This window comes from Aethalodelphis obliquidens, unplaced genomic scaffold (genome assembly GCF_003676395.1).
Source record: "Aethalodelphis obliquidens isolate GAN/ISIS:26980383/991018 unplaced genomic scaffold, ASM367639v1 scaffold9, whole genome shotgun sequence".
Taxonomy (NCBI): Eukaryota; Metazoa; Chordata; class Mammalia; order Artiodactyla; family Delphinidae; genus Aethalodelphis; species Aethalodelphis obliquidens.
In genome coordinates this window covers 3029932-3102020 of record NW_020837953.1, presented here as the reverse complement: position 1 = coordinate 3102020, position 72089 = coordinate 3029932, and the positions used below count along the sequence as shown (strand labels likewise).

General features: G+C 44.2%; 2 long non-coding RNA genes across 2 annotated transcripts; both read left to right on the top strand.

Annotated features, from left to right (window-relative positions):
* The first annotated feature begins 40100 nt into the window (after positions 1 to 40100).
* Positions 40101 to 49701, top strand: LOC113621511 (uncharacterized). The gene is made up of 2 exons (XR_003433199.1): positions 40101 to 40254; positions 49147 to 49701. It is a non-coding gene; the product is annotated as an uncharacterized LOC113621511 (long non-coding RNA).
* Positions 42510 to 45276, top strand: LOC113621512 (uncharacterized). The gene is made up of 2 exons (XR_003433200.1): positions 42510 to 44463; positions 45087 to 45276. It is a non-coding gene; the product is annotated as an uncharacterized LOC113621512 (long non-coding RNA).
* Positions 49702 to 72089: the final 22388 nt, after the last annotated feature.

The following is a 72089-nucleotide window of genomic DNA, read 5'->3' as shown; positions in this document are numbered from 1 at the left end:
TTGATTGAATACATGGAGAAGATACGTTTGCTTGGGAAGGCTGAGCAGGGTCAGAATAGGGCCTGGAAACTCTGAGCAGGGAAGCTATAGCTTGGGTCTGGCTTCAGTCTAAGCTTTAAGGGAAAGGGCAGAAAAACATCCCTTGAGAGTTTTAAATTTCCAGCCCAGATTCCTATGTGAAAAATCTGACAGATTCTGAGTAGAAGCATCTCTTGAGAATAAAGAGGCTGTGTCTAAAAACACATTCCCTGGGTTTTATCTCTTAGGAACATGAAGACCTGGGGAGCAGAAAGTTCTAAGGAATCCTGATGCTCTAGGAGCACTTAATGCAGAGTCCCTATCCTCAAGGACCTGACAGTCACCTCATAAAGATCTTAATTGCAGTAGCGGTCCCCATTCTTGTCCTGTCTCGGGATGGCTGTATGAACCTGCACAAGGTGCCCACTCATTGGCCCTGTCCGATCTATAAAGTGAAGGGTACGGGCCAGATCCCTAAGGGCTCTGCCAGGATCTGCTGTTCTCGGATTTGCGGTAAGGGTTGGGCTGGCGATTTTATCAGGCTTCCTTATCAGAAGCTGTTACTCTCTCAGGAAAGATGGGAAGCAATAATTTGATTGATCCGCCCATTGCTGGCAGCACTGAATGTGCCTCTGAGCTGTATGCTGACTCATCCAGGCCTTTCTAGAGGGGCTGCTTGGCTCAGGTATGATGCTACCTTCACTGTGAACGTGGTAACCAGCACATGTGAGCATAGAGCACAGAAATCCAGGTCTCTAAACACAAGTATACGTATGGAGGATAAACTAAATGTTTCACAACTTGAATTGTCAGGAAAATAGTACTTGGTTGCCTGGTTCATCTTTATATTTCCCCCTTTGGGTGGTCCTCCTACCTTCCAACACATACATACTGACCGCAGCTAATGAGGTCAGGCAGTGTGTGCCCCCTGAACCACACACAAACACATCCACCCACGTGAACACCCAGCATACATACACACGTCACACACACAGACACAAGCCTTAGACACATAGAGAGAGTCTCTATGCTCTACACACAAACAAACCTACCTGCATACTGAGATATTCTACTTTTGCCCTTGGACTAGCATTTGGGGATACACAGTGTGGCTGGCAGAATAATGGCTTCTCAAAGATGCCCACGACCTCATCCCTAGAACCTGTGAGTATGTTATGTTACATGGCAAAGGAAACTGAGATTGCAGATGGAATTAAGTTGCTAATCAGCTGACTTTAAGATAGGAACATTAGATGGGACTATCCAGGTAGGCCCAATATAATCACAAGGGTCTTTAAAAGATAGAAGAGGAGGCAAAAGAGTCAGTGTCAGAGTGACACAATGTGAGAAAGACTCCACCAGCCACTGATGGCTTTGAAGATGGAGGAAGGTACCATCAGCCAAGGGATGCAGGTAGCCTCCAGTTGGAAAAGGCAAGGACACAGGTTCTGCCCTAGAGCCTCTGGAAAGGAACACAGACTCCACACAACTTGATTTTAGCCCAGTGAGGTGTGCGTTGGACTTTTGACTCTAGAACTCATATGATCATTAATTTGGGTGCTTTAAGCCACTGAGTGTGTGGTAATTTGTTACAGCAACAATAGGAAACTAATACCCACACAGGCAGAGTCCTACCACCATGGAGCCCATGGTCTAGTAGAGGAGACAGAACAAAGGTTCTAGAATGCAGAATAAAAAGACTATAATAGGATCAGCTCAGCCTGCTGAGAAAACACCCAGGAGAGCCCCCCAACCCAGACTTGAGAACGAAGGGAAGGTTTTCTCGTAGAAACTCCATGAGGGAGGGACCAATGCTGACCAATGTCAGCAACACCTACCACTGCACCTGCATGTACTGTGTCCAATAAATATGTGTTGGAGGGAGGAAAGAGAGAGGGAGAGAAGGAAGAAAGATGAAAGAAAAGACAAAGCTAGGGCTTGATAAATAAATAGGGTTTAAGATGGGTGAATACAAAGCATGGGAAAGTGATTCAGGCAGAAGGGACAACATGGACAAAGACCTGAGGGTTATTTAGAGGACTAAATAAAATCTAGTTTGGCTGGGACACAGTGCCCCACAGGGAATGGGGAAAGATGAGTCAGGGCAAGGTACAGACCATAAGGGGCCTTATCAGCTATAATTAGACATTTGGCCTGTATCCTATATGCAATTGGCATTCTCTCTCTCTCTCTCTCTCTCTTTTTTTCTGGGGGGAGTTTCTCTCTCTCTCTCTCTCCCTTTTTTTTTGGTTTCTTTTTTTTTTTTTTTTTTTTTTTCTGTACGCGGGCCTCTCACTGTTGTGGCCTCTTCCGTTGCGGAGCACAGGCTCCGGATGCACAGGTTCAGCGGCCATGGCTCACGGGCCCAGCCGCTCCGCGGCATGTGGGATCTTCCCGGACCGGGGCACGAACCCGTGTCCCCTGCATCGGCAGGCAGACTCTCAACCACTGCGCCACCAGGGAAGCCCCTCTTGGTTTCTATTTTAATATCTCTTAAATGGAATGTGTATATTCAGTCTCACTTAAGTCAAATAAAGCTTATGGAAACATCTCATTCTTGTCTTGCAGCTTATATTTCAGTCACTCCCTCCATTTTAGCAATGCTTTACTCCCTAAATCATCTGTTTTCATTTTGTGTAAGATGGGCTGGTCTAGTAGACGAAGAACACTGGGTCTGTAATCACGGTCATCTGGGTTCAAGTCCACACTCCTCTATTTACAAGTCAGTAGCTCTGTATTCTCTAGTTTCTCAGTCTGTAAAATGGGATCAGGAGAGTGCTTACCTCATGGGCTTTCTGTGAAGATCAAATGAGTTAGTCCATGAGAGAGCTTTCAAAGCGCTAGGTGTACATCATGTAGTCGATGGCAGCCATCTGCCAAAACCATCACTCGTGGTATAGTTATTCTCAACCAGCCATAACCACTGTGCTGGTAAGTGTCCTTGTCCTCCAGGTCCCTCTCACCGTTCTGCCCCCCAAGAGGCTGACCTACATGGACCACGTCAGTGAGCTCCCTGGCCTCTAATTTATTTATTTATTGGCTGTGTTGGGTCTTGGTTGCGGTACGCAGGCTTTCTCTAGTTACGGCGAGCAGGGGCTACTCTTCATTGTGGTGCGTGGGCTTCTCGTTTTGGTGGCTTCTCTTGCTGTGGAGCACGGGCTCTAGGCACAGGGGCTTCAGTAGTTGTCGCTCAGAGGTTCTAGAGCACAGGCTCAGTAGTTGTGGCGCATGGGCTTAGTTGCTCCATGGCATGTGGGATCTTCCCGGACCAGGGCTGGATCCCATGTCCCCTGCATTGGCAGGCGGATTCTTAACCACTGCGCCACCGGGGAAGTCCCCCTGGCCTTTTCGTTTCCAGTTGACTCCAGCCTATGGGAGGCATCAGCAGGAGGTCCGGAGAGTAGATTGGGGCATTTGTTCTCCTTGGTTCCTTCCTTTCAGGGTTTCTGGGGCTCAGCTGATTTCCTTTATCAAAGGTGGCCTCTTCTCTGGAGGCCCTCTCCCTACAACTACCCACTTCTGGTTCCAGGAACTTCTCCCTCTTCTTGTCCTTTAAGACCCGGTGATGGTAATGGCTTTCCCACCTTTGCAGGCCCCAAGGTTTCCTTCATACCATCTCCTGTTGGTTTCCTTTGCGCCTAAGTAATGGTCCTTTCATTAAATGTCCCCCAAATGACCCCGTTTGAGCATGCCTTCCATTCTTGCTGGAACGCTGACCAAGACAACTTTCTTTCAGGTATTGGGCCTGCTGGCTTAAGAGGCCAATAAGACCTCATCCTGTTAAGGAAGCCCTTGTCCCCCTGGTCAGCTGTGGAACCTTCAATGAGGTGACCACATTGTCACAAGACCACTTCTTTTTCATTCTGCAAGAAGCTTTGGAGATATCAAGGAAATTTGTAATCTTAATGGACATGATGACCGTACTCCGTGCCAGAAAATGAAACCAAAACCAAGTGGCCCAGGGACAATACTGGGTTGCTGTGGGTTTCCAGCAGCCAAGGGACCATGAGTCAGAGTGACTGGTGTGAGGCCAAGAGGGGAAGTAGGTCAGTGGATCTAGGGACCACTGTAGTCACCCTGCTGCCCTGAGCCAACTCTGACCACGCTCCAGGGCTGTGTGGTCCCTTCATCCGTATGCTTCTCCAGCCCCATCCTTGAGCAGGCTCTCTCCTGCCGGCAACACCACTGAAATGGAATTTGCAAGTGGACTTCTCCTGCTATAGCCCTGATGTGATACTAAAGAACTTGAAGTTCAGTTGTGTCGATACTTACCCCCATGCACGTGTGCAGCCCCAGCACCAGAACAGCCCTCCCCCATCCCATATGGTGGTTCCTTTCTTGTTCAAACCAGGTCTTTCTTTTTCAGACTGAGAGCTTGTTTTGGTCAGAGAATGAGTCTTTATATCCTTGGTACCCAGCTCAGAGCTTGCCTTTTAGAGAGTCCTGAGTCTAGCAGGAGAGTTAGAAATATAGGCTTTGGCAGCAAGGAGATGAATCTTGGTTCCCTCAGCCTTTTATCCATCACTTCTCACATTACCCTGTTAGTATCTTCTGATTCTAGTCTCGATACCACTAACTTTAGGTAAGATATTTCATGTTCCTGAGCTGTATTTTCCTCATGCATAAAAATGGAGAAAAAATTACCCTCCTTATAGGGTTGTTATGGTAATTAGATGAGATTAGCATATTCAAAGACCTTAGCATATTAGCAAACACAGAAACTATTATTGTTATTACTATTACTATTAAACTATTATTGTTATTACTGCTGAATAAAACTTTCTGAAATTAGAAATCCACTTGCCTACTTGTCTATAATTTCAAAATAGACAAGGACACAAGAGAAACATCAGAAGATCTGATCAAAGCAGATGAAGCATCACGTTTCCATTAACGTATTCACCTGTGTCCCGGGAGCAGCAGTTTCCTGTAGCATGAGAGGCCTGGGTTTTGAGAAGGGCTTTGGATCTCAGATTTGTCAATTACAAGTTGCTGACAGGAGGCATGTCACTCCACATCCATCGCCTCAGTTTCCACATCTCCCAAACTGGTATCCATTCAAGGTTATTTTCTCACTGGATGATAATTGAGCACCTACTATGTGTCAGACACTACTCTAGGCTGTAAATATAGTCACAAACAGGACAGGATAACCCTTGCCCTCATGGGGCTTACATTTTAGTTAGGGAAGGGGCAACTAGTTGGTGGGGGGAGACAGATAATAAGTAAATGAATCCATAAGCTAATTTCAGGTGTTGATAAGTGTTATGGGGAGAATGAAAGAGGATACTGGAATATAGAATAACCCTGTAGGGGGATCGGGTTGGGTTCCTTGACTAAGGTGGTCAGGGTGAGACTCTCAGAGTAGGTGACTTTGGAGTTTAAATAAGAATGGAGAGAAAAAGCCAACCATGAAAGGATCTGGGTAGGGGGTAAGTATTCCAGGCAAGTGGACAACCAGTGCAAAAGTCGGAGGTTGAACAAGCTTGTATATTTAAGTCATTAAAAATAGACCAGTGTGGCTGGAGCACAGTGAAGGAGACAAGGTCAGAAGGTAATGAGGATTAAATGAGATGGTGTGACTGAACTGTCCAGAACAATGACACTGGGGGTGTGTTTGATGAGTGCTGTCTTTCCCTCAACAACATCTATACCTTGAGGACCTACTGTGCATCAGTGTAAGATGCAAAATTCAGTAAACAATACTGCTATCTCTAAGGAGCTCATGGTCTAATAGGAGAGGAAAGATATCCACTTTAAAAATAAACAAATCAAAATGAGGCAAATGATGAGACCTGAGAACCAGTGATAGTACCTGGGTAATGATATAAATATAGAATAGATACAGATATGGATGTGGGTGTGGATGTGGATATAGATGCGGATGTGAATGTGGATGTAGATATTCGATATGCTTGTGGATGGTGGGTGTGGAGGTGGATTTGTATATTACATATATATATAATAGAATGAATGAATAAGTGATTGAATATGTGAATACATATAAAGGAGGCAGAGAGTCCTATGTGGATGGCTGAGGAGAAGGCTTCCTACAAAAGGCAGAGGTGGTGATGCAGAAGACATGTCCACCACCGGAAGACACCAGCTGGGCTGGCACAGAGCATTCCTGTAAGGAAGTAATAGCTGGGAAGTAGGTAGAAGACCGATTGTGAAGAATTTTTGATTTGCCCTGTGGACCTGTCACATTGTTTATACTTGTACAATTAATAGACATTTGTGTAGCACATGAATGGACAAAGCGTGTCTACAGCAGGCCCGAGTTTCTACGAGCATATTCTATTTCTCCAATTTCCCCATGCAAAAGCAGAAACACAGAAAATGACTTCCTCCTGCCCTTTCTCCATGACCATTTTGAAGTCAGTTATTATGTCTTAAATTCAACAATCAGTGAAACATAAAATGGCTCATTTCAGGCTCTGATGGGGGAAAGAGGATGGAAGAGCCAGTGGTGATTTTTAAAAATGTCATACATTTGTGTATTTCTTTATAAGAAGTATTCTTAATGTTAAAATCTGAGTATGAAACAAAAATCAGGAAGGTTCAAAAAATAAAATTATTATAAATGTCAAAATTGGGGTGGCCCAGGAATACATATCTGCAGACCATAAGGACCCCCATGATTTCTACTATCCATTTGATTCTGTGCAGCTGCACGGTCAGAACCAATCACAGATTTAGACTATAGAACTCCCCACACAAATGTTCTTCTCATGGAACTGTGTTTTGGCAAAGGAAGCTCTGGGAAAAGCTAATATATGCCCTTGAATATAGTCAGTATGATTTAAACTGAAGACTTTTTAAAGCAGGGATTGCCAGTTGTTCACTAGAACTGTGGAACTGCAGAAAAGATTTTAATAATATACTACGGAACATGCAGTTTTGAGAAATATAACTTGTCATTGAGATTTCTTAGGTTGAATTAGTTGCAAATTATTTCACTAAAATTACCATAAAAAACTGAGCCATTGTAAGGGCTATGGGCTATGAGACAATTACATTTTTGTAGTCATCAGCCCAAAACAGAGTTTTAGAAGTGTAGTTATTAAGCTGTCCTTGCTGCTAATAATTAGATAAAAGATCACTTGCCCATTGAAGTAATAACTTCAGCCAAAGAGAAGATCCTTTCCCCCAGTCTCTATGGGAATGTGGCATGGGGCATGTTTGTGAATTAGCATCTAGCTATGATAGGCAGGATCCAGCGTTGACCTTTGTAGCTCAGGGGTCTACATGAAAAGGACCTCAAAAAATACTGGGTGACAGTGATGCCAAGAGAAGGTTGCAGCTCTTTTAGAAAAGGACAGAGTTGAAATAGCAGAATCTTGTTTTGTTTTGTTTGTTTAGAGAATGTAATAATTTGGAAGAGTTTTTAAAATCAGGGAGTGAGTTCATTTTGCTTTCCCTGGCTGCGATCAAATTGGTTTGCCTTTGAGGCAGGTGAAAGCTAAGCGCTTGGTCCTGGTATAGGTCTTGAGTAGCCCTGTGTCCCTCAGTTTGACAAAGACTGTCCTTCCCACCCCCGCCGTGAAATCATTGCAGAAGCAGTGGTCTTCTAGTGTTTGGCACTCAGACCAGGATTTCCACCTGCTCTAGGACACATTTCCTGCACATTTACCGAAAGGGCCCCAAACCCAAATGTCTTGTTTCCCCCGAGAGCCTCTAGACCTAAGCTGCTACATGTTGGAAGCCCAGGGCCTGTGGAGTGGAACAATATGACCCCTTTCTCCTCCTCATAAGTTTTGGAAGGTTCAAAAAAAGCAGGTGCAAATCACAACTGAATTTGAAACCCCAGAGGAAGCCAGAGAAAATCAACTTAACAACAAGAAAGCTTATTACAGAAAAACCTGGAGAAAAACTTCAGCTGTGGTATCTCCAAGCAATTATCAACTCCCTGGCTGATTTCAAAGTCCCCTCAGGATCTCGTGTAGATTGAATCCTCATGATCTTGCCTCATGTGAGGACCAGTGGGCTGTTCTTGCGCCGTAGGTCTGTGGTTGTGGGTAAATATATGGATATCCTAGCAACTTGCGAAAGCCACAGTACCCTAGCCAGGGCTTGTTTGTGCTTTTTGTTCGCAGGAGAGTAGGTTTGAGGTGGGAGCCTGGGGATATTTTGAGCCAAGCAAAGAGGTATCTTGGTAAACATATGAATTCTCTAATTTCTGGTCATCCTTGGCTGCCCCTTGCAAGTTGGGGTCATCTTCCCCTTCAGCCTTCCCATGTCCTCCCGAAATTTGAAGTTTGCTCTTCTTTTAAAAATGTACAAACCAATATCATTCATTCACCAAACTTTCACTGCTTTGGGGTGCCTCATTCCAGGCACTGTGCATGGTTATGAAAATGGAGGTGTTCAAGACATGGCTTCTACCCCCAAGAAGCACACTGTCTAGTCAAGAAGAAATACCGCAACAGCCATACCAGACCTGCTGCTTCCCACCTTCGTGTCCTTGCACTCGACCTTTCCTCTGCCTGGACAGAATGCCCTTGTCTCCCTTTCTCCTCTAGGGGAGGCCTCCTCCATCCCTCCCCACAGCCAGGTTGTCCACACCTCTGGGATGCTCTGTACTTTGGTCTCACATCTGTTTCACATTTTTCACCTACTCTGTGATGATCTGAGATCCTGTTTATTACTTCTTCCAGACATATTCCTACCTGGACTGTTTCCTGGCACGTGGTAGACACATGGTCATTATTGGTGAAATGAGTGAGTGAATGAATTCCCAGGAAAGGTGTAGCACTCTGAAGCTTATCTGCCTCAGCTTAAATGCTGACTCCAATGCTTACGGATTGGGCAAATGAAACTGAGTTATTTTGCTTCCCAATACTCACTGTTTCTATCTGTAAAATGGGAATAAGACCTGCTTCACAGGGTTGTTGTGGGGATGAGAAAATCCTTGATACGTGCTTAGCAAAATGATTGGCTCCATGCATCGTAGCCATTAGGAGAGTCATCACTAGCACACGTCTACTGGTTGCCCACTAGGTGCCCTATAATAAGGAGTGGTATCTGCCGTCAGTGAACTCCCAGCCTTATTGGGGAGACAGATGCAGTAACAGAAATGAACGGGCTGTTTTACCAGGAAGTGAGATTAGGAACACGGGGGTAGGCACCTAACCCAGACTGGGGCGGAGGGGCTAGATCAGTGAGGAAGGATTCACAGAAGTGATACTGGGGGATCATGAGATCCAAAAACAAAAACAAATTCAGAATCTTGAAGGCCTATCCCCAAATCCTGCCTTAAATATTTCCCACATACTTCAGCATTTCCCTTTTTCTAGCTGTACTATTGACTTCCATGAGCGCACTGCTTGACAATTTACCAAGGGCTTCCACACACCATATAATGGTTTTATTCAATTCTCCCAACTTCCCTGTGAGGCAGATAAAGCAGGTAAAATAAAATTCAGTTTACAGGTGAGGGAATTGAGGCTCAGAAAAACCGCACAGCTTCTGCGTGATTATCAGCTAGATGCGGCCCCCATTAAGTGTGATGCCTTCCCATTCCCATAGTCTGTACGCCCCATGAACAAACCGGGAGCCCACCGCCTCTGCACCTTTGCCGTACTATTTCCTCCACCCGAAATGCCCTCCCCATCCTCTTTGTTTGTCTGAATCTTTCTCTTCTCTGAAGTCGCTACTCTAACCCTAACTCCCCTGGGGAGTCTTTCCCTGTCCACACAGCCGGCAGGAGTCTCTTGAACTCCAAGAAGATTCACTGTCTAGGATGTAATAGGACATTGACATCCTCTGGCAGAAGCTTTTGGTCTTTTTCATGTGCCCATGTCTGCCTTCCCTACCTGGCTGTGAGCCTCTGGAGGGAGAGTACTTTGTTAATCTCTGTCATTGACATATAGTAGATGTTTAGTAAATGCCTGTTGATTAAGTGAATGGCATCAAGGTTGTTAGCCAAGTTTCCTTTTAGGTTGATGGGAATATACTTGCAGGAGAAGTAGAAGAGCTTTTACTAGGCAATGAGGTCCTGAAGGTGGAAGTGATATGGAGCATCAATGAGCACAGAGTCTGACAGCAAGCACATGGATAATAACCGTACAGATTGGAAAGTTCCAAACAGAGTAAGATACAATGGGAGTAAGGTGTAATGGGAGAACCCAGGTGGTAGATGGAGGGGATGGAAGCACCAACGAAGGGAACGGGCAGTGGTGAGATCTGAAGAAGGCCATGGAGCATGAGAAGGAACTGACCAGGAAAACAAGGGGTGGCAAGGCAGAGTGTAGACAGGGGCTCCCAGGTCTACAGAAGGAATAAAAACCAAACACAGCCCAGAGTCATGAAAAGACATGAAATGGATCTGAAGATAATATGGGATATTGTTTAAGTGCTATCCTGAAGTCCACATAGATTCTGCCTCCTCAATGGATGGATGGATGGATGGATGGAAGATACGAACATCCACTCAGAATGAAGAGGAAACATAAGTCAAAGATAAACTCTTGACTCCGAATACTAGAATTGTTGGTATTGATAACTATGTGTTGACAAAAGCAATGTAAATGTATTCTTTAATAATCAGGAACCAAAGGTTAGTAATTTTAAAAACTACTCTTAATCGCCCCATCCATATATAACCACTGTTAATATACTGGTGTAGGTCTTTCCAGTCTTTCCTTTATGTCTCTCTTATCCGTCTGTCCATCTAACTATATACCTACTTTCCTCCATATCTACCTATGGTCCTTCTTTATTCATCCTTCAATCCATCTAGTCTTTACTAAAACAAAAATATGCTCATCCGGCACTTTACATTTTGTAACCTAATTTTCTAACCAATTTATTATAAGAATCCAGTTATGTCTACCTATTTTTAACTCAGATTCTAGTAGGTGCATAATATTTCTGTGGAAAGTACCAGAGTTGATACTACAATTCCCTACTTGTTTTTGCCATTATCAAAGATACTTCAACGAACGTGGGTACTTTTTTAACACCTTCATTGGAGTATAATTGCTTTACAATGGTGTGTTAGTTTCTGCTGTATAACAAAGTGAATCAGCTATACATATACATGTAGCCCCACTTCTCCTCCCTCTTGGTCCAAAGTTCCAGCACAGAGGCTTTCTTTAAAGCTAATGGGGTTCTGGCTTGATTGAGCAAAGCTTGGACTTGATACAGGGACAGGTTCAATCCTCTGACATAAATCAGCTGCCTCCTGGAGTGACACCCCTTCATCTCCTCTGGATTTGTCTCTGCAGCCGTCAGGCAGGGTGGAGGGACCTCTGCCGCAGCACAGGTACATTAATGCAGCCATCGGCAATCGCAGGCCGTCTCCAGCTGATATGATTTGATGGTACCAGCCCTTCTGGCATCTTCACAGCACTGGTGATTCAGAGCTGTCAATTAACACAGCTGCAAGAAAATGTCAGTGATGGATTTATGGTGTGTGGCAGTGACTTCATGACCCATAGATGGAAAAGCAGATGCCTTTGAAATAAGACTAGTCAATTTGGCAAGAGGAGGAGAGAGAGACCTACCTTATATAGTAAAACAGCACCCATTCTGCTACTTCCTTGAAGTTCAAGAATTCAATGGCTCCACACAACTTCCAGGAAAAATACCAAACTTTTTAGTCAAGCAAAGAGGTAAGTGATGTGGTAGAAAGAGGATGGGCTTGAAAGCCAGAAGTCATAGATTCTAGCTCAGTTCTGCTCCCCACTAGCTGTGTGACCTGGGCAACTGGCTCTCCTCTTGGGTTTAGCTTTCTCCGTATATAAATGATCATACATAGAAGATGTCTGAGTGAGTAAATGAGTCAGTAAAAAGTCATGCATCATTTGAAAATCACTTACTGACGGAATCTGATGTGCAGGGGGTACACAGTTGAGCTAGATAAACCAACCCCTGACTTTGGAACTTGTATTCTCAGGGGGTGGGTACTCGGGGGTCAGAACATAAAATAATTAAATAGACTGTCAAATAGTGATTAAGTGCTCTGTTGAAGACAAAGCAGAGGGATGGTAGAGACTAGCTGGGTTGGGTTGGGTTGGGTGGTCTGATGATGGTGACTGGGTAGGTTAGGTTGGAATGAGAAGATAGAGAAAGCCACAGGTGAAGCTGGGGAGAAACAATCCAGCCTGAAGGAACCACTAAGGCATATATGTGAGTTCGGTGTTCCATTCATTAAACACATATTTACTGTGTATCCCTCTGCTCTACTACAGGAATGGGAGGATGAACAGGAAACCCACAGGCTCTGCCCTCACTGCACTTGAAGTGGAAGAAAAGGACTATTTATTAAACAGATGATTGTGACACAGACTGATGGATGAGCACCAGGAAGATGAGCCGGAACTTGGGGACTTCTGGGAAAATATGACAAGAGACTCTAACCTAGCCTGGGAAATCTGGGAAGCCTTCCTTGAGGAGGTGCCCCTGAAGCTGAGTTCAGATCAAGCAACATCAAAGCAAAACAAAACAAGCCAGCATGGAATTTGAATTTGAATTTGAATTTGAACCGACCATTGGTCTACCTGCCCATGCCCACTCTTTGGCCACATTGGGATTCTGCTGGACCCAAAGTGATGTTGCAGAAAGTCTTTATTCATTTGGAAGAAGCCCAGGACATCGCAGGAAACATACATGAGATTCATTAAAGCATCAATAAAACATTCACACTGTCACATTATCACTTATTGCAGGGGTTCTCAAACTTGGGCTCACATCAGAATCCCCCAAGTGGACTTGGTTAAAGAGAGTGCTGGCCCTGTACCCACCCTGGTTTCTGATTCAGTATGCTTGTGTGGGGTCTGAGAATTTGCATGTCTAATGAGTTCCCAGGTGATGGAGCTGCTGCTGGTCTGAGGACCATACTTCGAGAATAACTGACTTCGAAGGGGTGCTTGAGTCTCTGGGTAGGACTTTTAGGGCCATGGGAGTGTTTTCTAAAACTTCCTCAAAGCTGATGAAGGAGAAAAGAAAGAGCAGAGCTGGGTACAGGAGCTCCCAGGCCGGGACATCTGGGGCCCTTCCAGAAGGATCCTCTCCAGCCTGGTTTCCCCTTCAGACTTCTTGTAGCTAGTGGATCCCAAACAACAATACTTACCCTTGCTTTGGCATTTGTGTTCTAACATAGAAATGCACTTAGAATTTTTCTTCTTTTCTGAGAGAAAGGTAGCAGGGCTTTACCAAACCAAATACACATACTCGAACACACATTTCAGCTTGGCCTCTTGGATAGTTTACCCTCAGTTCTTTTACTCTCTCCCAAAGTCCATATTAATTCTCTGCTGGGTCAGCTCCCAAAGATGTTGCTGTCATAGCCTCTGGGCTCTGGACAATGTCCAGACAAACCTACTGGGCAGCGTGTGAGGCAGAGCAAGTCCCGGCTTTGCAGACACCTCACCCTGGTTCTGAATTCCTGACCAACCACGTAGCAAGGACCCTTCATGGGAGCTGCCCAACCTCTCCAAGCCTTTGTAGAATGGTTGGGGAGGGGGCATAGCTCCACAGGATTGTTGGGATCTTGGCCAGAGATGATGGATGTTAAGCCTGGGGGCATAGGAGGCGCCCAGCAGGTTAGGGACTCACAGCATTCTGTCATGTAGAGGGGTGCTGGACACAGAATTGCTGGCTCCAGGTCCATCACCCTCTCCCACATGGCTTCCAAAATGCACAAGAGTGGCTGGAGGGGCCATCGCTCAGTGCTTACTAGCCCTCCTCTGGCATATTTCCAGGCCCTTGACATCTTTTGCCTGGATTATTATTTTTTTAATTAATTAATGTTTTACAGAATTTTTTTCATTTTTTACAATTTTTATTTTATTTATTTATTTATTTATGGCTGCGTGGGGTCTTCGTTGCTGCGCGCGGGCTTTCTCTAGTTGCAGTGAGCAGGGACAACTCTTCGTTGTGGTGCGCGGACTTCTCATCACAGTGGCTTCTCTTGTGGTGGAGCACAGGCTCTAGGTGTGCAGCCTTCAGTAGTTGTGGCACACGGGCTCAGTAGCTGTGGCTTGTAGGCTCTGGAGCACAGGCTCAGTAGCTGGGCGCACAGGTTGAGTTGCTCCACAGCCTGTGGGATCTTCCCAGACCAGGGCTCGAACCCATGTCCCCTGAATTGGCAGGAGGGTTCCTAACCACTGCACCACCAGGGATGTCTGGCCTGGATTATCGTAATGGCCTGCAAACGACTTCTCTGCCTCCAGAGTGCCCATAAAATCCCTCTTCTGCCTCATCCAAGGGAACTTTTGTAAAGCAGAAGCCTGATCATGCCTCCAAAAACTCTTCAGAGTCTCTCCACCATCCAGAGCAGAGACCATGTCCTCAGCGCCTACAGATGGAGGTAGGAAATAAAAGTGCCAGGACCATGGGTAGGCAATGGGGAGCAGTGGGGATTATGGTGAACTGAAGCATAGCTGTCTAAAGGCATTCAAACTCAGAATTCTGTGAAATCCTCCATGGGCCAAGTACAGTTGTCCTGGCACTGAGTGTAGCCTTGGATTACCAGTGTGTGAGAGCTCACCTGGTGTACGAAGTCCAAGCTCCTTAGCCTGGCTTACAAGGATCAGCGTCCTCCTCCTTGCTCTGCCCTGACTTGAAACTCATACAACTGTCCAAATGTTCGCAGTTCCTCCACATGTGCTGGTCCTTAGCTCTATACTTTGATCAAGCCTAGAATGCTTTTCCCCTACTCTTCATGTGGCAAAATCCTGCTCATGGTTTAGAACTCAGTGCAAGCAACACCTCCTCCAGGAAGTCTTCTTTTCATTCACTCCTGGTTCTGCCAGATGGGTTATGCACCTTTTCCTGGTGCCCCAACGATATGTGGCTTTTTTCCATTGTTATACTCATCACATGGTACTATAATTATCTCTTTTGCATCTGCTTCTCCTGCTAAGGTGTAAACTCTTAAGATTAGGGACCAAGTGTTATTCACCTTTGTGCCTAATGAAAAGGAGCTGTTCACTCATTGTTTGATAAATGGATGATGGGAGGCAGGTGGTCTCCACAGTGGCGAGAAGTCTGAACAGTGGCACGTAAGTGTACACTAATGTACACTAATGGGTACACATTAGTGTACCCATTAGCAACAGGCAGAAATTGGGAGAGGCACAGGACTGGTCATCCCTCTCTCCCTTCCCAGGATGAACATCACAGGAATGAATACAGAACAATGAAAGTAACAGAACTGAGGTGCAAGAATGCCCTTGACTTTATCTCTCAAACACTAAAGACTGTGTTGTCTTATCGCTGATTCAAATTCCCCAGAGAAAATCTGATTGTCCAGTTAAATCCCTTTACGCCCCATGGGACAGCTGCCCACACCAGACTAGCCCAAGATGCTGGCCAGGCTGCATGTTGGCTGCCTATGGTCAGGGGTCCTTCTTTGGTCCAATTGGGGCAGGATCATATGCAAGAAAACATGGCACCTTCCATGGATAGAACCTCTCCGAAGGGACTTTGAGTGTGGCAGGTGAGTTCTCTAGCTTGGGTGGTACGGGGTTCAGGACTGAGACTAGGGTGAAGCAAATGAGTTACCTAGGGTGCAAAATTTCAGGAGGGGTCACAGGGTCATGTAGGTGCCTCACTCACCTCGCTCTAATCCTAGTCCTGGTGGGTCTGATTTTCTGCATGACTTCAGGAATTCCCTGTCTCTCTGACCTTCAGTTTCTTCATCTATAAAATCAAGAGGTCAAACTATTTGGCCTGTTAGGTTCTTTTGGGTTTTAGGACTCCTTTATACTCCCCCGGCTTTGGGGACAGCTCACCTTCCTCCATCATACCCACTGGACTTTCCCCCTTTGTCTGAGGGACCTGATCATCTCTTGATTAGCTGTCCTGGCCAAGCCTGGCTTGATGTCCAAGGGCCCAGCTCACAAGCCACTTAGCAAAGGCAGTCATGAAAGAAAACATAACATCTGTTCTGGGCTTTCACAGAGGACATGCTTCACATTCTTCCCCTCAAAGCAAAATGGATCAGCCTTGACCTGGGGTCAACCAGGGAGAAGTAATCCTCAGGGGGTGGGGTGCTATTCAGTGCTCAGATGAAGTCATTTACCACATGGTCATTGGTAGCCCTGAGGAATGAAAGGTATTTGCCTTTCCTATTAATCACTCAAAAAAGTTTGTGAACATCTTGGGTCAAATTGACAGTTTGCATCTTGCACACAAAGGGGCCTAAGGTTTGACTCCCACTTAGTAAAAGTCCATGTAGGTTTGTTCCTCTGAGGATAAGCCAGAGGACCACAGAGACAGGAAGGGGAGATAATGGGAAGGTGGGGAGAGGAGGCAAGAAGGTGTTATTCATCTAGTCCAATCTCAGATCCAATGCTTGAACCCAAACTAAGAGGGTTCCATCAGTCATCCTCCTCCAAAGACAGTTCATTTCACTGATGGATGGCAAATGTTATTAGAAATATCTTTTATAATGATGGGCCAAAGTATATCTCTTTGACACATCCATATATTAGTCAGTACGGAAGAGGAACGAGTCAATTTCTCACCCAAATATTTGCCCTTAAAGCATTTGAAGACACATCCTACTTGAATCTCCTATTCCCCATGCAAAAAAAAAAAAAAAAAATCCCTGGTTCTTTCAGTCTATCCTTATACAATATTTCCAGGCACCCATCCCCTCTGGCTCATCCTGACCCCCCTCTTCTGGGATCATAGTGTATTGGTGACCTTCACACAGTGTGGGGTCAGACCACACATGGTTGTGCAAGAGTGCAGAGCAGATCAATCATCTCAACACACAGATGCCACTGGGTGATGACAGAGCCAGGAAAGAGCCCAGTTCTGTTGATTCCCAAGTACCTGGGGCAGATGGAGAGATACCAGTAAACCAGCGAGGGAGGGGACTAGCCTTTGCAACATGCAAATAGTTGCATGGAATTTATCATGTGGGTACCATCCCTGGGGGCTCCCGTGGACCACACATCTGCACAAAAGCCAGCATGCCCATAGATACAGAATCCAGATCTGAGCAACCAGATGTGCTATCAGCCAATCAAACAGGTAACAATTCCATGGCTAATGTTAAAAAGCCGATAACACAGTGTAAAGGGAAGGCCTGGATGAAGACTCACACCTCCTTGATTTATATCCATGTTGCCTAAACTTTCTTCCTTTCCTTGATTACTAACAACCATGGAGATGCTCGGTTCCCTTTATACTACATTTCCAAGAAGCTCATACAATGTGTCAGCTCAGTTTCCCTGGCTTCCCTTATTCCAAAATTCTGGAACAATTATTCCCTCATTTCATATGATACCAGATTTTTCATTCTGCTTTTAATGATGCTGTGATTTCTTCTTTAAGGTATATATTAGTTCCATGAATATTGCACAGTATTACTATGGTAATGGAAAGGACACTATTCTTGACTTATCCCAGTGGTTTCAGCTGCTACATACAATGACACCTCCCAAACTTTTACCCTGAACTATATCCTAAATCATGCACTACATCTTTCCAATCGTACCTCTCCCTTTGGGGGTCCCACAGGTACTTGAAATTCATCATCTCTCCTCCCCACCCAGACTCTGAATAATCTACCATGATTAATGGTCCTGTGATCACTGCCAGTCGGAGCACTGTGCTGCTGAGAGAGGAAATTCACATTTCTTGAGCATCCACTGTGAACCTTAACAACTGTGAGGTACAAATATTATCCCTATTTTATAGAGAAGGAGGCTGAGGTACACTGTCTTCTGCCCCACGCTTGATCCTTTAACAAATGCAGTGGGCTCTGCTTTCAAAGTACATCCAGAATTCTAGTGCATCATACACATTTGAAACATAACTATCTTGTTTCCAGCAACCATCATCTCCTGCTGTGGTTATTGCAATAGCCCCTAACCAGGTCTCTCTGCTTCCATGTTTGTTCCTCTAAAACTGAACTTTGTAAAGTCTCCAGAGAGAAGTCTTCAAGTGATTCAGATAAACTCCCTGCTAAATTTCCATCTCACTTAAAATGATGTTCTTCTCACTGTCCTAGAGGACCTATGTAATCTGCCTCCAGTTCCTCTTGGAACTCACCTCTAACTGTGATTTCTCCCTCTCCCTGTGCTCCATCACGTAGGCCTCCCGGAACTGCCACAAACACAAGACACTCTTGCCAGAGGGCACTTGTACTTGTTTTTCTCTCCATCTGGATACACCTCCCCCAGATAGCCACATGGTTTCTCCCTCATTTCCTTCAGCATCCCGCTTAAATAGGACTGTATTCCCTGACCACCCTATGCATAATCTTTACACTCTGCCTTCTCCTCTCCTCACATGCTCATTTTCTTTTTCTTCCTGACACATCTACAGCCAACATATATATTCAATTTTTGTTTGTTTGTTGTCCAGTTCCTCTCACGAGAATATAAGCCTCATAAACTTTTATTCTTGTGACAAAATCTATTTTATCTTACATCAGGGGTCTCCAACCCCCGGGCCATGGACTGGTACTGGTCTGTGGCCTGTTAGGAACCGGGCCGCACAGCAGGAGGCGAGCGGCAAGCAAGCGAGCAAAGTTTCATCTGTATTTACAGCCGCTCCCCATCGCTCACGTTACAGCCTGAGCTCCACTTTTTGTCAGATCAGCAGCGGCATTAGAGTCTCATAGGAGCTCGAGCCCTACTGTGAATTGCACACGCAAGGGATCTAGGTTGCATGCTCCTTATGAGAATCTAATGCCTGATGATCTGAGGTGGAGCTGAGGCGATGATGCCAGCGCTGGGGAGCGGCTGTAAATACAGATTATCATCAGCAGAGAGGTTTGACTGCACAGAGACCATAATAAATCAACTGCTTGCAGACTCATATCAGAACCCTATCAGTGACTGGCAAGTGAAAACAAGCTCAGGGCTCCCATTGATTCTGCACTATGGTGAGCTGTATAATTATTTCACTATATATTACAATGTAATAATAATAGAAATAAAGTGCACAATAAACGTAATGCACTTAAATCATCCTGAAACCATCCCCCTCCCTGCCCCAGTCCGTGGAAAAATTGTCTTCCGTGAAACTGGTCCCTGGTGCCAAAAAGGTTGGGGACCACTATATTACATCTAGTAGGCACTCAGTAAATAGCCAGTGAAAGAATGACTAAGAGGCAACTGGTAAAATAGGGAGGACCCGAGATGGTATGGGATTCAGAGACCGTCACCTACAAGAATTATTGGGAAAGAGGAAGAAAATATGACCTGGAAGGATAGCACAAGGAAGGGAGTCATGAAGACTGACTTCAATTATTTGAAAGGCTGTCATGCAGAGTAGAAGATTTATTCTGAATTTTCCATAAGGTAAAACTAATACTACTGAGTAGCTCGCCAGGTGGACAAAAGGGGTGTGGCAGGCATTCAAGACAGAGAATTATTTGAGGACTGGGTTGATGCTGAGACATGGAAGGACATGGCTTGTTTGCTGAATGCCAGTTAGTCATGTGTAGCTGGAGGGGAGGGGTAGTAGATGAGGCCACAGAGATAAACTGGGTGGGTTATGTAAATATGTCATGTCATGAGTTTTGACTTTTATTGTATTTATTTATTAATTTATGTAAACATCATATGCTCCCCATTTCATGAGCACACATTCTGTTCTAGGTTCTCTACTGGGTCATGGGGATGAAAAGAATGGAATATAAAATCTCTGTCCTTAAAGGATAGTAATGGACATTAATAAGTTCCTAATGGCCTCTGCACATAACAGGTGCTCAAAAAATACTGGATGCCTGAATGCAGGCTAAATTTTTCTAGTTAACACTTATAACAATCCTGTGAAGCAAGTGAAATTTTACCCATTTTATAGGTGAGGAAACAAAAATTTAGAGAAGTTTTCTGTCCCATCTCTATAGAGTTGGTTAAAATTTGAGCCATCATTTAAACCCAGCTCTGTCTGGCATCAGAGTATTTTCCTTTTTTGCATTATGTCCTCTTGTCACCTCAAAGGAGCTCAGACTCTCATAAATGCCTTCATAGACCAGGGAAGTACAAAGAGGAGGGATGGACCTACTATATACATCCAGGAGAGTTTTGAGGGGGACCCTGAAAAATGAGTGAGACTCTTTAATCTCCTTGCCCAAATAGTTACCAAGTACCTAGAATGTTCCCAGAACTGCCTTGCTACCAAACCCTGGGAAGCAAGGGTCACCAAGATTGAATGTTGCAGCCTTGGGTTGTACAGTCTGGGGTTAGAACACCAGCTTTCCCTTTGATTAGCTCTGTGATCCTGGGCTATCAATCTTGTTAACTCTCAGTTTCCTCATCCATAAAATGGGTATTAAAAATTGTACATCCTTCGACATCACTACAGATCCTATGGCTATTATAGAGAAATAAAGGAGTACTATGAACAACTCTATACCTACAAATTTGACAACCTAGATGAAATAAACCAATTCCATGAAAGACACAACTTGCCAAAACTCACACAAGAAGAAATAGATAACCCAAACAGGCCAATGTCTATTAAAAAATTGATTCAATAATTAATAACCTTCCAAAACAGAAAGCACCAGGCCCAGATGGGTTCAGTGGTAAATTCTACCAAACATTTTAAAGAAATTTTACTAAATCTCTGCAATCTCTTTCAGAGGATAGAAGCCGAAGGCATACTTCCTAACTTACTCTATGAGGCTAGCATTACCCCAATATCAAAAACAGACAAAGACATTATGAGAAAAGAAACCTACAGACCAATATCTCTCATGAACATAGATGTAAAAATCTTCAAAATATTAGCAAATTAAATCCAACAATATATAAAAAGAATTATGCACACAACCAAGTGGGATTTATCCCAGGTAAGTAAGGCTGGTTGAACATTAGAAAATCAATTCATGTAATCTGTTACATCAACAAGCTAAAAATGAAAAATCACTTGATCATATGATCATATCAATAGATACAGAAAAGGCATATGACAAAATCCAACAACATTCATGATAAAAACTCTTAGTGAACTATGAATAAAGGAGAACTTCCTCGACTTGATAAAGAATATCTACGAAAACCCCACTAATATCACACACGATGAGAAACTCAAAGCTTTCACACTAAGGTCAGGTACAAGACAAGGATGCCCCTCTCACAACTCCTTTTCAACATCATACTGGAAGTTCTAGCTAATGCACTAAGACCAGAAAGGAAAAGAAAATAACAGGTATGCAGACTGGGAAGGAAGAAATAAAACTGTGTTTGTCTTCAGATGACATGATCATCTAAGAAAATCTGAATTAGCAAAAATCTCCTGGAACTAATAAGTGATTATTACCAGGTTGAAGTATACAGGTCAATATATAAAGGTCAATTGCTTTCCCACAACCAGCAATGAACAAATGGAATTTGAAAGTAAAAATATAATACCATTTACATTAGCACCCCAAAAAATGAAATACTTAGGTATGAATCTAACAAAATATGGATGAAATTTATGTGATTAAAACTACAGGTGTCTGATAAAAGATATTAAAGAAAAACCAAATATATGCATAGGAAGAATCAGTATTATCAAAATACTGATAAGTGCCAAGTTCTTCACAACTTGATCTGTAGATTCAATCTAATCCCAATCAAAATCCCAGCAAGTTATTTTGTGGATATTGTCAAACTACTTCTGAAGTTTATATGCAGAGACAAAAGGCCCCAAATAGCCAACACAATATGGAAGGAGAAGAGCTGGAGTACTAAAACTACCCAACTTCAAGACTTATTATATAAAGCTACAGTAATCAAGACAGTGTGGTACTGGTGAAAGAATAGACAGATCAGTGGACAGAGTAGAGAGCCCAGAAATAGACCCACATAAATATAGTCAACTGATCTTTGACAAAAGAACAAAGGTGATATAATGAGAAAATTTAGTCTTTTATACAAATGGTGCTGGACCAATTAGATGAACACATGCAAAAAAAAAAAAAAATGAACCTAGATGCAGACCTTATACCCTTCACAAAAATTAACTCAAAATGGATCACAGACCTATATGTAAAACTTAAAAGTATAAAACATAGAAGATGACATAGGAAAAAAACCTAGATGTGGGTATGATAATGCCATTTTAGATATAACACCAAAGATATGAACCATGAAAGAAATAATCATTAAGCTGTACTTCATTAAAATTAAAAACTTCTGCTCTGTGAAAGACAATGTCAAGAAAAGGAGAAGATAAGCCATGACTAGGAGAAAATATCTGTAGAGGACACATCTGATAAAGGACTGTTATCCAAAATATATAAAGAAATCTTAAAATTCAATGACAAGAAAACAAACCTGATTAAAAAATTAGCTAAGAACTTAACAGATACCTCACCAAGGAAGACATATAGATGGCAAATAAGCATATGAAAAGATGCTCCACATCATATGTCAACAAAGAAATGCAAATTAAAGCAATGATATACCACTACATACCTATTAGAATGGCCCAAATCCTGAACACTGACAACACCAAGTGCTGATGAGGATGTGGAGCAACAGGAACTCTCATTCACTGCTGGTGAACCTGCAAAATAGTGCAGCCACTTTGGAAGACAGTTTAGCAGTTTCTTACAAAACTAAATACATTTAGCAATAACAGTCGTTGAAAACTTATGTCCAAACAAAAACCTGCGCAAAGATGTTTATAGCAGCTTTATTTATAATTGCCAAAACTTGGAAGCAACCAAGGTGAATGGATAAATAAACTGTGGTACATCTAGACAATGAAATATTATTCAGTGCTAAAAATAAATGAACCATCAAGCCATGAAAGGAAACTTAAATGCATAATACTAAGTGAAAGAAGCCAATCTGAAAAGGCTTATACTGTATGATTCCAAGTATACGACATTCTGGAAAAGGCAACTCTATGGAGACAGTAAAAAGATCGGTGGTTGCCAGAAGTTGGGAGGGGCGGGGAGGATGAATAGGTAGAGCACAGAGGATTTTTAAGGCAGAGAAAGTACTATGTATAATGTTACAATGATGGATATATGTCATTACACATTTGTCCAAACCCATAGAATGTACAGTACCAAGGGTAAACTATGGATTTGGGGGTAATTATGATGTGTCAGTGTAGGTTCATCGACTAAAACAAACATACTGCTCTGGTGGAGGACGTTCATAATGGAGGAGTCTGTACATGTGTAGGGGCAGGGGGTTACGTAAGACATCTCAGTACCGTCCCTTAGTTCTGCCGTGAACCTTAAATTGCTCTAAGAAAATAAAATCTTAATGAAAAAAATGTACCTCTCATAGGAGGTCATTAGGGAATTCAGTGACATAAATCATGTAGAATATTTAGCAAAATTCCTGGCACAAAATAAGTGATCAATGACTCTCAGCCTCGGGATAATGAAGGTAATGATGATGAGGATATTCTGGCTCCAGCTGACAAAGCCAAGGACACGTCTGGCTAATAACGTCAGCTTAGAGGCTTCTAATCAGAAAATATTCAGAAAAAAAGCTGGGACCCCATTCTTCACAGCCCCACAGTGAGAAGTGCTGCACCTTAGGTAGGGCAAGGAGGAAGATAAATTGCTATCCAGCCCATAGTGCTATAAAACCCAAGAAAGTTTTGTTTTTGTTCTGTTCTAAATCCTTTTTAAATTAATTCTTTTAAGGAAATAGTATGACATTTGCCTGGGGTCTAATCAGAATGCCTATAAATGTATATATTCGAGAACGTTAATACAAAACACTTTTCACAATTCCCTTTGCTTTGGGGATGCTGATCTGCATTTTGTGTAAGTCTCGGCTGTGCTCTAGGCGGCTGCTCTAATATTTCTGCTGAGACAGGCAGGGTCCACCCACCCAAATGCATTTCAGCTAAGTGTGATTTGGTCTGGGACATCTCGGTAGTCAGGGAAGGCAAAGCAGATTGAAAGCATGTGAGCAGTCAGTTTCCCAATGAGCTGAAAAAGGCTCTGTTGACAGAAACCGCTCCACACAGGGCACGGGTGGGAGGTGGTGAGGGAGAGGGAGGGAAGCCCGGGGTCAGGTTGTGATGAGGAGGTAGGAGTCCGGTCAAGCCCGGGGTCTGTCTGGGATGCCAGCCATGAGAAAGCAAGCTTCACCACAGCTGTCTCAGCTATGGAGTAACCCCACATATTTATATTTCAAAACTCATTTCCTAGGGGGGATTTTTGGGAATTCACAACATGTTGTTAAGGTCAGAAAATCTTTGGGCCTTGGTATTCTTCTCCCAGGACGCTATAATATTCAGTATGAGGAAAACCCAAGAAATGACCCACTCTAACTTGAGAATCTAATATGTGCTTTTCTTAATTTTTCTCTAATTATCACAGAAGAGATTACTAAGGTTCAGAGAGGAGCAGTAATTAGTGTTTGAAGACCCGAATGTCCTAAAGGGCCCTGGGAATCTGTTGGGGAGCAGAGAAGGAGGGAGATCTCTGTTTATGTCACCTTCTAAGTTTTGAGCAGGGCACTGGAAACTGAGACAGGAACGTGGGCAGCCAGTGAGCAAGCCCTGTTCCAGATCATTCTGGCGAGTTCCGCTTCAGTTCAGAAGGCTGTTCCAGGTTCCCTCAGGGGTGATTTTGGAAGCCCCACAGGACTTCCCAACTGAGATAAGGAAGGAGAGGTCATCCCTATTCCCTTGAAAATGATTCCGCCAAGCCCATCACATCAACCTTCTGGACCAGTGAGCCAAAGAATAATAATACACATTCAGTCTTCTAGAGGGAAAGTGTCATCACTTATCCTCATTTTTATTGTACTGGAAGTAGGTTTGCCAGATAAAATATAGGATGCCCAGTTAAATTTGAATTTCAGATAAATAATGAAAAAGTTTTTGGTATAAGTATGTCCCAAATGTTGCATGGGATAGACTTATACTTAAAAAAATTATATACTTTTTATTAGAAATTCAAATTTAACCAGGTATCCTGTATTTTTATTTGCTTAATCTGGCAACTCCTTCCACAAGTCACTAGATAACTTCTTACAAGTGTCCCCTTGCAGGGGGGTGGGAGGTAGCAGGACATAGCACAACTTGCTGTGGAGATGGGGATGATGATAAAATATGCCATGAGGGGTAGTGAGCCTCCTGTCACTGAGGCTTCACTTGGTAGTTCCCATACCTTCCCTGTACCCTTAACCCCTCACTCTTCAGCTCCTGGGGAAAAGAGCATGGACCCTGAGCCAACTGCTTGGGTTTGAACCCTGGTTCCACAAATTGTTAACTGTATGACCTTATATTAAGTAATGTAACCTCTCTGTGTGTTTCTAGGTTTCTCATTTATGAAATGGAAACAATAATAGCAGTTCCCTTAAAAACTTGTTTTGGGGGCTTCCCTGGTGGCACAGTGGTTGAGAGTCCGCCTGCCGATGCAGGGGACACGGGTTCGTGCCCCGGTCTGGGAAGATCTCACATGCCGTGGAGCGGCTGGGCCCGTGAGCCATGGCCGCTGAGCCTGCGCATCCGGAGCCTGTGCTCCGCAACGGGAGAGGCCACAACAGGGAGAGGCCTGCGTACGGCAAAAACAAAAACAATTGTTTTGAAGCTTAAAAGTACTTAGATCAGTTCTTGGCCCATGGGAGGAAATAAATGTTAATTATTATCATTCTTCTTCTTCTTATTCCTCGGTAACTGTATATAAAAGGAGTTGGGCCGGTGAACGTCCTGTTGTCACATCAAAGCTGGGGCAGAATTTTAGATCACAGAAGCCTTTGTAGAACCACTGTAGTTCAGAGAAGACAAAGGCTTTGCGGACATTTAGTGCCATCATCTTGTTTTACAGGTGAGGAGAAAACTCAAGGCAGAGGGGACAAACGGCTGGCTCCAGGCTTCACAGGTGGTCGATGGTAAGGTCTTGGCTGAAAAGGCAGATATAGATCAAAAGAAAGTAAAGGAATTGAGCTAATGGTGGAGAGCCTTTTTGTTAGAATCATAGAATTACAGGGTCACAGAGCCACCACGAAAAGCCATGGCAAAATTTACACCAGGGTCAGCCCAAGGCAAGCCACTGACTCGAGTCCGGTGTTGATGTTTCCTCTTCCAGTTTTGCCCTGACGTTTGCTACGTGTCTTTTGTAAAGTTCTCACCTTCTCTGGCCTTCGGTGTCCCATCTGTCCAACAGAGATAATCATCTTAGCTCTGTGTGCTTCCTAGAGCTATTGCAAAACCTTTGGAAGGAATGACACTCTGGCCACCTCCCAAACACTCACTAGCCCACTTTGCCCTTTTGGCCTCTCCCCAGCTCATCAGAGTGCTGCCTTCCTTCACGTCCTTGGCTTCTGGCCCTCAAAGGCCTGGGGTATCTGGGCCTCAGCTGACTGATGACCGGCAGATTCCAGTAGGTGGGGTAAGGGTGGAGACGGCTCCTTCTTGCTGGTTTACATTACCCATCAGCCTAGATTTAAGCCATGCAAAGACAGCCTCTGAGCTCAGCTCTCAAGCAACACTTCTTGAATTGAGCAGTGACTTTGCTAAAAAACAAGTCTGATCTTGACACTTACCAACCTAACACTTGTGTATAGGTGTTAAACTGGTCCCCGCCCACACTGCTGTTTATTACTTTTTACCCAGTTACCTCTGATCAAATCCATTCTTTAATGGCCGCTGAGAGGTCCTTCTAAACTAAAATGTAATGAAGACAAATATTTGCTTAAAACCCATCATCCACTGCAGAGATTTCTTTTTTTAAGTTCATGGATAGGCTTCAGCAAATTTTTGAACACCCTGAAATGCACACCATATTCTGCTTGTGTGCACATTAACTTTGATCAGATTCTCAGAGGGCTCTGTGACATCTCTCATGTTGCATTATGCACCCCTCCCCCCCGAAAACGTTTTCAAACTTCTGCTCCACAGTATAAAGTCAAAACTCTTTAATGTGTAGGGCATACAAAGCCCTTCATGATATACCAGCTTCATTTTGAAGTCTCTTGATCAATTGCCCAAACACATCATACTATTCCTCACTTCTTTGCTTTTGCTCAAGGTCTGCCCTCTGACTTGAACATCTCCTTCCTATCTCTCCTGCTGATCCCCCTCACCTGGTTGACTTCTACTTAACTATTATAACTCAATTCAAGAGTTTCCTCTTCCAGAAAGCTTCCTCTGACCCTCTCCATCACCCCACACTGGAGGAGAGGTCCCTCCCTGGACTGTCACAATGCAGATGCATCCACTTCTCTAGAATTGCACTATTCACACTGTGCTCCCATAAAATGAAAGGTCTTTGAGGATAAGACTGTGTCTCGCTCACCCTTTCCCTCCTCTCTTTCCCTAAAGCCAGTGGTCCTCTGGGACCAGCAGCAACTGCATCACCTGGGACCTTGCTAGAAATACAAATTCTCAGGCCCCACGCCAGACCTACTGAATCAGAAACTCTGGGAGTGGGGCTAGCAAGTTGTGTTTTAACAGGTCTTCCAGGGGATTCTGATGCCCACTCAAGTCTGAGAAACACTGACCTGGAGAGACTCTCCTATCTCTTGCCTGGTCTACTGGGACAAGCTCCTCACTGAGCTTCGTCATCTGTTACTTTCCAATCTATTCTCCACACTACAGCCAGGTTACTTTGTTGTAACATGTAAAGGCCCTGCTCAAAAGCCTTAAGTGGCTTCCTTTTGCCCTTAGAATTAAAGTCAGATACCTCACCATGGCCTACAGGGTCCTCCATGATCTGGCCTTGCCTTTTCACTCCAGCCCACCCTGCATTCCCCCTCCATTAACTCTCTACCACCAGGCCCACTGGCTTGCTCTAACTTCTCAGACCAGCAGTCCCTTCCTGTCTCACTCTATATGCTGGGGCCAGGGAGAAGAACAAGAGTGAGTCACCTTCTCTGCCGTTGAGAAGGGGCAGTCCAGTAGGAGAGACAGATATGGACACAAATAAACATTTAGATTACAGGAAGCAGAGGAACAGAGTTAAGTACGTGGTACAGAAGCAGCCAAGATTAATTCCATTTGAGGACTCCTTTTCTGTGGCCATGTCTAAGTGTTTCTAAAGCTCTAAGGGGTAGGTTTTCCCATTTGAACACTCCAGCCCTAGTCATTCCATTGCCCTGAACCTCAGTCCCCAAATCTGTACAATAGGGGCGTGGGAAGGGGCACATCAGGATGCACGAAGAGCCCACCTGAGCACAGGGCAGGCCAGGCCTGCAGTAGGGGCTCGGCAGTGTAATGGTTCTCCCTTATTTCTGGAGTAGAGTCAAGTTTATACTGTGGGGAGACCTGAGCCTCGGCGGAGAATTAAGTACATCCTGAAAAAAAAAAAAAAAAAAGAGTTAAGGAGCAAGCTTGAGGTTAGGCCTAAAGAGAAAGGAAATTTCCCCTCCACGTTGAGAAATGTCCCTCCTGTGGGTGTGGTAGCGAATGTGAAAGTGGAACCTCCCTCCTGGCCCCTGCACTTACCAGAAGGGGCAGCGAGGCTTGCGAAGGCCTTACAGAAAGAGCAGCAGCTGAACAGGAACTGGGGAGCCGGTTCTGGGAAGCTGGGGGCTTCTGGGGCAGGGCCCAGAGGCCCAGTGTTTACAAAGCCCAGAAGCACCTGCCCCCAGACCGTGTTAGACACAGAGCAGATCGCGTGGAGCTCTTGGCACCATCCCCAGAGCTGGAACGTTGGAGAGAAAGCCAGGATCACTTCTCCAGGACTCAGAGCTCCCAGCTTTCCAGACAAACAGCCCAGCTACGGCCACTGGGAGGAGGTGGGGGACATAGAACAGGTTGAGTGGGTTAGATATTCATGTATTCATTTATTTATTCATTCATTCACTCTGAATTTCTCCATCTTTAAAATGGGAAAAGGAATTCCTTTGCTCTCTACTTGGAATGCATGTAGTGGGGAAGGGTGGAGGAAGGGTTGTTATAGTGATCCAATGAGAGAATAAATTCAGTCATCATTTCATGTACACTAAGTAAGCACTTGCTATAATAAAAATAATAATGGACACTTACAGAGTGCTACTTTAATCCTTACAACCACTCTCTGAGACAGCTGCTGTTATTTCCACTTACAGATGAGGAAACTGAGGCTCAGAGAGAGAAATGTGCCCAGATCACATGGCTAGTCAGTGGTGGAGCTGGGATGTGAACATGAGCAGACAGGTGACTGGTCCTGTGCTCAGAGCCACAAACAGGGCCTACATCTTATCTCCTGCACTAGAGTGGGGGATCTTCAAGGTCAGGAATGGTCATCTATTAACCTCTGAATCTGCAGTGCCTAGGCCACAGCCCAGGGTGTCGTAGCTGATCACAAAGTGTGGGTGGGCAGCTTGAATATCTATAAAACAAGGTGAAATGAAGCAATCTGGTAGGCAGACAGGGAAGCAAATGGCACTGTGATGTAACAGGTAGGTCCCTACAAAGGACTCCCTGGAGTTTGTGCTGGGTCAGTGTATACCAGTCAGGGTATCCATGGCCCATCAATTTATTTATATTTAGAGGAGGGCTTATCTGCAAGGATGTAGATGTAGAAGAATCGCAAGGGAGAGTATAGCAGCTTAGTGGCTGCTGAACTTTTCCCACAGGAGACGGAGAGTCCTGGAGAGTGGACCAACTTAGGAGAAGCAGCGAGGGACACGGCTAGCTCCAGTGCCCTTGCAAGGAGGGAATCATTCCCTCTCTCCTTCCGGTCTCCTTCTGAAACTCCCAGCTGGCCAAGAACCCACTGATGCCGTCCGCACAGATCGATCTCCTGGGCACAGAACAAACGGGGAAAGCTGGAGTATGGGTCTAAAAGGGAAAACAAAAGATATTCTGCGCAGATGGGAAGGAGGTGCAGGTGTTTACTGGAAAGCAGAGCTGGAAAGGACATCCCGTCGAGGGAAAGGATGTGCAGTCACATTGTCCGGAAGGCTTGGAATACTTTGGTATATCAAAGGCATTGGGAATGAGAGATGGAGTGGTAGGAAATAAGATTAGAGAGAGAGGAAAGGACTGGGTCATAGGGAGATAAAGCAGGGGACTCTATTCTGCAGCACTGAGGAACCATGAAGGCATTTAAGCAAGGAAGTGACTAGCATGTATAAGTTTAACATATTATTATTAATATTATATAAATACTTAAGGTGCCTGATATAAGATAGATGCTTTGCAAATGGTGGCTAACTACAGCGGCCATTCCCCAGTGAGAAAGCAGACTCTAAGAAATTAAGGACGGTCGGGCCATATTGCAAGAGCCTGGTCTTGCCAGAGTTCAGCTGCGGTTCACTCTCGATTTCTGTCCTGTAGGATGAAGCCGGCGTGATTGGCTGCATGAAAGTGAGCTCTGTCTCTCTGCCCCATATGCAGGGCTTCCCCCCCATCAGATAAGCCCTGTGTAATCTAAATCCATTTTGATCTCAACAGAGATCTATGTATACATGCACACACTTAGAGCCATGGGCTGCAGATCTGCTTGTGATTTGAGCCATGTTATCAATGCTTGTGAGGGTAAACTTGGGAGATCAAAGCTATCCAGGTCAGAAAGGCTAATATTGAAATTCCAGACTTGCAGGCACAGCTCTGAAATTCCATGGCTCATAATCAAGTTCCCATACAAAATCAAATCAAACATTTGCTTGACAGAGTTGTAGGGCTCTGGAGTGTGGGTGGGGTTTGCATTTAGGAGAAATTGGGGGCCCGCCCGGAATGGAATTCTGTGAAATTCTGGCTGAGGGTAGTCTTTCGGTTAAAAGCTCTGTGTGACCCTAGTTGGAGTAAATATATTTTTGTGGCCCAGCTTTAATATCACAGAAATGTTTACAGTCTTTGGAAATAATACATTCTGCTGCTCTCAAGAGGTAAGACCTGGAGATACCACCATTTACCTTGCAAGGTAATATGAAAACTAGAGATAATGGACATAACTTTCTGAAACATAATAGGCTCTTAACACAAGGAGCTGTTTTTATAATTGGCCCTGCTCTTACCGTTCCAGCCCCTTCACCACCGCAAACACGCCGACAAATACGCTACTTTGCAGATACCAAACCATCTTTGTCTGCTAACCCCATTCACTTCAGTAAACCTTTGGAGAGTGCCTTTCACATGCTAGGTAGAATGTAAGGCTTATTTTGAGTGCAAAGGTGAAAAAGATGGCACCTGAAGGAGATCAGTCTGGTCTTGGGTGGCAGATACACTCAACTACTAGTTATAATACAACGCAGATGACTTAGAAGTGGGATATACCCAAGTCTGTGAATTCACAGGTAACAGAAAGAGTCATTCATCCTAGTAGCAATGGATTAGCTTTTGTGGATGAGCTGGACCTCCAACCCTTTCCCTAATGTAGTATAATAAATAGCACTGGATCTCAGAAACATAGGTTCAAATCCGGTTCTGCCACTTTTTGAGCTGCGTTATCTGGAGCATATAACGTAACCTCACTGAATCTCAATTTCCTTGTCTGCAGAATGGGGATAATTATAGGATCTACCTCATGGAAGTGTTGGAAGAAATAATGAGATATCCACGTAAGGCACATAGCGCTGTTCCTTGTAAAGCTAACACAGAGTAGATTATTAAGCTACCATCGTTTCAAAAAGGAATTAATTTAACCTTTCATCTTGAAAATGTAACATCCCTTCTTATTGTGCTGACATACCATCAACTTCATTATATCTTACATCTATGTAATTCTTTTAACAATTTTATAGTAAGTTGAAACATACACAGTTGCCAATATTTGACCAATTTTGACCTATAAAATGGCAACTTCATAATAGTTTTTGTTTTTTTGGTCTTTTTTTTGTTTTTTGTTTTGCGATACACGGGCCTCTCACTGTTGTGGCCTCTCCCATCGCGGAGCACAGGCTCCGGACGCGCAGGCTCAGCGGCCATGGCTCACGGGCCCAGCCGCTCCCCGGCATGTGGGATCTTCCCGGACCGGGGCACGAACCCGAGTCCCCTGCATCGGCAGGCGGACTCTCAACCACTGCGCCACCAGGGAAGCCCCATAATAGCTTTCGAAAGCACCTTCTCCTGCAATGTCTCATTTGATCTCTACAAGAATTTCGTGAGTGTGTTGGCACCTGTGGGATGTCCTCCCACAGTCCTTTTCTAAAAGCTTCTCCTCCCCCAGTTCACACGGACGCTGAGACACCATCATGTTCAATGGCCGCTGCCGTTTGCCAAGGCTAAGCATATGGCCTAGTTGGACCGAACAGTTTCTTCTCTGAGATTTTTTTTTTCTTGTCTGAGAAGAGTCCTAGAGACTTTTGCTAGCCTTTCTCCAGTAACTGAAATTGTTCAGTATTAAACTCTGGAATAGTTGGTGGCTCTGTTTTCTACCATTCATTTAACTAATTAGCATACCTTGAACACCTTCTATGCTCCAGGCACTGTGTTGGGGGCAAGGGATTAACAAATGGATAAGATCCTTTCCCTCAATTAACTCTATTGTACTTGAAGAGACTGAAACTAAGTGAGAAAACAAATCAGTTATGGCCAAGTGTGGTCAATGCTGTGCTGGGAGTATGCGGAAAGAGCTAGGCTACATCGACAGAGGAGGCTGCAACCAATACACTGATAGCTGCAGAGAAAACATTGGAGGAAACAGTAGTGGGATTTCAGTCCTTGGTTCCAGCAGCCTCTGAGGCCATGCTCTCTTGCTCTCCTCCCAGCACCTTAGTTATTCAGCTTTCCTTGGATCTCATGTTCTAGTTGAATTCAGTTCAGCTTCTATCATGTGCGATCAGAAGGACCCATTGTAAAATATAGCAATCTAGATGGGAGCATTTATTCTTCTCCCTGTAAAAATGAAACAGGTAAGGGTATGTTTGGAAAAGTGGGTCTGAAACCTAAGCCACGCAAATCCTTTTTGGATATGTAGCTTAAGTACAAATCATAAATAACTAATGTAATCTGGGACATTGCATGAGATTAAAGAAACAATTCATCAACTTTAGTTGGGTCATTGCTCTCATCACCATCTTTGACAGCTTTCTCATGTGCAACATTATGAAAAGATTGATAGGATCAGAGTATCTGGAAGTTGAAAAGAACTTTAAGGATCATGAAATCAGAACTCATTTTACAGATGTGGAGATGGAGGCCCAGGGCAGATACATGACATGTTCAAAGTCCCATAGCTTGAAGGCAGCCGGGTTAGAGTTGAACACAGGACTCCTGACTCTCAGTCCATGTTCAGGCTACCATTGACTCATTCATTCACTCATTCAAGAAACATTTTGAGTGTCTATTATACGTCAGGCCCTGTTCTAGGTGTTGGGGTCACAGTGGTTTCTGCTCTTATAGTTTCATTCTAATTGGGGGAAGACAGACAATAAACAAATAAATAGAAAATCTCACGGTACATGTTAGGAAGAACCTAAAACACGATAATATGAGAAAGTATGTGTGTATAGGGGGAGGAGTCACGTTATTCTAAATCGAATGGTCGGAGAAGTCTTCTCTGAAGATGTGCTCTTTAAATCAGGATCTGAATGGCTGGAGGAATCGGCCATGTGAAGATCTGAGGGAAGAGTATTCCAAAGAGAGGCGACAGTTGGTTCAAAAGCCCTGAAATTCGAATGACTTTACTTATTCAAAGAACAGAAAGAGGAATAATGTGGCTGAAGCACAGTGAGGAAAGGGGGATTAGGGGTTGATATGAACTGAAATTGGAGAGGTCAGCAGGGGCTAGATCGTGGCTTTGGGGGCCAAAGTAAAGCACTGGCTTCTTATCCTAAGTGTAACAGGAAGCTATTTGGACAGGTTTAAAGACAGAAGCAAAATGATTTAATTTCGAAGGTCAACAACTGCCGAGTAAACCTGAAAAAGAATCAGTAGAAAACCTTAGAGGGCAGAGGCCATGGACGGCTGCTCAGTTGCTACACAGCTGGTTATCTGGTCCCCTTATTAGGCTGTGGAACGGCCTAACAAGTAATAATCACCATGATAGCAAACCACAGAGAGGTAGCCAGAAACGGCCAAGAGGTTCATCCCAGCATTAAAAGTTACCAGGTCAAACCCCACCTGGGGATGGACATTCCATCCATTGGACCAGGAGGGGCATTCCAGGCAGAGGGAAAGCATGTGGTCCAAAAGCTCAGAAATGGGAGCATCCCAGTGAGCTGGGGAGAGAAAGCAGGGGCCCTCAGACAGCATTTCATTTTGTAGGGGAGAAGTAGATGTAAGGAAATATCACCATGTGAACAAGCGAGGAGGAAAAACAGACTGATTCATCCATTCATCCATTCATTCATCTATTCAAACAAATCCTTATGGAGCCCAGTCTTCATGTAAAACTGTTCTAGGTACAAAGACATAACAATGAACAGAACAAAGATCCTGCCTGCAAGGAGCTCACATTCTAGTAGGAAAAGACGGACAGTAAATGAGAAATGTAACCATATGTCAGGAGCAGGTAAGTGCTGTGGAGAAAAATAAAACAGTGTGTGTGTTTTGTCTGGGCATTTTGTTCTCTGCCCAGAGGGGCCTGGCTTACAGAGAAAGCAGGAGAGAAACGCAGTCCTTGCTCTGCTCATCTAGCTCTGCCCAGCGGCTGGCTGCTTCCACCCCGAGGAAGCCTTCTTGCTCTTTCTTGGCACAAATCACTGGGGTTGAACGTACAAGGGCAGGGGAGGGGAGGATGGAGTCGGAGAGGTAACAGGGCCAGGTCGTGTAGAGCCCTATAAGCCATGTCAGAATCTTGGATTTTACTCTGAGTGTGATGTGTTTGCTAGAACAATGGGAAGGAAGGCACAGGGAGAGGTGCCCCATGTTTGTTCCCAAACAACCCTACTTCATTCACCTGTCCCTGCCCCTGCCCTGCTTTGGCTAATACGTCCTCTGCAGGTAGATAAAGAAATCAGAAACTTTCTCTCTCTAAAGAGACATCTACCAAACGTCCAACTCTCTTTTAGTCCCTTTACAGAAACACCTCCAGAAATTTTTGAGTTTGATGGGGAGAGGGGTAAACCTACTATTTCCTTCAAACCTAATAACATCCAATTTAACCCCCTCTATCCCCAAGGTGGTCTTCTTGGTGGGAGGGCTCCAGGATGAAAGAGGAGATGCCAAGGAACTTGGTCTTGGATCTGCCCCTGTCTGTCTGTGTCCCCTTGGGTAAGTCAATTCCCCTCTCTGTGGGTGAGAGGAGAGTCGTAGCCGTATGGGGGCTCAGACTTCACTCCCTCTAAACTTATTTCCTACTCTAGTATTCCCTGAAGCCCCATCATTCCTTTCCTTTTCAAAGGGCCGCCACCTTCAGGCTTTGAAATGTGTACACTGCTGAAAACAAGGAGTAGGAGGTTCAGGGCGGAGAGGGGAGGCAAGGCTGGGCGAGTGAAGGGCGAGGCTGGCTGGTCCCACACCATGGAGGCTGGGCAGCTGGAGCATGCGGTCCCTCTCGGTGACTTGGGGCAAGTACTAGCTCTCTGTGCAGAGGGAGCTCTGACAGGCTAACGCAATCCAGATGTGCACCAGAGCGAGCAGAACCTATTACAGAGTGTTGTGAAACGGCCCAGGGGAGGTAAATAAGCAAAAACAGGCCAGTTGCCTAGCAGCATGTACAACCAAACAAGCCCCAGCTCAGTTGGCATTGGCAGAGGCGGGACTGCTCTCTGCAGTGGGGAAGAAAGAACAGGGAGGGTTTGAGCCTGATGGGGGCCTGCTCCCCAGCGGCCCCGCCCCACTCCCAACAGGCAGCTCCTGCTCTCAGGGGGGCCTTTGCACCCAGCCAGCCCCTGGCTGGGGAACTGAGGGCTGGGGAACTGAGATGAGGGAGGGACTGGGCCCACTGCTAAGAGCTGTGCTCTGGTGTGTCCACCAGGCCAGGGAAGAGGGGGACCACAGCTACAAAGATCTATTAAAGCTGCGCTGTGAGGGCTTCCTTGGTGGCACAGTGCTTGAGAGTCTGCCTGCCGATGCAGGGGACACGGGTTCGTGCCCCGGTCCAGGAAGATCCCACATGCTGCGGAGCGGCTGGGCCCGTGAGCCATGGCCGCTGAGCCTGCGCGTCCGGAACCTGTGCTCCGCAACGGGAGAGGCCACAACAGTGAGAGGCCCGCGTACAAAAAAAAAAAAAAAAAAAAAGCTGTGCGCTGTGTGCCCACCCGTGCTTTACACGCCATATATTTCTTGAGTATCTACTTTGTCCCAGGCACCACGACTGACCCCAGGGATAGACAAAAAGGAACAAAGAGACACCCTGCTCTCCACCTATGGGAGGAGACATTGAATGAGGAATCACATAATCAAATGCACGATTATAAATTGTGATAAGGACTATGAAGGAAGAGAAGCACGAGACCATGAAAGAGAGGGAAGGCCTCTCTTAGGAGGACAAATTGAGACTTAAAGGATAAGTAGGTGTTAACCAGGTGAAAAGAGGGGAAAGGGAATCCCAGGAGGCTGGAACAGCAGGTGAGAGATCCCTGAGGCAGGAGAGAGCCTCTGCTTAGGAGGCAATGATAGAAGGGAGAGTGGGCCTGCAGAGGAGTCTGGAAAGGGGTGGTGAGTGGAGATGTAGGCAAGGGCCAGATCACAAAGGCCCTTACGTGATAAGGATGGGTGTTTAATTCTAAGTGCGGTGAGAAACACTTGGCATTTATTTGTTGATAACCTTGGGGAGAAGCTCTAATGATCAGATTTATGGTTTTAAAAGATTATTCCTGGGTACCACATGGCAATTCTGAAAGGGAACAAGAGAGGGGATGAGAAGGCCCGTTAGGAGGCTCCTGCAATAATCCCAGCAAAAATGTCAACAGCTTGGATTGAGGGCAGGAGAGCGGGAGATGAAGCAGCAAAGAAATTCAAGGTCTGTTTTCCATTGACTCCAATATTACAAGTCAGGTATTATTACCTCACTTATAAAGGTTGTGTAATTTGCCCAGGTCACACACAACTCCCTTGGAGGGGCAGTTCATAAAGGACAGATGTGGACTTGGAACCCAGATCTTCCGGACTCCTAAGCCCTTAATCCGTTCATAACCCTGCACCACCAAGACTGGTTTTCGCCAATGACCTGCTAAGGATGCAGAGCTGAAGATGGTTGGCTCTGGGCAAGTGAGAGGGGGAGAGTCACAGTGGCAAGGGAGGGTACGTGTGTATGATGTCTGTGTGTGTATGTGTGTGTGTGAGTGAGAGAGAGAGAAAAGTGGGGGAGGGGGGGATGACGAGGCTGATAAGGAGGAGAAAGAGGAGAGGGCAGCAGGCAGAAGTGCTTGCACAGCTTCCCAGCGCATTTCCTGCCTCTGTGTGGCAGCTTTGCAAGGCATCTCTGGCTACTGTCAATTAGATTTTTCCAGGCCAGTGTTTGCTTATCCCCAGCAATGATGGAGACACACATCCCTTCCTTACAGGATGGTGGAGGCAGCTTCCGCAGCTCAGCAACAAGCTGGTGTGGGAGTCAGGAGTTGGTGGTTACTTCATGGGTCCAGGCTTGGATCCCAGCTCTGCCTATGACCTTGGGCTAATTTCTGAACATTTTTCCACTTTCAGTTTGCTAATCTGCAGGATGGAAATAGTAATACCTGCGTTGTAAGGTTGGTATATTTAAGGAGATATTGATGCTTAACTTAGTGCCTACCACAGAAGAAGCACTCAATAAAAAGTGTCCATTTTTATCATGGTAGCTGAAGACCCTTGTCAGAATTAAACGAGGTCTGTACTCCACATCTACAGTGGACATCTCCCACTGCCATGTTCTGCTGTTCAGAAGAGCACTGGCCTCGGAGTTGGGAGACCTGAGCTCTCCTGCTGGCTCTGCTGCTGAATTGCTGTGTGACTTTGGGTGAGAGCCTCTCCTCTCTGAGCTTCAGGTGTTCTCACCTATAAAATAAGGGGGTTGTACAGGTAGTATTCTAAGCCAGGGCCTAGAAAAAAGACCGTGCTATTTACTTGGGGCTGCTCTGGTGATGAAATGGAGGAGCAAGACCCAGAGGATAACCTCAACATAAATGTTTTGATTAAATGTGGATTTTTTTTTTCCCCTGAATGCTCTTTAACATCCCCAAAGAGTCTGCAGTTTGGGTAAATCTGTCCTACACAATAGGGTTGCCTATAGCCCCCCATGTGGGTCCTCTGGTCTCTTGTTCTACTTCTATTTCTTCCACTCAGAGACAGTTCATCAACCACAAGATTGTAGGATATCTTTCCAGCTTTCAAAATTCCTTTCAGCTTTCACAGTGTTGGAGAAAGAAAAAAAAAAGCAAAAGTGGAGTGCTAGAGTGAGCCCCATGGTGCTGGGTTGGAGTTGGAGACATCAGCATAAACGCTCGTTTAAGTTAATGAATATACACATGGAAAGAGATGCATGTACATGTAGGTTAGTAGACATACATATTTTCCTAGCTCTGTCTACTAAAAGGGCCCAGAAGCAATGATACTCGAAGAGCAGCAAGCTCAACTTAAATGACCAGGGCTTGGTTTCTAAATACCATTCTCCAATAAAAGAAATCAGGATTCCTTGGAGAAACACAAGATGAGCCTAGAGTATCATATATTAGCAAAAAAAAAAAAAAAAAAAAAAAATGTGTTCAAAACTAAGCCAAAAAAGGATGGGGAATGTCAAAAGGACCCATGAACCAACCTGAAAAGAGCTCCCAGTGACCAAGGCTAGAACAATTTGAAGAACAAAATAAAAATTGTATTAAATCGTACCCAAAGAATAAACTGTATTGTATTGAACACAAATAATAAAATAAATACCCATGAATCCATATTGATATAGATAAATGATTAATTGAATAAATAAGTTGGGGGGAAAGGATCAATCTTCTTTACAGACCATTTCCCATAATGAGTGTAAAAGAAATGAGGGAAATAGAAAATCACCATGAGAACAGCACAGTAATAATTGCCTCAGGTAAGATCCACTGAGGAAGGCTAAAATGAATGGATGAAACCTTAAGGAGAAACAAGATATTTTGCACAGCCTCAAACTATTTTCCCCTAAATATGTATTCATACTGTGGCGATTTTAACATATGTCCTAAATTCCGTGATACTCCTCTCTCCAGAGGTGGAACTTAATTCCCTGCCCTTGAGTGTGCGTTAGACTTAGTGACTCACTCAATTCTAGTGACTAGAGTATAGGAGGAAAAAAAGAGCAGCTTTGCAGTAGAGAAACCTGGCAGACACCACCTTATATAAGTGTTCTAGGTTAGCATTACCAGGGATAAGTCATGTTGATATGGGGTACCCACTGACAGGACGTGATGAGGTGGCAAATCATTTATGTGTATTCTTCCTTCAGATCCATAACCTCAGTCTAATCCTGAGAGAAACACCAAACAAACTGAAAATCATTCCGCAAAATCTTATCTTTCTTGATCAGTATCAAGATCAAGGTTATGAAAGACAGAGAAACTGTCACAGGTTGGAAGAGACTAAGGAGCGTGGAATGGTAGATTGGATCCTGGAACAGAAATGAGGACGTAGGAGGAAAAAACTAGAGAAATCTGAATCACATCTATAGTCTAGTTAATACTAATGGACCAGTGTTAATTTCTTAGAGTTGACAAACGTACCTTGGTTATGTAAGATGTAACATCAGGGGAAGCTGGGTGAAGGGTACATGGGAATCTGTACCATCTTTGTAACTTTTCTGTAAATCTAAAATTGTTCCAAAACAAAAAGTAAAAACAAAAACACAAAACCGTTTAGAGTGTAAACTCTTCTAGGGGAAAGGTCATAATGTATATTTTTCTCTATCTTCTCAGAGTTCCTAGCAGCGTCAAATATTCTCAAGGAATTCTTGTAGAAAAGACTCTTTGGGAGGACAGAGTGTGTCCTAATCATAGCTGTATCCTCAGCATTAACTAGTGCTGGCATGTGTGAGGTGAACGTGGCTCTGGGAGCCTGGAGAATGGGGTGCCAATTCAGGCTTCACAGTAAATGACTCTGTACACCTTAGCCAGCTCACTTCATCTGAGTCATATTTCTTTACCTAGGAAATGGGGATAAAAGTACTACTTGCCTTATAGGGTTATGAGGATTAAATGAGACAATGTATTGCGGGGAAAAGCTTTATAAATTGCAAAGCCCTGTGTAAATATTCATTGTTATATCGACACACAGATGCTGATCAATCAGAAGTTCCACCTGAAAGGATCGGTGATTCCCCAGCTCTCCTCCTATGACACACCTATGCACAGAGTCAGGGCTGCAGCCTTCCCTTCCAGTGCTCACCTAATCCAGCTACCTGTCCATACACATCCTGGATAAGTTAAGCACGTGAAAAGGTTCAGCCCTCTTTTCCTAACATGGAAACTACCATCTTCATTCTCTGCTCGCTTCTGTTCATGTGCTGGCAAAGAGAAATGAGGAAATCCTGGTTGTTCCACAGCATCTAAGCCTTCGTAAAACTATAAAACTCTACAAAGTCGTAATATGGTGAGTAATAAAAATAATAATGTCTACCATTTATGCTGGGGTTCTAAGGGTTATATGTGAACTAGTTTAATATTTCCAAGATTTTAGCCATTTTTCCTCCGTCTTACTTATTTCTGCCAGATATGAGTATCATTATCATCTCCAATCTGCTTTAACAGGATTCAGTGTATATTCAGTGAGCGCTGTAAGTCTATGTTAGTTTATTTTATTCTATACCCTGGGATGTCTTGTTGCCCTAAGGAGGAAGACACACTCTGGGGGTATTTAGTCAGCATTTAGTCAGAGGTGTTTAATTAAGAGGTCACACTTCAGAGACAACATTTCAGTTATATTTCACTCCATTTAATGCCAAAAGTTTTGTTAATTAACATAACAGATGTTAGAAATAGGTTTTTATTGATAAAATTAATGAGTTTAAAGATATGCAGTTGGCTAAAATATTATGGAAGCAGTGATCACTTTTGTATGAATAGTACACAGGAATCTAGTGGGCTCTTTACTTTTCACTCTTTGGAAGCGTGGATGAGGCTTGATTCTAAAACACTTTGAGTACAGCTACTGATGTAGAGCATTCTGATTGTCTGTCACTATGGAGGCCAAGAAAATGGGCTTCTCAGATCACTGACTGCATGAAGCCTAAGAGCCCTCACCTCTGGGCTCTGCAATCCATCACTGCATTAACACCTGAGCCATGCTCCCACCTACAGCTCCCAGCCCATGACGGCGCACACCAGGAATACTAAGATAGGCTGGTTGTGAGGAGATGATAGATGAGTACCATTGGCTCAGGACTCCCAACAACTTTGCCAAACTTCCCTTGGGACTGCCCTATCATCTAAGACACTTCCACGCAACTTTCCTTCCTTCATTTTCCCTCCTTCATTTAGGGTCAGACCAGCATCAGTGTCTAACACTTTCCTCCCAGGATCCCCCAGCTCCTTCCCTAGGAGCTTTTCTCTCACACATTTAAATTTACCTAATAAATCATCACACATTTAAAACTGGACAGCTACATGTAAAAGAATGAAATTAGAACACTCCCTAACACCATGCACAAAAATAAACTCAAAATGGATTAAAGACCTAAATGTAAGGCCAGACACTATAAAACTCTTAGAGGAAAACATAGGCAGAACACTTTATGACATAAATCACAGCAAGATCCTTTTTGACCCACCTCCTAGAGAAATGGAAATAAAAACAAAAATAAAAAAATGGGACCTAATGAAACTTCAAAGCTTTTGCACAGCAAAGGAAAACATAAACAAGACGAAAAGACAACCCACAGAATGAGGGAAAATATTTGCAAACAAAGCAAAGGACAAAGGATTAATCTCCCAGATTTACAAGCAGCTCATGCAACTCAATATCAAAAAAACAAAAACCCAATCCAAAAATGGGCAGAAGACCTGAATAGACATTTCTCCAAAGAAGATATACAGACTGCCAACAAACACATGAAACGATGCTCAACATCACTAATCATTAGAGAAATGCAAATCAAAACTACAATGAGGTGTCACATCACACCAGTCGGAATGGCCATCATCAAAAAATCTACAAACAATAAATGCTCAAGAGGGTGTAGAGAAAAGGGAACCCTTTGCATTGTTGGTGGGTATGTAAATTGATACGGCCACTATGGAGAACAGTATGGAGGTTCCTTAAAAATCTAAAAATAGAACTACTATATGATCCAGCAATCCCACTCTTTGGTATATATCCAGAAAAGGTGAAAACTCTAATTCTGATGAAACTAGGGGCAGGACAGGAATAAAGACGTAGATGTAGATAATGGACTTGAGGACATGGGGAGAGGGAAGGGTAAGCTGGGATGAAGTGAGAGAGTAGCATTGACATATATACACTACCAAATGTAAAATAGATAGCTAGTGGGAAGTAGCTGCATAGCACAGGGAGATCAGCTCGGTGCTTTGTGACCACCTAGAGGGGTGGGATAGGGATGGTGGGAGGGAGACGCAAAAGGGAGGAGATATGGGGATACAGTTATATGTATAGCTGGTTCACTTTGTTATACAGCAGAAACTAACACATTGTAAAGCAATTATACTCCAATAAAGATGCTAAATAGATAAATAAATAAATCCACTTTGTGTCCCCTTCTCAGAGGACCCAGAACAGCATAAGTGGCACTGAGAGTGCTCTGAAGAAACAGACAGTAAAGTTGGGAGTTGAGATGGGCTCATCCCCCACATGGCAGGAGAAGGGGACAGAGGCATGGTTGCTAGGTGAGGCACAGATGGTCCCTGGAATCAAGTGGTGGTCTCACTAAAAAGATTTCATCAGTGGTGACCCGAAAAAATGTCCTGGTGGAGGGGAATGCTGTGGCAGGTTCAGTGATGTAAACATTTGAAAAACAAGGGAGCACAAGGCCTAAAAGACTAGGGAGTTGGCTGGTTACTCCTAAGTTGCATTAACACCCAAAAGAAGGATAATGAGAGAGTGGGAGTATTTAACAAGCAATTAGTGCCCAAGTATGAGAGTCAGCAGGCCTCTATGGCAGCCTGCACAGAGGCCCTCATCACCTGTGACTGAAGGGCAACTCCAATCAAAGGGCATGCTGAAGCCTTAACTGTGAGAACTGAAGAGCTCCAGAGATGTTTGAATGCTTAGTCAAGGAAGATCTGTTACTTGAAGGACAGAGTCCTGGGACAGAAAACCTGGGACCCTGAAATACAGGACAGGGACATCTGGATGGGTCCCCCTGAAGATGTTGACTCTGCTGACTTCCAAGCCAATATCTAGGGTTAAATATCCACATAACTCAGCTGGAGGTATGCTGGGTCTAGTAAGAGAGGAAAGAGACCACACACTTAAAAAGTTGCAACAGGAGCCAAGGGACTACCCCTGAGATTGGATTTTGAGGATGCTTGATCAAGGAAGCCAGAAAGCAAGACTGGATAAGCAAGAATTCATTGACTTGGGGGCACATTCTGGGGACATGGGACTTAACGTTCCAGGAAGGACACAAGGATGAGGCAAACTCACCCCAGGAACGAATGGCTGTTGAGAAGCCTGGAAAAATGATGGTCAACTCTCAGGGAAGTGGAACTGCCAGAAGCGTCCTGGCAAACGGTAGAGGAAGGAGTAGAGGGGCTGAGAGATGAGGCACGCTGGGATTACCACAATATATAAGGCCAGAAGCTCCACCTGAAGACACGCTATTCCCCAAGGCCAGCAGGAGTGCACTGGTGAGAGGAGCACAGCATTGCTAAGTTCAGAGGTGGCCTCCTCTGCAGGCCAGGGATAATTGCCGAGAGGCCATCACAGAGGTGGGCTCTGTGATAGCCCCAGGGGATGATGTCCCACCCACCCAAATAATGGAGGTCCGGTGGTGGTCCTTAACTACCAGAAGCCAGGACACCACAATTACTGCAATGACTAACAAGGTCAGAGAGGTAACCAAGGGAGATGGACCCACAGGGAGCTGAGGAGATGGTTAATAGCACGTGATGTCCGAAGGGGAAAATAGATGAACAGTTAGCAAGGGTGATGCTTAATATCTATTACCAAGAAAACAAGCATGGAGGGGCAGGAGGTTGAGGGCTGTCACCCTCATAAAAAGCCATGAGCCTCGTTCAGTTCCATACCTGAGCCAATTTTCAGATCCGGAACTCACTGGTGCAGAAGTGGCTGGGTCCCTCGGAGGAAACACCCTGTAGCACCATGACAAGCACATACTGTGATGCTCTCCCCAGTCCCTTCCTAAATGGACCTATGACAATTTACCTGGGTGACTATTCTGGGGAAAGGGGGAATATCAGGATTGGGGGGATTATTGGTTACAGGGTCTGAGTTAATATCAATATCCAGAGGTCTAAAGTGTCATCACAGTCCCCCTGTTAGAGTGGGGGCCTGTGGGCAGGGCCAGATTCTTGCACTGGCCATGTGACCAGTGTAGCCATATAAAGTCATACTCAGAAGGGCCTGCACACAGGGTTAATGCTCTACGATTGCTGCCTTGAAACTCTTAATAATTTAACTTTGAATTTGTTTCGTTAAATGAAGGCCAATGGGACTGTGGACCCCAGCACGACCCCCACTCACCACTGCCTCCTCAGGACAAGTCCTGTGCCACCTGCTTCCCTGCTTGCTTGCCCTCCGGGGCCCACCCAGCCTTCCCCTCCATGTCCTGCAATCACTGCTGTCCTCCAACCTGAGAAAGAACTGAGCGTGGGCAGAGGAAAGGTCAGCTCTCAGCATCACATAGCATCTCAGGGCAGGGCATGGAAGCAGCTGTCGCTGTCTTGGGCTGGACGTACCATAGTATACCTGGTGGGTGACAGGCCAGAGGTGTGTCTTGACAGAGCCAGGCCTCTTGCTCACCCCTGATCTTGGTACCAACCGTGTCCTGGGGCAAAGGTTTAAAGATCCTTGGGGGTTGCTTCTCTGCCATGAGCTGGGGTGGCAGGCCTTGAGAAGTTAAGACACCAATTCAACCTCCTCACACCCTGCCCCTTATCAGGACGTGGTGCGTCAATCCATGGCTGGCAAGAGGGAGAACCCTGCGCCATCAGGCTAGAGTGAGGCAGTGTGCGTCCTGCTTTCAAGAATGGCTTGGCTCTCCATACCCGCAAAACCTGTATCGTCTGGCTCCATGTCTGGGGGGGATCCTTTTTCTCTCCTTCTAACCTTCCTGAGTCTGGCTTATATTTGCCTCTTGTGGCCATCTTGAAGCACCCTTAGGGATAAGCTATGAGATACAAATGAGTAATTTTGGTGATTCCCTGATATTTGCATTGAAAGCTGGCATGATGAATGGTAAAATTAATGCTAATCATTTCAAATTTTTATTTACTTACATTAAATAGCAAAGAAAAACACCAGGACAAATTGAGAGACAACACACAGAAGAAAGGAAAACCTTTATATGTACCACGAATGGCACTTTTTTTTCTGATCTTTGAACAGGGGGCCCTGCATTTTCATCTTCACTGGGTCTGCAAATTGTGTAGCCAGCCCTGCCTACAGGAGACGGGTAATAAATGAAATTCTGTCTAACGTCTGGCTCATAGTAAGCTCATAAGGAAGTTTTGGCAATTGGAGTAATCCCACATTAGCTCCTTGGATTTTGAGGTAAGGGCTATCATGGCAGGAAGAAGAAGAGAATGACTCTGAAACTGTTCCTCACCTCAGCCAAGATAGTAAATCAAAAGCAATCACGTCCTGGGGAAGCGGAGGATTAGACTCCCCATTAAACATTTAAAAACTGTAGAAGTGGGGCTTCCCTGGTGGCGCAGTGGTTGAGAGTCCGCCTGCCGATGCAGGGGACGCGGGTTCGTGCCCCGGTCCGGGAAGATCCCACATGCCGTGGAGCGGCTGGGCCCGCGAGCCATGGCCGCTGAGCCTGCGCGTCCGGAGCCTGTGCTCCGCAACGGGAGAGGCCACAACAGTGAGAGGCCCGCGTACCGCAAAAAAAAAAAAAAAAAAAAATTGTAGAAGTGGTGGTCCCGTATAACTCATCAGTCTAGACCCTGTAGAGAGCTGATAGATCCTGGAGACTGAATGCTACTGTAGACTTCATAAGTAGCAGCCCTGAGTGCAGCAGCTGTGCCAGATGTGGCGTCCCTCCTAGAACTAATAAGACCTCAGGAATATGGTATGCCACCATCAGTTTGGTGAATGCAATCTTTTTCATTTCAACTTAAAAAGAGAATCAGAAACAATTTGCATTCACATGGGACAGATAATAATATTCATTTTCTCAGGACTATGTTAATTCTCCTGGCCTCTGTTCTAATATAACCTGAGAGACAGGACACTGGTCCATTACATCAATCTTATCATGTTGGTTGGATACGATGTACAAGCAGTGGCTAGTGGGCTGGAGACCTTTAAGACATGTGTGCTCCAGAGAGAGGAGGAGATCAATCCTACAAAGATTCAGGGATCTGTCATTTCAGTGAAGTTTTTAGACATCTAGTGGTCCAGGGCATGTTTGGCATAGTCCCTCCAAAGTATAAGACAAATTGCTGCATTTTGCATCTACTACTACTACTCAGGAGCGGCAATGATATCTAACTGACCCTGCACCTAGGCATCTTTCCCTCAAGACCTGAAGTTTAGGGCTGAAGCATCTGACACTGGTGAGTTGCTCATGATCTAGTGTGGAACATTCTCATCAATAAGGTATCTATTTTAGGGACAGCTGGACCTGGGGTCTTTGTTCATAATAAGCAGCAGCATCTGGGCCCTGACCTTCATCCTGTTTAACCCAGAATGCTGACATGCATGCACCACAGTGTGGGAAAGATGCTGGGAAACCCTGTTCTAGTTGCCTGGGGTGGAGGAAGTAAAAATCTTTCTTTTTGGAGACAAAGCCATTCTCCTATTCCACTATGAAAAGAATTTTCTGACGTTAGGCAGCCAGAAAATGCCTGCTCAACTAAGACAGTTATTAATTCAATAGCTCTTATTTTTTAAACACCTTCTATGTGCTCAATGTTTGGTCTCTCTAAATAAACCAGGCCCCTCTGATTAATATGCACTAGGAATGGTTAAACCATCTCCTGAATAATTTGGACTATTGTGGGCATGATGTTTCTTCTTTCTGTCATTTCTGGTAATTTTCACTTTGTGGCTCCCGGTTTTTTTGTTTGTTTGGTTGGTTTTTGTTTGTTTGTTTGTTTGTTGTTTTTCTTGCTCCCATTTTTTTAAACCAAATTTAGATGGAGAATTTATTTGAATAATTCCCTGTGCAGATATATGACCTTCCTTCAGAATCCCGGAACCTGCATGTGATTCTCCCACTGGAAAATGTTATAATATTCACAGTGAAGTTTCTCCTACCCTGTTACCTCCAACATCATATCATCTGACAGAACATATAGCCCCAGGGGCAATGCTGATTGAACCACAGCCCAGATCTCCTGAGAAGCTCTGTCCCATTTAAAATCGACACCCTCACAGCAAGATCCTTCTCAACCCACCTCCTAGAGTAATGGAAATAAAAACAAAAATAAACAAATGGGACCTAATGAAACTTCAAAGCTTTTGCACAGCAAAGAAAACCATAAACAAGACCAAAAGACAACCCTCAGAATGGGAGAAAATACTTGCAAATGAAGCAACTGACAAAGGATTCATCTCCAAAATTTACAAGCAGCTCATGCAGCTTAATAACAACAAAACAAACAACCCAATCCAAAAATGGGCAGAAGACCTAAATAGACACTTCTCCAAAGAAGATATACAGACTGCCAACAAACACATGAAAGAATGCTCAACGTCATTAACCATTAGAGAAATGCAAATCAAAACTACAATGAGATACCATCTCATGCCAGTCAGAATGGCCATCATCAAAAAATCTAGAAACAATAAATGCTCGAGAGGGTGTGGAGAAAAGGGAACCCTCTTGTACTGCTGGTGAGAATGTGAATTGATACATCTGCTATGGAGAACAGTATGGAGGTTCCTTAAAAAACTAAAAATAGAACTACCATATGACCCAGCAATCCCACTACTGGGCATATACCCTGAGAAAACCATAATTCAAAGAGTCATGTACCACAATGTTCATTGCAGCTCTATTTACAATAGCCAGCACAGGAAGCAACCTAAGTGTCCATCAACAGATGAATGGACAAAGAAGATGTGGCACATATATACAATGGAATATTACTCAGCCATAAAAAGAAACGAAATTGAGTTATTTGTAGTGAGGTGGATGGACCTAGAGTCTGTCACACAGAGTGAAGTAAGTCAGAAAGAGAAAAACAAATACCGTATGCTAACACATATATATGGAATCTAAAAAAAAAAAAAACATGGTTATGAAGAACGTAGGGACAGGACAGGAATAAAGATGCAGATGTAGAGAATGGACTTGAGGACAGGAAGGGAGAAGGGTAAGCTGGGACTAAGTGAGAGAGTGTAATGGACATATATACACTACCAAATGTAAAATAGATAGCTAGCGGGAAGCAGCCGCATAGCACAGGGAGATCAGCTCAGTGCTTTGTGACCACCTAGAGGGGTGGGATAGGGAGGGTAGGAGGGAGACGCAAGAGGGAGGAGATATGGGGATATATGTATATGTATAGTTGATTCACTTTGTTATAAAGCAGAAACTAACACACCATTGTAAGGTAATTATACTCCAATAAAGATGTAAAAAATATATATATATATATATAATAAAATCGACAGCCTTCTGTGTCACCCAGTATACAAGCCAGAGCAGTATTCTTCTGTGTGGGATGTGTTGCCTCAAGAGCCCAAGGCAGCCTATCTGGTGCCACACTCTGGACATCCTTTGGGGAGATAGTGAGTTTCCAGCAGAGGCTGTCAGGATGATAGCCAATTTTCAGTGATGACAGCAGCAGCACCAATATCCTAAATAGATTGTTCTTATACTAGCATTGGGCCCTCCCTTATTTCCAAGTCTCATCCTTTTGCCTCCCATGAATACCATGAGCTAGGCACAAGGTCACCTAGCACATACAGTGCCATTGTATGAATTTCTTTAAGGCATACCTCTCTTAAGAGATCATTAGAAAGAAGCAAACATCCCTCCAAGCTGAACATAGAAACTCTCCCTCATCCAGGTGCCTTCCTTACAGGACACAAGCTCCACAATTCTACTTGGTAGCATTAGCTATGCAAATATCATTCCAATATATTTCTTTTCTACCTAATTTAACATGAATTGGTTTCTCTTTGTGACAGACATTGCTATGTATTCACCAAACCTCACTTCCTTTTCCTCCTGGGCACACAGCCAACTAGACTACATTTCCCAGCATTCCTTGCAGTTCTGTGGGTCCACATGACTGACTTCTGGCCAACAGAGTATGGAAAGTAGTGATGTACTTCCAGGGCTAGCCCATAAAAATCTCTCACATCATCCGCTATTCTCTCTTTTCCCAGCTGTTCCACTGAAGTCACCTAGAAGAGGGCAGAGCCACGAGATGGGAGAAGCCTGGGCTCTGATTCTTAAATGAGTATGAAGAGCAAATTCCCTCCCCTCTCCATATGCAAATAAATGAACTTGTATAATGTCAAAGTACTGGTAGTTTATGTTTGCCTGTTAAAGAAGTTAATTTACCATGACAAATACACTATTTGCAAACAAGAATCCTGATTACTCTTGGTCTCCCTAGGTCACTAAATTTTAAGTTTTTTAAAAATGAGAACTAGAGTTTGAAATGTATCTTTTACTTATCTAATATATAGTCCAGGATATGCCCATAGGTAAATTAGAGCCAGAATGTTCTTTAGAAATATGTAGTTCAATTCTCCGTGTCCCAGTTTCCTTTCCACCAGCACACTTTTCACAAAAAAAAAGCAAAACCAAAGTTTGGAGAAAGCGAAATAGTAGGAACTAAATGAATACTCAACAGAATACAATTATGTATAACTGCTGATTCTTAGTCCAGTTTTCCATATTCACTTATTCAGGAAATAAATTTGGAAAAAAATGTTTCCTTTTGTCCTTCCATAGTTTCTCAATAAAAGGAACTGTTTTAGTCATCTATTGCTATGTAACAAGCTATCCCAAAACTTAGTCACTCAACACAGCACACATTTATTATTGTAATTCTGTGGGACTGGAATCTTTGTGTGGTTTAACTGGGTGCCTCTAGCTAAGGTCTCTCATGAAGTTGTAGTCAAATGGTCAGCTGAGGCTACAGTCTCAGTTGGGGGCTAGACTCGAGAGGAGGGGTATCTTCTTCTAAGCCCACTTGTGTTTGCAGGCCTTGGCCTCATATCATGGGGGGGAGGTCTCTCTACAGGGCTGCCTAGCCACATGGCAGCTAGCTTTCCCCAAAGTGAGCAATCCAGGAGAGAGTACCCAAGATGGAAGCCACAGTATTTTTTATAATCTAATCTTAGAAGTGGCATCCAATCAGTTCCATCATGAATAACAGGATGCAGGGGTCAGTGCGGACTATCTTAGAGGCCGTTTACCACAGGAACATTGTAGAATGTTTCAAGGAGACTTTATAAAGGACTACCAGAGTTCCTGAGCTCTTTCTTACTCTCCTATTCCTTCTCCAAACCTAGCCTAATACGTCAGTGAGCAAATTGGTTCAGGATACAGTTGGGGGACAGAAAGCACACCAGCTATCTTAACAGAGAGAATTTGATGTAAAGAATAGTTTACTAGGCATTAAAGGACTAAAACAGAAAAAAAAAAGAGTAACAGGAGGTAAAGATTGCAGGAAGCAGCTACCACTTCCATCACTGGGAAAACAAAGGAAGATGTTGGAATTATTAAAATGTAGAAACTTGAATGAGGGACCCTGAGGACTGAAACACAAGAGGGTGATGCTCAGCCGGTGCTGAGGTCCCTGAGCTTGGAGGAGGAGCTGTATGGTGCTGCAGCCCAGACCTGGGGCTGCCAGCGGCTAGCGCCAGTGTGCCTGGGAGGATGCAGGGAGGCTGGTTCTCCAAGAATTGGAACACCACCACCTGGATTCAACTGGAAGGTATTACTGCTGCCAGAGTGAAGAAGCAAGGCTGGGGTGACACTGACAGGAACAGGAAGCAAACAGGAAGGAGCAAGTACTTTCTTCCTCTGCCAGGCTTACAGTCTCTCTCTAGCACCCCATATTGGCAGAGCCTAAAAGGGAGCTGTTGGTAAAGGAGGCATTCGGTTGACAGAGTCCCAGCCCGGTGTCTCAAAATGGAGAACGGAATTGGGGGGTGGGGGAACGAGGGGTTGTAACCCAGAGACAGTATCTCCGTAACTTACACACAGAGCCATCCCCAGCACTGGTGACAGTGATTCGGTATCTTTATTCTTTAATTTCTTTAAATGCTCCGTTATAATAAGTACTGACATTTGCAAATCTCACTGTAGCTTTTTTTTAAAAATCAAACCTATTATCTCATTTAATCTTTTGAGAATGATAGGAATCATTCTTTCCCTGTTGAAGATAATGGTGCCCAGAAAAGCCAAACACCTGATTAATGATATAAAACATATAAATGGTAGACTTGGGTCTCTCGGATCTCATGACTAGGGTCTTTCACTACACCATACTGTCTTCTCAAAATCTGGCCACAAAGTAAAAGCACTAGTGACCCTATCTTTATTAGAGAATCCTCAATTAAACAAAAAGTAATTCAGGTAGCCATATTTAGTAAATATCATTTTAATTCTCCTTGAGTGAGTTAAATTTCATCCATTCATTCAACAAATATTTGATGAGTATACTCTGTGCTGTAGAGGAAGATAAAACCTTAAACAGAATAGGCTATCTGTCCTCAAGGATCTCCAGTATAATGTGGGAGATAAAAGTTACAGTGAGTAAGAAGTGTTATTCTAGGGGTGATATAAGATGCCAGCAGAGAGGACAGCCACCCTTCTCTACTAGGGGAAGGGAAAGGAGGGAAGGGAAGTCAGTGAAGGCTGTGGGGAGGGGATACAGGGCCAGAGCTGTGTTCCAGGAAGAGGGCACAGCCTAGAAAAGTCCAGAGGCTAAAAGGAGCAGGGTTCATTTAAGGAAACTGCTTTTGTAAGTGCATCAAGCTTCCCTCCTGGAGAATGGGCGGAGAGGAAGGCACTGGAGGATGAGGGGAGAGGTACCCAGCTATCCTGAATATTTTGAATGTAGTCCTGAGGGCACTCGGGGAATCTTTGTCTCAGGAGTCTGCTCTTAAGACAGCAGCAAAGCCAGAGTTTGCCTCTAGCCGGGCTCATTTGCGTGCTTGAGGTGGCAGAAGGTAAAACCTTCCCCTCTCGTGGGTGCCCTAGACGAGGAGGATCCTGCTCTAGGTAGCCAGGACCAATTGGTCCTAAGTCCATTGCCGAAGAAATTCTCATCTTTCTTGGTTCCATTAGATCACTCTTTGATGTCACAGGGCATTTTTCAGGGAAAACATCTGCCAAACTTTCCTCCTGATATCTGGGCAATGTCCCCACAGAGAAATTAAGGAGGAGAAAGCCCCTATTTGGAAAGCCCCAGGTGACCAAATTTCCAGCACTCTGTGTTTTCATTCTCTCTCCCTTAGCTCTGCGAAGATCCCTTTCTGAAGCCACCATAGACTCTAAATTTCCATCTGAGATTACAACACAAAGAAATCCACTCCTCCATGTAATAAGCCCAAACTCACTACCTCGTCACCTAGCACACTGAGGGGCCGCAATGATTTTGAGCTGAAGGAGAAACTTCAAGTCCTTTCAAAAAAAGGTCCTGTCCATAATCAGGACAGCTGAGCCTGACTTTTGGCGGGTGGTCATATTCTTAAATACTTTAATGACACCATTAACAATGGTTCTCTCTTGGGGGTCGATTACCAGGGTACTTCCACACTCTATGTTTTGATGTTTCTGTATTGTTTGAATTTTTTTAACCATCTGTATCATATATGTAATTTAACAAATGTGTATGTAAGAATATACTTAAACCCCTCGGAAACGTTATTCTTGTCACTAAAAAGAGTGTGATGTTTTTAGGGCACAGGAGCTGGAGGGAACTTTTGAAACAGATTCTTACTCCAACTGTGGTCCCTGGTCTAGCAGCATCAGCTTCACTTGAGCTTTCTAGAAATGCAGAATCTCAGATTAACCCTGGGCCTGCCGAATTGAACTCTGCATTTTAACAGATTCCTAGGTGATTCCTGCACACATTAACATTTGATCTAGTGTAGCCAGCTTTCAGGACTTTGATCACTGAGGCAACAGGAGGGGTAACAGGAAATATTTGTTAAAGTTCACACAGCTCCTCAGTACCAGAACTAGGGCTTTAGCTCCTATCTTTATTTTTTTATTTTTTATTTTTTTGCGGTACGCGGGCCTCTCACTGTTGTGGCCTCTCCCGTTGCGGAGCACAGGCTCCGGACGCGCAGGCTCAGCGGCCATGGCTCACGGGCCCGGTCGCTCCACGGCGTGTGGGATCTTCCCGGACCGGGGCAGGAACCCGTGTCCCCTGCATCGGCAGGCAGACTCTCAACCACTGCGCCACCAGGGAAGCCCTAGCTCCTATCTTTAAACTCCTAGACTAGCACTATTTTCATGCCTTTGGGTTGCCTCTCCAGCTTGTGGTCTTCCTAGAACCTCAGCTTATTTTTCTGTACTTTATAAGTGAATGCATTCTAGGTCTCAGGGCAACATGGAAGGTGAATATCAAATCTCTTAATACAGCTCAATACTTCTGGGTAAGATAAAGCACTGCTGTCTAGCAATTAGGTCCACCAGACCTGGATTGGGCCCCAAATCATGTTCTAATAGTGTTTGAAAGAAAGCCCAAGGTGGATTTAAGAACATAACAGTAGGAAAACAAGCAGGGCCAGTGACATCAGAGCATCTCTGGAAACTCAGGGGCAGGGGAAATATCCAGGAATCCCTTGGTTATTGGTTCTCATTTGTACAGGTGATGGAATGAGTCAAGTGCTGGCTGCTGTGTTACAAAGAAGGGAATCACCTCTGATTGAGTATTCAGTGCTTATATGGATATTAACCAGCCAAGCTGTTCAGAATTTGAATTCAGCTCCCTGTACACACTTATCCAGAGGAAATCATCACAGGCTGTTGGCATGTCTAGAGGAAGAAAGCCTGGGTCTACAGTGCTGGCTGCCCCTACGGATCTGAAGTCATCCTCAGACAGGGGTATATCTGTTTTGTTTTTTTTTTAACATCTTTATTGGAGTATAATTGCTTTACAATGTTGTGTTGCTTTCTGCTGTATAACAAAGTGAATCAGCTATATGTATACATATATCCTCATATCTCCTCCCTTTTGTGTCTCCCTCCCACCTTCCCTATCCCACCCCTCTAGGTGGTCACAAAGCACGGAGCTGATCTCCCTGTGCTATGCGGCTGCTTCCCACTAGCTATCTATTTTATATTTGGTAGTATATATAAGTAAATGCCACTCTCTAACTTTGTCCCAGCCTTCCCTTCCCCCTCCTCGTGGCCTCACGTCCATTCTCTATGTCTGCGTCTTTATCCCTGTCCTGCCTAGACTGGGGTCTATCTGACTCAAGAAGTCTGAGTCCAGCTCCAACCAGCAGAGGGACCAGATCACAGGAAGGCCTCCCCAGTGCCATATGTCTGGAGCCAAGGAGTCCTTGCCTGAGACCTTGGACGATACCTTGGGAGGCCAAAGGTACAGACTGAGCCAAAAATACACAAGAAAGGCGGAGTCCCAGACATTAGAAGTACTGTCCAGAAATGAGCTCCAGTGCAGGAAATGAGCACAAGGGAGAAGCCACTAGGCAAGAAGAATGGTGTGGTTAGTAACTAAGAGGTGAGCGATGCAGGAAGGGTCAGTTCTGCCTCCAGTAATCTCTAGTTGTGTGATCCTGGGTGAGCGCTTTCTTCTTTCAAAGGCATCATATATCAAATTAAGGAATATTATTGCAAGTTAATACATATCTTGTTCAAATTAAAGCACTGACTTCTACTGATATAAGGAGTTGAATACAAAGTTATTCCCTGCTATGGTCTGAATGAGTCCCCCCACAGCCCAAACTCATTTGTTGAAATCCTAATGTCCAATGTGATGGTATTAAGAAATTGGGCTTTGGGGGAGGCTTAGGTCATGAGGGTGGACTCCTTATGAGTGGGATTAATGCCCTCATAAAAGAGAACCCACAGAGCTCCCTCTCCCCTTCAATCACATGAGGACACAAAGAGAAGTTTGCCACCTGATAGATGGTCCTCCTGTGACCATGCTTGTACTCTGGTCTCAGACTTCCAGCCTCCAGAACTGTGGGAATAAATTTCTGTTGTTTACAAGCTACCTAGTCTGTGTTATTTTGTTATAGAAACCCAAACAGACGAAGACACCCCGTCTTTTGTGAGAGATCGTTTTTTGGGGGGAGGGATGGGGTAGAAGGAACAAACATTGCCTTATATTCAGGCCTGCAGGTGAACTTACTCAGGGTTTTAGTTAGTGAGTGGTCAAATGGGATTTAACACGGTCTCATCCCAGAGCCTAAGTTCTCAGCCAGAAAGCTGTGGCAACATTTCCTTCAGGACAAGGCTCCAGCATCACCTGCCCAAGCCCTCCCTGAGCAGTGCCCCCTCTTCTTTCCACATAAGACCTGGTTAAGCAGCTCTGCTCTGCCATCCCTCGGGACTCCAGGCTTTCCTCATAGAACTTTGCACACTGTGCTGTAAATTGGACAGAAAAACTCTTTGAGGGTAAGGGCTGTGTCATACTCAACTATGACCATGGCATTTAATAAACGTGCAGTAGAGAAAATTTGTTGAATGACTCTCAGGATATGATAAATCTACTTTGCCAGATAGGGTACATTAGCACTCTGTATCCATTTCATCCTCCTTCTAGTAGATATTGCTATAATGTGGGAGCTAGAAAGGTAAAACGTACATGTCCTAGACTCCCTTGCAGCTGAGCTCTGAATGTGATTTAGGTTTGGCCAATCAGATCCATGAACATGAATTCTGGAAAGCAAAAGTGAGGGGACCAGCTTCTGCTGCCTCTGCTGCTTCTGGGGCAAGCTTAGCTGTGAGGATGTTTGGTTTTTTGGTAGCATCCTTGGTGGAGGGACCAGAGCTGGGTTGTTTATTTTGTGGGGGTCGAGAGACAGGGCACCAGGGGTTCATTCTGTTGGGGGGGACTGTAGCAGGCATAACGTGGCTCTTCCTGGTCCTAGTAGCTCTGGAGTAGTTTTGGAACCAAAGCTTCCGTTCCACAGAACGTCCAAGAAGAGATAGATCTCTGCCTTGCCCAGGACTTTGGGCTCATTTCTAAAAGCTCAGTCTAAATTCTATTTATTCAGTCCTTCCAATACCTCCACAAGCCATTTAATACTAGATGTTTCCAGTTAGGCCATTGCTTCTGCCACTTCACTAGGACAAATACAGTCACTTAAACAAGGTAAAAGGCAGTCCAGTGAACTATGGTGGCTCTGCCTCTGAAGGTCATTCAAGGACTCAGTTTTCTTTTCTCTTGGTGTCCAGTCACTCCCTAGAGTGCTGCTCTCATCCCATGGTTGTAGTTTTTCACCACAGCCATGCCCCATGTTCCAGTATGTGGGAAGTAGGCAAGAAGAAATGGAGGGGAAGCAGCTTCCTTTTAATGAAATGAATTAAAAATTCACACATCCCTTCCACACAGATTCCATTGGCCATAACTTAACCAGACGACCACCCCTCACTGCAAGGGGACTGGCAGTAAGATGGATTAGAGGGAGCTAAGAGCAAAAACAGGGAAACCAGTTAGTTTTTACAGTAGTCCAGGTCTTTGGATGCTAAATTTCAGATACTTTTCACTACACCACAATGTGTACTTTGAGATACTGGGGCTAGGAGTTTGCAAACCACATTTTAGGCTTGGCTAGCTAGTGACCTATTAAACTCTGCCAATAGAGGTGAAAGAGGGAGCCTGCACAGCTGGAGGGGTGAGAGGGGACTTCTCCTTCCTGTTTACTTTCTATCTCCTTGGCGTTCCTCTCTGTGTTACTGAGCAATGCTTCTTTACCCTGGCTGCAGTAGTTCTTGTTAGGAGCAACAGTTAAATCCACATTGCAGCAACATTCATAGAACCAGCCTCACTGTGCCCCCTCAGTGATACCAGCCAATCCAAGCCCCTTTCTCAGAGATCTGGGTCCCCAGCCAATGGGACCCCTCCTTCAAGCTCAGAAACGCCATCATAAGCCAGGTATGACCCCTTCTCACAATCTAAGTTTCAGCTTCATAAGCTCTCACCCTTGTGTTTCTAAGTTTTAACCTCTTACCCCAACATAATAAAGGCCATTTATGAAAAACTCACAACTAACATCCTAATCAATGGGGAAAAACTGAAATATTTCCTTTAAGATCTGGAAAAAGGCAAAGATGTCCACTCTCACCATTGCTATTCGACAGAGTACTGGAAGTCCTAGCCAGAACAATCAGGCAAGAAAAAGAAATAAAAGGCATCCAATCAGAAGAGAAGCAGTAAACTTATCTCTGTTTGCAAAAGACATGATCATACACATAGAAAACCCTAACAATTCTACACACAAACACCCCCCTCACACACACATGTATACACACACATACACACAAGCAATCTTGAGCAAGAAGAACAAAGCTGGATGCATCATACTTCCTGACTTCAAATTATATTTCAAAGCTGTAGCAATCAAAACAGTATGGTGCTGGCATAAAAATAGACATATAGACCAATGAAACAGAATAGAGAACCCAGAAACAAACTCATGCATTTACAGTCAACTGATCGTCAACAAGGGTGCCAAGATCTTCAACAATGGGGAAAGGATAGACTCTTCAACAAATGGTGCTGGGAAAACTGGATATCCACATGCAAAAGAAAGAAATTGGCCCCCAATTTCTCACCATACACAGAAATCAACACAAAATGGATTAAAGTCTTAAACATAAAACTTGAAACCTTAAAGTTCCTAGAAAAAAAAAACAAGGAAAAACCTTATTGACATTGATATTAGCAAAATTTTTAAAAATAATGATGCCAAAAACACAGGCAACAAGCAAAAATAGAGAAGTGGGACTGCATCAAATGAAATAGAAACAATCAACACACAAAATGAAAAGACAACCTATGGAATGTGAAAAAATATTTGCAAATCACATATCCAATAAAGCATTAATATCCAAAATACCTAAGGACCTCCTACAACTCATTGCCAAAAATACAAATAACCTGATTTAAAAATGGGCAAAGGACCTAAATACGCTTCTTAGAAGAAATTCAAATGGCCAACAGGTATGTGAAAAGGTACTCAACATTTCTAATCATCAGGAAACTGCACATCCAAACCTCAATGGGATATCACCTCACACCTGTTAGAATAGCTGTTGTAAAAGAGACAAAAGATAACAAGTGTTGGGAAAGATGTGAAGAAAAAGGAACTCTTGTGTCTGTTGGTGAGTGTGGTAATTGGTGCAGCCATTGTGGAAAACATATGGAGATTTCTCAAAAAAATTAAAAATAGAACTACCATATGATCCAGCAATCCCACTTCTGGGTATATACCCAGAGGAATCAAAAACTGTATCATAAACAGATATCTGCATTTCCATGTTCATTGCAGAATTATTCACAGCAGTCAAGCATAGAAACAAACTAAATGTCCTTCCATAGATGAATGGATAAAGAAAATAAAGTGTGTGTGTGTGTGTCTGTGTGTGTGTGTGTGTGTGTGTGTATATATATATATATATACACACACACACTGGAATATTACTCAGCCTTAAAGAAGGAAATCTTGCCATTTGCAACAACATGACTGGAGCTGAAGGGCATTATGCTAAGCAAAATATGCTAAGCAAAATAAGCGAGACACGGAAAGAGAAACTGCATGATCTTATACGTAGAATCTAAAACAGTCACACTCGTAGAAACAGAGAGTAGGTCAGTGGTTGCCAGGAGCTGGGGGAGGAGGAAATGGGATGATGCTGGTCAAAGGGTACAAAGTTTTAGTTACCTAAGATGAGTATGTTCTGGAGATCTAATGTACACATAGTGATGATAGTTAATAGCACTGTGGTGTATACTCAAAATTTGCTAAGAGGATAAATCTTAAATTAAATCTTCTTAACGTACACACACACACACACAAATGGTAACTATGTAGAAATAATAAATTGTTAACTGTTTTGTGGTGATCACTCCACAATATATACATATATCAAAATATCAAGTTGTACATCTTAAATACATACACTTTTTATATGACACTGATGTCTCAATAAAGCTGTTAAAATTTTTAAGCTTTGCAATTAGGAAAATAGCAGACCTGCATACTAGCAACGTGACCACGGGTATGACCCTTAACCTCTGTGAATCCTAATTTCTGCATCTGTAAAAGGTACAGTAAACCTCTATTGAAGATGGTCATTGTGGGGGACAGCACATGCTGGGCACGTCATAGGTATACAATTCATGGCAGCTATTATCATTAAAATATCTCACGTGGAGAGCATTTGATTTTAGACTATCAATTTAACAAATATTTTTAAAACATGCTCTGTAAATGTTAGTTTTCTTTCTCTTTTTTTCTTGCCAACCTTCAGGTGCCTCTGATTCATGACTTCTCTCATTCATGTTCCTCAGAGTTACTTCCCTACACATTCAACTTGTCCTCACTTCCTTTTTCTCCCTCCAAATCCTTGACCTTGACGGCATCAGGAAGAAAGCGCTCAGCACAGTACCTGACATTTGTACACGTTCAATAATCTTTGTTGTCTGTCTGACCTCCTCTGCTGGCTAACCACTCACTCCTGGCTTTTCCTGGTTCTTACATCCTCCAAATACCTTTGCTTCCCAGTCCCTCATGACTGGGACCAAACATCCAGACAAAAAGACAGAGGAAGAAAGTGAAAAGAAGACACTTTTCACCCACCCCATGGCCTCCTTCTATTTTCAAGGCCAGTGACACGTTGACAACCAGCTTCCCTTGAACCTTGGCCAGCTGGAGCCCTATCAGCCACACTGGGGTGGCAGCTAACACCCATTAGCAGTTGATTAAGGAGTAATTAGTGAGCCCAGTCAGGGTCATTAGCATTTCTAAGTTCCCATTTGTAAATCATAACTGGCTTAAGTGGGGTGCAGAGGTGTGGGGAGATCCAGTCTGGAAATTCAGCCGCAGCTCCCACTATAGTACATATTAGAAATTCTTGGGAACCTCCATAGGCCAGATATTTCCTGTCTGCCTGCCTGCCCACCCACTACCCCACTATCACTACATGTACACACCATCCACAGGGGTAATAGTCACCAAGACCCCTGGACCTCTCCTACAGCACAGAAGTTCAAATGTCTCCACTCCCAGTAAGAAAGGGCTTGGCCATATTGAACAGAGATTTGGAGTTAGACAGACTTGTGTTGGAAACCCAGCTCCTGCACTTACTAGTTTGGTGACCTTGAGCAAGTCATTTCACCTCTGTATCAGTTTCATTTTTGAAAAACACTCTTTTCTTTATGAAAGAGTTTTTATTACTTTTCTAGCAAATCAAAACGGTATTTGATGGTAAAAAGATCAGTGTTTGCCAGGGTTCAGGGGGAAGGAGGGAGAGGTGAATAGGTGGAGCACAGTGGAATTTTAGGGCAGTGAAACTATTCTGTGTGATATTGTAACAGCCAATACATAGCATTATGTATTTGTCAAAACCCACATGATGTACAAAATAAAGAGTGAACCCTAATATAAACTATGGGCTTGGATTTAAAATATTGTATTATTGGTTCATCGATTGTAACAAATGTACCACACTAAGGGAAGATGTTAATGTTAAAATATAAACTAAAGCATGTTAAAATTTGTAAGTTTATTTGAGGAAACATCCATTCCAATAGGGCAGCGCCAAACCGGAAATGGTTGAGGGCTCCAATAACAGGAGTAGTGGGGTAGAGAGGTCCTAGACTTTAATGGAGAAGACGCAGAAGCAAAGCAAAGGAATCATTTAATTAGCTCTAGCTTTAGCAGTGGCCTTATTTAGGGAAGCCTAGTTGGCCATTTGTGATTGGTTGTCTTCAGGTTCCTAGTTCTTAGCCTTGAGGCATTTATAGGTTAGGTTTGGGTTTGCTTAAGCAGGCAGCCACAGCATTAGAAAACCACCTCTGTCTAATGACCTCTTTGTTTAATTAATTAAATATTAATAATAGGGGAAACTCTGTAGAGGGGGGAAGAGGTACGTGAGAGCTCTACTTTCTGCTCAATTTTTCTGTAAACCTAAAACTGCTTTAAAAAAAGTCTATTTTTATTATTTTTTTTAAAATGAGTCTTGGACTAGTTATTCCTTACCTGGAGTTGCCTCACCCAGTACTGCTTGAACTTGGATGTACATATGAATCACCTGTAGGTGACTCTGTCAGTCCAGAGTGGGGCCTGAGAAACTGCATTTCTAACAAGCAAGGCTGTCGGTCCCTGACCGTACTTGGAGGTGCAAGGCTCCAGACTGAGGCAGTAATTTTCTAAGTAAAGGAGCTGTGAAGTGGCAGGTGCTCAATAAAGTGGGACAAATATTAATATGGTTCCCTTCCCTGCCACAAGTTAGGTCTTGAGAGGACCCTACAGCTGGCTCCAAACTTCAGGAACTTAGCATTTAAATAACAAGTGGGTGCAGGGAATTCCCTGGCGGTCCAGTGGTTAGGACTCTGTGTTTCACTGCCTGGGGCCCGGGTTCAATCCCTGGTCAGGGAACTAAGATCCTGCAAGTTGCGCAACGTGACCAAAACAAACCTGAGTCCATTTAGGAATAGAATTGTCCAATAAAATATAGAGCACCCAGTTAAATGGGAATTTCAGGTAAGCAACAAATAATTTTTAATATAAGTGTATCTTGTGTAGATATGTTCCTCAAGAACCAACCTACTTCATCAGGGAAATGCCTCTCTTACATCACTTTCTTATCCACTTATTACTCATGAGCAAGTGGCCAGCAATGACTGGATGAGTAGAAATACTGAGTGTGTGTAGGCACAATGTTACTTATCTCTACCAAGTCACTGCTAACACAGTGCACCAGACTTTACGGTTTACTAAACACATCCTTTAGCTCAATGTTTCTCAAACTATAATGCACATACAAATCACCCGAGGTCTTGTTAAAATACAGGTTCTGATTCAATAGGTCTGAGATTCTGCATTTCTAATAAGCTCCAGGTGATGTTGATGCTGCTGGTCTGTGGACCACTTAGATCCCCTTTTCCTGGGATTTGATGACATGAGGAGAAGGGAAGCGAATAATCCTAGGTGGTAGGTTGTATCATCCCCATTATATAGTTGAGGAAATAAAGCCTTAGATTAAGTGGACATTCTCAGGGCTGGGGAGAGAGAGAGGGAGATGGCGAGAGAGGAGAAGGGGGAGAAAGAACAACTTATCAGGATGTAAATCTGGGTCTACCATTCTGTGCTATACCATCTCTGCAAGAGGGAGAAATCCTGGGCCTACGTCCCTTTTTAGTCTTTCACAGGCTGTATGATCTTGGAAAAGTCATTTGGCCTCCCTGCATCTCAGTTATCTCAACTATCAGAAAGAAGGGTGATGACCACTGCCTCCCAGAGGGTGCCTTGAGAGGCAAGGAAAGGACCTGTGAAAAGGTCTTAGGCCCTGTAACATGATACAAACACTAGTTATTATTTCTATTAGTACTTGAGAACAGCTCTTTAGAAGATGGTTCGAAATGCTTTACATGGGTTAAGTATTTAGTCCTTACAATGGCCCTAAGAGGTAAAGAGTATCATTTTTATCCCCCTTTTACAGTAAAGGAAACTGAGGCACAATGAGGTTAAGTAAACTGGCCAAGGCTGAGATCTAGCAGAGGCAAGGTTTGGGGCCTGGCAGTCTGGCTTCGCAGCCCATGCTCTTCAGCTCTGGCTATATTGCTTCTCTGTAGGTATTAGCCCACCTGTCCCCCTGCTCGTTTTATAGATAGGAAATTGAGGTTTGGAGAAGATAAGTGACTTTCCAATGGTCACAGAGCAAGACTGTCCCTACATGAACCACACAGAATCTTCACACTTTTCTCAAAGCAATTGCCTGGTCCCAAGAGGGCCCACCTCTCTACCTTACAGGAATCCAAAGAAGTGTCTCAAAGGTGGGGAGATAGTCCTAAATATTGTGTCCTAGGGAGGGGAGTGGAGAGGACCAAAAGGATCTTTTCAACTCCCTTCCAGTAAGGCCAAGCAGGTGAGACCATGTCAGCCCCTTGGCCCACTCATTTCTACCTCCAGGCCAACACCCTCCAGTGAGACCCTAGAATTCATCAATGCTGGGCAGACACACACTGAGAAGAGATGGCTTCTTGACCTGAAGGTGAGCAACATGCCTTTGTGTAACAGATGCAGCCCAGAATTCTAGGACCAACGTCTGGCTTGCTACATGTACTAAACAGTTATAATTTTAAGACAGTTTGGTAGGAAGGGCAGCATGGGTCGTGTAATTTGGAAACCAATTTCTGGCTCCACCATTTTCTAACTGAAAGACAATAAGCAAATTTCTTCAGTTGGCTGAGTGTTGGTTTCCTCCTCTGCAAAATGAGGACGATGACAAATGTTGCTATGAAACTGAATGTAATCATGGATGTGGAAGCACACTGTCAACTCCAAAGGGCTGTACTCTTATTAATTACTATTAATATGATCAAGTCCAACCTTTCCATTTCTCAGTAGAGAATGGTCATGACATTAGCAGCCCCATGACAAATGACCACACCACTCTTTCTCCCTAACACACCGCAAACCTTCTGTGTTCAGGCCTGGCTGCCAATCCTCTACATGGGATGTCCCTCCCTGTTTCCCCACTTGGGGAAATTCTCCTTGTGCCTCAAGGCTCAGCTCAGATGCTGCCTTCTTTATGAAACCTTCTCTCCTCACTTGGAATTAATTACTCCTTTCTCTGTGCTTCTACAGTATATACTTTTATTTATTTGTTTATTTATTTTTATTTATATTATTTATTTATTTTTTGTGTTACGCAGGCCTCTCACTGTTGTGGTCTCTCCCTTTGCGGAGCACAGGCTCCGGATGCGCAGGCTCAGCGGCCATGGCTCACGGGCCCAGCCTCTCCACGGCATGTGGGATCTTCCCGGACTGGGGCACGAACCCATGTCCCCTGCATCGGCAGGCGGACTCTCAACCACTGTGCCACCAGGGAAGCCCCTATACTTTTATTTTTATTTAGAGTGAATGAATGTATGTATTTGGGATTAGATACCTGAGGTAGAATGCTATTTCTTCTACTAATTCTGAGACCTTGAAAAAGTGATTTACTGTCTGAGCCTCAGTCTCCAGTTCTGTGAAGTGGACACAGGAAACAAACTTGAAAACCATTGCCAAGCCTAGGGTACGCACATACAAATTTGCCTGCCGTGTGACTCTGGACCCACCAGGGATTCGACGCAATCTGTCTCAAACCTCATTGGAAACAGTGTCCCGGATTTGCGACTTGCACCATTGTAATAACAAAGTAAGAGTGTATAATCCAATGATTCAGCTCATGAGGCGACCAGAGACTTGAACTCAGAGTCTTGACTATGTGATGAACTCACTTCTTTTTGCCATTATCACCCACCCTTTCAATTTCTGCTCTGGGAGACCAGCTAAACTTGTTTCTTAAGTGTTTATTTATTTCAGCTCTGGTAGTGTTCACAGTTACATCTGACAACATTTATCTCACAGGATATGGTGACGCGTAAATGAGTTTGTTACAGTGTTTGGTGTATGGTAAGCTTAATAAATGGTAGCTAACTAGTAGTAGTAGTACTGTTATAGTATTAAGGTAATTGCATGCTTCTCTTTTCCCCTGGAGGTTCTGAGTGTTTTGAGAGTAGGGCATGTCTTACCTCCCACAGTCCCCAGCACACTGTTCCTGGCATGGGAATTAAAACGAATGAGAAGGTTATTTTAAAATGATGAAGCACTCTACAAGTGGGACTTGTGATTATTGAATAGATGTTGGTAGAAATGAACTGAATTGAACCCCTCTCTGGTCATGAGGACACAGGGAAGAGGAAGCACGGAGATGAGTGTTTATGAAGGTAGGTGTAGAAATCAAAGAGAACCAGACCCACACAGAAGGTGAGGAGTTTTAGCCGGCTTGACTCCAGCATGTGGGAGATGGATCCACGCGATGGCAGATGAGGGGCAGGTAGCTGCCTGCGAGAGCCTGGAGCTACCTGGCTTTGGGTGAGGACTCAGGGCTGCAGTGGTGGGGTTGGGATTAAGCGGACAGATCTTGACAGATTTCCTGGATCGTCAGGGAGTGGTGGCTGCTTGTTCACGTGTGAACAGCACTGCCAACACAGAACCCCTCTCCCCTTCTTGCGATTGAAGAGGGAACAAGCTTCCCAACAGCCTCCTGGTGGCCCATCAGTGCTCAGAAAGTCGGCCGGGTCACTAAAGTGGTGGTGTGATCTCGGCAGTGCACTTAATCTCTTTGTCCTTCAGAGTCTTGTGTCTTTAAATAGAGGATAATCATGCCCACCCTGGTTACCCTGAAGGTCATTGAGAGGGTTATATATTGAAAAACATAAGGTATTAAAGAGAAATTTACTGGTATCTATCACCAAAGCTAGGTACAGGATACACAAGGATGAAGCAGACACAGATCCTACCCTCAAGAAGCTCACATTAGTAAGGGGAGAAAGAGAGAGAGAGATTACCATACTGTGGTAAAACAGAACTATTTATGAAATGTTGAGTAATAGTTATTGAAAATAATTACATAACAGTCATATCCCATTACCTTAATGTTATTGTACGATCATGATATAATGTTATTTTATTAGTGTTATTTTCACAGCAAACTTAAGAGGCAGTTATTATTTTCCTTGTGTACAGATAAGGAATCAAAGACGTAGGTTAACAACTGGCCATGGGTTGCAAAGCTGATAAGTGTCAGAGCAAGGATTCAGATGCAGGCAAGCTGACCTGAGTCCTGGGGCTTAGCTACTGCCCCTCAGTGACAGAGGGCTGTAGGCTGCAGAGGAGGCTCCTGGGGGCCCTGCCTCTCTCCTCCTTCATCATGCAAGTCCACTAATGCTTATTGATTTTGCTCTGTGTCAGATGCTGTCAAGCCTTGGAAAGTCAACAGTGAAAAAGGCAAAATCATTGCTCTTCCTTCTCAATGTAGACGTTCTAAAGGGAATAACAAATGAAAAGCCAAACACATAGCCACCTTGAATGCAGGCACTGTGCTAAGTGCATTACAAATATTATGTAATCTTGGAGACTCTCCTACAAGGTCCCATCGTTAGCCTCATTTTACAGATGAGGAAACGGAGGCTTGAAGAAATGAGACAGTTTGCCCAAGGTCCCATAGCTAACAAATTACTAAGCGAGGATCTGAACTTCAGTGTCTGACAAGAAAGTCAGACCCCAAAGCATAGGGTCTATCTGAGAGCTAAAGACCCACTGGGTACTAGGATGGTAAAGTGTGAGGTATAGGAGAAGATCTCATTGAGATGGAAAGACTGGAGACAGCCTCTCCAAGAGATGATGTGACATTTAATCCAAAGCTGGAATGATGGAAAGTTCTGATGGCTGGGCCCTGGGTTAGGCGTTAATTAAGCCACTTCCCCCATCATCTCCAAGAGCTCACAGTCTCCTGATAAAAAGAAAGACAACGCAGTGAGTGCTAGGACTGACCTCTTTCCTATGTTCCAGGTGTACCTGGGAGAATCCAGGAGAGAGCACTACATGGATGGGTTGTAGCGTCCTAAAGGGGGCTCTGCTGAGGGTGGAGGGCACTACATATGCCAAGGCATGGAGAGAGCCGTAGTTCAAAGTCCAAGAATAGCTGAGTTCACAAAGAGCCTCGGTTGCCATGCAGGAGCTTGACCCAGATCCAAGAACAAGGCTGTGTTGAAAGCCCAGGCCATAGACTCTGGAGGCCTAGAGCAAGTACCTACTGTGTGCTAGGCAGTGCTGTGGGTGAAGAAGAGGCCATGGGTCAACATCCAGGTGAGGGGGCAGAGGCAGGCTAGGTGAGGAGAGGGGGTTCTCTTACTCAGCTTGGCAAGTTTAGTGGAGTCTTACTTGTCAGGCAACCCTACTGATGCTTCGGGAAAGGTAACCAGTGATTTCTGAATAAAGCTCTGAACCTGCTTCTCAGGGGTGAGGGTGGTGAGACGTCAGACTCCAGGAAGGAGGGACTGAACTCCTGAACAGGTTACCTGCCCAGCCTGGTCAGCTGGACGCTTGCAGGATGATCTCAGAAAGGGTTCTTGACCCCAATCATGCTGAAGGCATGTTGGAATCAGACAGACCTGTGCTTTCACTATTTTTTCTTTTCTGTGCTTTGGTTTCCTTGCTGTAATACAGGGATAACAGTTATATCTATTCCACTGGGTTGTAGAGGATATACGAGATAACTCACTCATTATTGTTGTGAAATGAGATAACTCAAGAAGGCGTTTAGCACAGTGCCTGGCACAGAGTGAGTGCTCGGTAAAGAGGGACCGTGGGTGAGAAAGAAAAAATAAAAGGTTTCTGTAGTAATCGGGCAGTGGGAGGGAGGAAGGAAGGAAACAACTGGATGAAACCATTTAAATCCACATCATCAGTAAAAGTGATTTGCCTACTCAAATCCACAAGTCTCAGAGTTGGGAAACTCATTTCCCTAAAGAGGGGATGCAAATGAGCTTCTCTGTCTGTAGGGACAGCATTTCTCTCTCCTTCCCCTTCTCCCTCCCCAAAGAGAACTGCTCTAGGGGAAGGAACCTCAAGTTTGCAGAGTAGCTACCATGTGCAGGGCCCTTTATCAAGATCTTTCTTTTATATCCACCCAACACCTTGGTTGCGATGTAAATTCTATTCACCCCATTTTATGGAAGAGGAACCAAGACTCTGGTTGAGCACTACACCCAACACCGGTCCAACATCTACCCAATATCCCAAGCTCGTGTGTGATGGATCCTGGATTCAGACCCACCTCTGTTGAACCAACATCAAGGTTTTGACGGTTCCTTCAGCTCACAGGACGCCCTCCCTGGGTCTGGCCAGTACTCACCACTCAGCTTCTGCCATGACACCACTCAGCACCAGATGGTCTTGAAAGCACTCTACCACCGGGCACAGAATCGTTTTCCCACAAGCTAGGCGGTTCAGTTGTATTAGCCCCACTTCACCCCTGAGAGGAGGCAATTGAGTTAATTACTTGAGCTGAGAGCCCCTGGATGGTATCAGCTGAGATAACAATCACAGCTAGTGGCTGCCAGCCCCAACCCGAGCTTCTGCGCCCTATCTTCCCCCAGAGAAACAGCAGTACTCAATTGATCACTAACATGATTTGGATAATTTTCTCAACAGCCCTCCAGTGGAGCAGCTAAAGAAGAAAACCGTAAAAGCCCATCAGTTCAGAGGCACAGCCACAGCTTTATTATTTCTTTCCCCCATAGTCAAGAAAGACAGATCTGCCTTGGACATCTGGCTGGGACAGTCACTTGCTGGGTGATCCTAGCTTATAATGTCCTCTCTCTAGGCCTCCTTGTAAAATGAGATCTAATAGAACGTGTGATTCATGAGTTGTGTCAAGGACTAAACTGGTAACGTTTGTAGAGATGTCTTGGAGCGTGCCTGGGGTTTAGGTGGCGCTTGATGAGGGGAGTAGAAAGGGAGTAGGCAGGTTTATTGAGTGCCTGTTGGATGGCAGGAAATGCATAGACAATATTTTATTTGATCCTCACAACAATGCTATGAGATAAGTAGGATCACCCTTATTGTGCCAATGAGGAAACTGAGTCAGAGAGCTTTATTCAAAGTTGTACAGCTGGTAGCAGCAATAATTCAAGCCAAATCTGGGAGGCTTCAAATCCTGATCTCTCTCTTTTTTTCTCTCTGTTTCTCTTTCTCTTTCATTCTCTCTCTGTGTGTGTCTCTCTCTCTGCCTGTCTGTCTCTGTCTCTCTGTCTCTATCTCTTTCTCTGTCTCTCTGTTTCTCTCACTGTCTCCCTCATTGTCTCTCTGTCTCTCTCTCTATTTGCTCTTCCTAATCTTCTCCCCTTCACTCTCACTTGCCTCTCTTTCATTCTCACTCTTATTCGCTCGCTATCTTTCATTCTTGGTCTCTCTCAGGCCACGTTATTTCCCTAAATAACTAGGAAAAAGGAAAGGGAGAAGACTGGACAAAGATGGCAGGCAGAGCAGTGATGAAAAGTCTGAGCCCAAGAAGGGAAATTTTAAAGAGTAGGAAGGGTTAGGAAGGCAGAGAGTCTTTCGTCTATGGATTTACATACTCAGGGTCAAGGCCAAACCCAAGGCAAAATCCAACCTCTAAAACACCTCCAGTAAGTGAGAAGAAAAAGCACAACTTTTTCTTCTATCCCTGTTTCACTGATGAGACTCACATCTCACCGAGAGACTAGGGTCAAATCTCCAGCCCCACCATTTTAGCATTGAGACTTTGGACCAAGCCCTTCACATCCTCTGAGCCTCAGTTTCCTCATCTGTAAAATGGGCATCATAGAAACCTCCATAGAAAACCATAGGATTACAGGCAGTGCTCTGCACCCTGCCTGGTGCACAGCAAGTACTCAGCAAGTGCTCAGCAGAACTAGTATGGATGCTATCACAACCCTGAATAAAGCTATGTCCCTAGTTTCCTCAAAACTCTTTTCTCCATGTGGGTCTTTTGTAAGTGTGAACTTTTCCCTTTCTGCAGATTTCCCGTGGTGATCTGCCCCCTTTAACTACAGAGGTGTCAAGGAATCTTTGTGAATCAGCCATCAAGTGTAGGCTGCTGACGTGACTGTGGGGTTAACTTACAAGTGACTAATTTTTGGAGGCACGATTTTGTACCTTCCCACCAGTGGCACCTGGCTGGGTGTAATTACTGCTGATGAGTTTACTGAGGGGCTCATTAAAGTGTTGGTATTAATACCCATATGGATACTTTCAACAAAACCTTTTGTTCTTGGAGGAGGGGATGTAGGAGGTGGTTACGGGAACTGTCCTGCTTTTCCAAACTTAATCGTCTAAATACAGTGCTGTCTCAGCAATTCAGGACATTTTTTCCCCACTCTCTCTCTTTTTTCACAGGGCTCTGCCAAAAGCCTACTTTGGCAACAGGAATGATTAGTTTGTGTTTCAATAAAATTGTTCCCTCAAAGTCACTTTATCCCAGCAGGGCACGGGGAGTTGAAATGTGCTCTCCTTAACCAGTTTGAACTGTCATTTATTAGAGATGAGTCCGGGGCGAGATCTGTGGGAGTTTGAATGAAGAGGAGCTGAATAGCTTGTAAGGGAGTCATCTTTCTTTTAGCTGATGCTTTGGGGTCCCCATGAATGTCAGGGTCACAGTCTCCCTAAAGACAGACCCACCTCCCTTTGCACAGGCCGCTGAATTAATAATTGCTAACAGTGCTCTGAGTGGCATAGAGCAAAGCTTTGCTAAGTTAATCTTCACAATAACACATAGAAGAAAGAACTATTGTCAGCAGTCTCATTTTGCAGGCGGGGAAACTGAGTCTCAGAGAAATTAAGGAATTTGCCCAAGTTCACACAGAAATCAAGCGGTGGTATCAGTATGGGAACCCAGGTTTGTCTGATTCCAGAGCCTAAGCTGTTAACCACACTCCTCTGCTGTTTGCAGCAGTTTGGGGCTCCTGGGACCCCATCCACGGGCTTGCACAGGGTCACAGAATTTTATAACTGGGAGGTCTTGATTCGCCTGAGAATGAGGGGGTTCTTGTGATATGGGACTTTCAATTTTAAAACTGGGACAGTCCCAGTCAAACCAGGATGAGTTGGCCATCTCCTACAGGCTGGAAGGTTGACCAAACTATCAAAGAGATAAAAAGTGCAAAAGCTTCCAGACTCATATGAGGCACTCATTACCTCTTCCTCTCTAAGTCTATAGATGAGGAAAGTGAGGGTAAATGACTTACCCAAGGTCACTTGGCTCCTTAGTAGACAGAGCAGGAAATGGAAAACAGATCTTGAGACTCTCCTGCCATTTCTTTCTTCCAATGAGCAAAGCTGCAGAATTTCAGTCAAGGAGCATTTATTGAGCTCTTACTGTGTGAGCAGCTGGGCTGTGGGTTAGCAAAAGCCCAGGAAAAATAGGAAGCATCAAAGCAGCACTGTCCAATAGAACCTTCCATGATGATGAAAATGTGCTATATCTATGCTGTCCAATATGGCAGTCATTAGCCATATGTGGCTAGTGTGACTGAGAAAGTGAATTTTTACTTTAATTTAATTTTAATTTAATAGCCACATATGGCAAGTGGCTACCATATAGCACAGGTCTAATGGATATGATTAATATTTCAGAGGCATTTTCTTTCTCTAAGAGAACAGATTCTATCTTCTATTGGGGGCTCACTCTTGAAGATGAAATTGTTTCTTCCTCTTAAAGAGAAGGACTACAATACATAAAATAAATATACAACAAGGACCTACTGTACAGCACAGGGAACTATATTCAATATCTTGTAATAACCTGTAATGGAAAAGAATCTGAAAATATATATATATATATATATATATATATATATAACTGAATCACTTTGCTATACACCTGAAACATTGAAAATCAACTACATTTTAATAAAAAAAATTAAAAGTTAAAAAAAGAGAAGGGAAGATGGGAACAGAAAGGAAGTACCATTTATGGATGGCATACTGGTTACCAGGATGAAGTAAGCATTAACTCACTTATTCTGGAGGACTGTGGCCAGCGATTCTGCATTTCTAACAAGCTTCCAGATGATTCCAATGCTGCTGGTTCAGGGACCACACTCTGGGTAGCAAAACCCTGTCTCTCTTGAAAAGCTAACCTTCCTCCCTTCCTTCCACTGTCAGAAAACACTTACGAGACACCTATGGAAAGGAGGAGACATTACAAGTTGTAAAAAAATATCATGAAAGCTCTGAGAAAGAGTTCCCTGGTTAACTTGAGAGAGAACACCTCCACCATCGGAGATCTGAGGGGCTCATCCTCAGGTGAGCTTCATCCAACAGCCAATCACATATCAGTTTCATCAGATGGTACACAACCAACCAGGAAAGAGTTTTGAATGAGAAGGGTGGGGGAGACGTGTGCTTTGGAATGAGGCCGACCTGGGGAAGGATAGCAGTTCTGCCCCTTACCAGCAATGACCTAGGGCGAACCGCCATCATTCATCCCTCTGAGCCTCCATTTTCACCCTTCACCCTAGTGAAAATGAGGTTGCAATTCATGGTGATGAAGATGGTATGAGAGAAATCACGTGTGTAAAGTGCTTGACCGAGTACACACTTAACAAATGGTGGTCTCCTCCTTTCCTCTCTCCCTCCTTCTCTCTTTCTTTTCTCTCACCTCTTCTGGGAAGTCTTCTCCAAAGGCCACTCTGAGCACTAGAGAGACGATGGTGCCTGTATTCAGGTTAGTCCACCTAGACTTTATCCCAGTCGGCCACTTTCAACTCTATGAGCTCCAGCCAGGT